The sequence below is a fragment of the Peromyscus californicus genome, unplaced genomic scaffold (assembly GCF_007827085.1).
Source record: "Peromyscus californicus insignis strain IS unplaced genomic scaffold, ASM782708v3 Scaffold_4__1_contigs__length_199733344, whole genome shotgun sequence".
NCBI classification, from domain to species: domain Eukaryota; kingdom Metazoa; phylum Chordata; class Mammalia; order Rodentia; family Cricetidae; genus Peromyscus; species Peromyscus californicus.
This window is the reverse complement of record NW_026294562.1, coordinates 167,407,002-167,479,090: the sequence shown is the minus strand read 5'-3', so window position 1 is coordinate 167,479,090 and position 72,089 is coordinate 167,407,002. Positions and strand designations below refer to the sequence as shown.

Here is a 72,089-nt window from a genome sequence, read left to right as displayed (position 1 = left end):
CGCCCACATTCCCAAAGGGGTGGTGTGGAGTGGGTGGTTTTTTGGTCTTTTTAATGGGTTTTGGGTCTGGGATAACTTTCATTGTTTAGGGGGGTTGGTTACAAGTTGTTGTCAAGGGTCAGGAAAAAGGCTAAGCAAAGGAGATTAGATTTAAGGTTCTTGTTTAAATAAAAGAGCAAGAAAGAAAGAAAGAAAGAAAGAAAGAAAGAAAGAAAGAAAGAAAGAAAGAAAGAAAGAAAGAAGAAGAAATAGACAATTACTAGTTTTAAATACTTTACATTGGATTGTATTGTTTTATATTGTATACAAATTATATATATTGAAATTGATATTGTTAGAAAATGCTATATGTATATTTCTAATTGTATTTATACTGTTCATTTAACAATGCAATTTTCTGATCCTTGAATGTTATTATTACCAACTATTAGGATATAAAGAAATGAAAGTTAGTAGTTAGACATTACAATAGAACTTGTAGTCATATTAGATATGTTTTAAAAATTGAGCAGATATATTTTAGACAGGTCATCTTCAAACCCTTCAGAGATCTACAGAATATGGCATTTAAAATGTTTTAATAACTTAGAAAATTTTTCTTTTTTGAGACATGTTGGCTCCTGGCAGTACCAATCTACTTCAGAGAAAATATGGGCATTGAAGAAACTGCATATGGAGTTAACTTTCATTGTGGCAAAAGTTAGCCACTGGACAACAAAGTATCCTCAAATCAACAGGACAAAATGGACAGACAGGACATGAAACAAAGGACTACTGATTCTTGCCCAACAAAACTACAATTTCTGTTGGGTCCATTCCTGTCAATTGAAAAAGTCTTAATTTTCCTTTTAGAATTAAATCAGAGATCTTTTCCACATAAGTTTTTAATTTCTTGCTCAGTTTATGTGGTGGAAATGTCCATTCCAATATATTATCTTCCCTCTGCATCAAAATCCCTATGGGAGATTTTCTAGAAGGGACTATGACTAGCATGCAGTTAAGTTCTGAATTCACAGGATCCATATCTGCTCATATTTTTTTCTACTAGAGCCAATTCCATCTCAGTTTCAGCTGATAATTTTCTTGGACTATTTAAGTCCTTGTCCCCTTTTAGGGTATTAGTCAAATTCATTAGTACATCTTTAGGTATCCCAATGATAGCCTGTAAGTTAGAAATGCTACTTAGCAATTTTTGAAAATCATTAAAAGTCTGCAATTGATCTCTCCTGAGTTGTACCTTTTGAGGTCTAAATTTTTGGAGATCTGTCTTATATTCTAAGTAATTAATAGAATTTCCTCTTTGTATTTTTTCAGAAGGAATTTGTAGTCCCCAGTGAGGCCAAATTTTCTTTACTTCTTCAAACATGATTTTTAAGTTACCCATTTTTGGACCAGCTAATAAGATATCATCCATATAATGATAAATTATAGATTGTGGAAATTTCATGCAAATTATTTTCAATGGTTCTTTCACAAAACATTGGCACAGGGTAAGGCTATTTACCATTCCCTGTGGGAGGATCTTCCATTGATATCTCTTGACTGGCTGGGAATTATTATAATTAGGTACTGTGAAGGTAAATTTTTTTCTATCCTTTTCTTGTAAAGGTATAGTAAAAAAAGCAATCTTTTGAGTCAATAACTGTCATGGGCCATTCTTTGGGTAACAGAGAGGGCAAGGGCACCCCATCCTGTAGGGAGCCCATAGGCTGAATTACTTTATTAATGGCTCTCAGGTCTGTCAACATTCTCCAGTTACCACACTTCTTTTTAATAACAAATACAGGAAAATTTCAAGGGCTGGTAGATTCTTCAGTGTGTTCAGCATTTAACTGCTTTTGAACAAGCTGTTCTAAAGCTTGCACTTTCTCTTTTGTCATAGGCCATTGTCCAACCCAGACAAGTTTATTAGTTAGCCATTTTTTTTTTTTTTTTTTGGTTTTTCGAGACAGGGTTTCTCTGTGTAGCTTTGCACCTTTCCTGGAACTCGCTTTGGAGACCAGGCTGGCCTCGAACTCACAGAGATCCGCCTGGCTCTGCCTCCCGAGTGCTGGGATTAAAGGCGTGCGCCACCACCGCCCGGCTTAGTTAGCCATTTTAAAGGTAGGACTGTCAATACTTCTGAAAGTGTAACAGCAGTTGTGCTCTGTTTATGTATAGCCTGAATGGTTGGTGGCTGTTGTTTATAGTATCTTACACTATTATTCCCAGAAACATGAATTGGTCTGTATTCCTTTTTTGATATTGGAGGAATTTTAATCTGGGTATTCCATTGCTGTAACAGATCTCAGCCCCAAGGATTCACCACATACATTTGCCAAATACAGCTTCAGCTTTCCTCTCTGTTCTTTTGACCCTCTGCATTCAATCCATCTCAAACTTTCTTTTATCTGAGATAGTGTTCCAATCCCTAGAAATTGGAATCTACCTATTGAAGAGGCCAATTTGGGTGCCATGATTTAGGTGTAATTATAGTCACATCTGTACCCATGTCCACCAGGCCCTCCAGAACAATGCCATTAACTTGTACTCTAAGCTTTAGTCTTTGTTCATTTATTGAAGTCTGTCAAAATATTCATTTTATGGTATTTTTGGAGTTTTTGATCCATTTATCAGAGCGGTTCTATCATTCTGTTCTGTATAATTCTTTACATTAGACACTAGGTTATTTGATTGACCTGGAGAGGAATTTCCCCCACAATGACTGGAAATGTTTGGACCATGTTCGATTTGAGGGCCTGTGAGAAGCCCCCAAGTCAATTCCCACCAATAAAGGTTTGCCTCACATAGTTATTGCTGCTCTGCATTCATTGGTCCACTGTCTGCCTTTGCCATATCTTCTGACTAATCCGGAAGGTTGGGGTCTCCTGTTTTGGTTATTTCTATAAGAAATATTGCTTCTAGGAGCACCCTGTGTACAATTTCTTCTCATATGACCTTGTGTACCCACAGTTAAAACATTTGGTACCTTGAGGCCTTCTTCCACCTCTGGAAATCACCTCTCCTATCCAAGCCTCATTACCATGGTTAAGAGACTCAAGACTGTTTATATATTGAATCCATTCCTCCAAAGCTGCTAACCTGACCTTTAAAGGTATAACTATTCTTTTACACTTTGTATTAGCATTGTTAAAAGTCAAGATTTCAGTTAATATTTGTCTTAGTCATTGGTCTGATGCTGTCTTGTTTATACCCATGGTCAACCTTTGTAAAAATCAGTAAGTGATTCTTGTGGCCCTTGGAAAATCTTCATATTCAGTTTTTCATTCAGTTGTTTTCACTGGTTCTGGATTTTTTTCTCAAGCATTTAGAGCTGCTGTATGGCTTAGGGATATTGTATGCTCATCTGAAGTAGCTTGTACATTTCTTTCAGTGAAATGGCCCTCACCAAGAATTTGATCTTGGGAGTCCTCAAAACCTCTGATCTTATTTTTTTGCTCTAGGATTCTAGCTTCCTCTGTCACCCCACTTTTCCATTGTAACCTCTGGCTATATTCAAAACAGCTGAAATTAATTGATTCCAGTAACCTGGTATGAGTCTATTTGTAGAAGACCATGTATTTAACATCTGTTTTACATATATTAAGTGTCTACCATAGGTGACCACTGCTTCCTTAATTTTTTTAAATCTCTCATATGAATAGTTTGCAAGATATATTACACATATGGCTTGGGATGGTTATCATCTGCTGGCTTCTCATGGATGGTGACAGGCAACACCATTGTATAAGAGCCACCTGGAGATGTTATGACTTGTGTGGCCTTGCCCTTCTGCTTATTAGTTTCTTTGCTATCTTTACTTAGAGAATCCTCCAGAGCTTGAAATAGAGTATCTACTGCCTGTTTGAATCTCCTCTGTTGTAAAAAATTCTAGAGATTTCACCCAATCATTGAATATTTTGTGTTCTTCTGAAACATATGATCCCATAGACTTTATTTTATCAATTAGTAGTGGTCTTTTCGCCTTATGAATTATCTGAAAAACATTAACATTGCTCTGAAGAGTTATTGTTTTATCCATTAAGTATTCATATTTATTGTCAATAGAATTAAATGTGGTTATACAACTATTATTAATGGACTGAAGTTATTGTGGTAAGTTAGCAGATTCCAAAGAAAGAATACTTTTATTTAAGTCCTCATTACTACCTTGTAAAGCCTGTATAAGTCTCATTAATGTCTCATTTTTATTGTTATTATTAAGCTAATTTTTAAAGATATGATGTGAATGACTATGTTAATTACCATTATAGTGAACATTATATACATCCTAGGAAGTTCATATGTCTTGGAAATTTCATTTACAATACAAACAAAAAGATTTTTTAAATCCCTGAAATATATTTTCTGCCATTTTTTTAGAAATATTCAAAATTTGTAAAGAAAATTTTATTAATTTATTTATTTATTAATCAGATTCAAGGTATAAAATTATGGAGTAATTTTACCTTAGATGAAACCCTTGAGACCTGGTGTCTCAGTTCTTGTCATAGTTTTTTGGGCATAGTGGTGATGTTCAGCCAGCAGGTGTCACAGGAGTAGCACTAAAGCAGGTCCTAAAGTGTGTTCCTATGAACTTGACCTGTATTGGGCTTAAAGAGCTACCAAGCAAATCCTACTGGTGTGCACCACCACAATTGGCTGTGCATGTATGGGATGGGGAATGCAGCTGTGGGCCAAACTCAGCCAAGCCAGGTGATATGGGAAAGATTGGGTGCACCTAGTGGAGCTGTGGGGTGGGGACTCAGCCTGCCACCAAGATGTGATCCCTCACTAAGGGAAAAGATGGCCTCTGTGCCCAGGATCCGGGAAAACTGCATGAGACCTGGGAGGGAGTAGTACTAACACATTTAGAATGAAGAAATCTGCACCGCCACTGATACCCGGCAGATTGCATGGGCTGCTCACGGAGCCTGTGGGTGGGATCCGTGGAAGCTATCTGGGTAGGTAAAAGGCTGTGGATGGCCTATTCACACTCCCACATGGGGGCAACAGATAATGGGAGAAATATCTCTAGCAATCCATGGAGTCTGCTTAAACAGCAAAGAAATTTACTAGAGAAAGAAACTCAAGATACAGAACAGAGGAATTGTTGCAGGATCCTGGAAGGGTGAAGCACTGTCCCATTCTGTTCTTCTACCTCAGATCATCCCAGCATCCAAGTTCCATGAGGAAGTGAAAGGGTCCCAAGTGGCCATGCCCTGGGGGCATGTACTTCAAGGTGCACTTGCTACCTCACTAGGAGCAGTGCTTCAAGGTAATAGCCAGAAGAGCTACCCACTACATCCCTATGTACTGTTCTGCCTTTTGTTCTCTTCCTGTGGGAAAAAAATACCCTGAACAAAACCAGTTTAGGAGAGCAAAGGATTCATCTGACTTCCAATTCTGGGTCATAGTGTAGCACTGAAGGAAGTCAAGGCAAAAACATGCTAACTGTTGGCTCATTCACTGGCTCACTCTCTCTTTCTCAGCCTAAAGCTTAGCTAGCTTTATTAAACAACCAAAGACAATCTGCATAGGGATGGTATTCTTCACAGTGGCCTGGATCCTCCTGCATCAATTAAGACAATCACTCACAGATATGTCCATAGCCTGGCCTGATAAGAGAGTTACATTGAGACACTTTTTCCCAAAATGTGACTTTGGGCTGTGTCAAGGTGAAAGTTAATGCTAAGACACTGTGTAAAACTGTTAAGTCCTCTTCCTCCACAGTGAGACTCTACCCATTCTCCAATGTCCCTCAATGTTTGCAGTGGTCATCACATATCATGATGTCCACAGGCATCCACATCTGGATTTCTAGGTCACAGGTCAGAGCATCTGTCCTGAATTTCACTTTTCCCATTCCTCAGATGCTGACCTTATGATATTCTGATGTCCACCACTGACATTGTGAAGAGTAAGTAAAACAGCATCATAGAGACATTAGTTTCACCATAACTCAGGACAGGCCTCCAAGGCACATTATTTTTTGCCTGCCTCTTTGGGCTCCATTGGAATCAGACCAGAAGCCACTCACCAACTGACACAAGACAGGAGCTGGAAGCATTTGGGGCTAAAGGACATGAGCATGATTCAAATCTCTAGGTGTTCTTTCTGGGTCATGGAGATTATAAAACCAAATGGATAGAACAAGAAGGCATAAGTTAGTGACAGAAAGAAATATCTATTGACCTTAAAGACAGTCCATCTACATGGGAAGTTTCTTCTACCTGGAAAAAAGCCTTCACATTCCAAGTACAGTCCAGAGTGACCAAAGCAAAATCAGAGATGCAAAGAGGGGAGGAAGATATGGAGCTAGAATCTCATGAGGTGATTAGGATTTGTTTCTGCTCATAGACCCAGGCTGGGAAATAATTTCTCTATCAATAAAACCAAGAATTAATGCCAAAGCTCAGCACTGTCATTTCATTTCAGGGATACATTTACCAAGATGTGTAATTGTCTTCACTCTGGTCCTATTAAGGCCAATGGCATAGTTCTGGACAAATGGGATATAGAATCTGGTATTATTAGTAGTGATGTTGGGGATAAAGATCTTTTGTGGGGATGACTGGGGTTTCCTATTGATGAGCCAAAAGAACTGTACAGGTGGGTGAGAGGCAATATGGAAGCAGAGATTGATGTTTGCCCCTGCATGCAAATGAATATCTTAGGGGAATATGAAAAGAACATCAGGAATATCTGAAAGGAACAGATAGTATGTGTGGTGGCAGCAGAGAGAAGGGGAATTGGTGTTCTGTAGAAGGTCATAGTATCTCTTTGAGCTGTGTTATAATCTCAGTTAGGCAGGTCCGAACAAGAAGTATTGGGGTAGAAGAGTATTCATATAGCATGCACAAGCCCATGATTCATCACCAGCACAACACATGAAAATCCCCATTATACAATCCTGAGTGCACTGAGCCTGAATTTGAGATGTTTCCTGTGTATCCATTACCACAAGCCACTCTAGGGAGAAGTCCCTCAAGCCCATTCTACCTCAATGCTGGGACTGGCTACATATGCTTGGGTTGGACCAGAATGCCCTGACCAGCCTAGATATCTATGTGGTAGGTCTGTATCACCAATCCAAGAGGAACCAAGTTTCCTAGCTCTAGCTCTTTGTATCTGGGTGTTATAGTGATGATGAAATATAAATTATACACAGGTAATATTGAGGTCAAAAGGGTTACTTAACCTGGCAATCACTCAGTTCCAGATTTCACACTCTTAGGGTCCTGTGTCTGTTGTGACATCAAGTATGTGAGAGTTCTGTTGCTCTCTGAAAACTTCAGCCTGTCTCCTTCTGAAAACCTTTGACCATTTATCTTCCATAGGTAGGTTGTATTCTGACTCTCAGGTTCATACTTTAAGGCTACCACCTTCACACTCCATGGGGTCAGAAATGTTCCTTGTGATGCTGGCCTTGGGTAGCAGTGCTGTGTAGACAATAAAGAGAAGATAGCCTGCTGTGGGATGCCTGGTCCTTGCAAAGGCCTCTGTCGACCAGTGTTGGCCTCTCTATTCTCCACCCCCATTCTATGTTCTTAAAGAACCAGCCAGAAGATGATTCACAGGCAGATTAAGGGGAATCTGAGTGATCAGAGGTTGTGGGTCTCTTGTGCTATGTGGGAAAAAAATGGCCTTTGTTACATGAAGGCTGACCTGAAGAGCTTTAAGGTACAGATTGAGAACCTGAATTCAAAGTCCCATTGTCTCTCCTGGTTCTCACAGCCAGCTAAAGTGACCTCCACTGCTAATCCTGAGCCAGGACCCTCCAAGGCTATGCTGTTCAAGACTGTCCTACAGATAGACCACAATAAGACTTCCAATTGATCTTCCCTGAGAAGCACCCATAGCCTGTCCTCACAACTTTATGTGTGTTCATAACTCTCACACATGAGACCAGGAGTGGGCCAAGTATTCAGGTCACTACCCAGGCTGGACATTAACAAGGGCTAATCTTCCCAGGTGTTTGATGGTAACTGACATGAGTCACAGGACCCTAAATGGCAAAGGATGAGTCTCACAATGACCTAGGTGAGTATAGGTTATGATGCAGAGAATCATGGAGTTGGTCTGGCCTAGCTTCCTGAGTCTGACCCTATGACAGCCAGAGACTGTGTTGATATTCATGACTCCTATTATCACCAAAGGCCATATAGATGTCAGGGTTCTGGACTGATACCTGAGAACATGTTGGTATCCTAGGGTCTTGGGTATACAGCACCAGGGCCATACATATGTGAGTGCCCTGTGCTGCCACCCAGGGCTGTGGTGACACCTGAACACAATCTGCATCGCAGGGCCATGTCTGGGACTATGACCCTACTATAGCTGGGATCTGTGTTGATATCCATGATGCCTGGTACCATCGAAGGTCATTTGGATGCCTGTTTTCTGGTCTGCTACCTGGGCCCATGATGGTGTCTAAATGCCACCTTGCAGCCAGGGCAATACTCATCTGAGTAGCCTGTGCAGCCTGGGAAATAGCGAAATCCAGGTGCAGGATGCTTCTAAGGTCCACATTTCTGTCCATGGTTCTACTACAGCTGAAGTCTGTGTTGATGTCCATGGTCAGTGTTGCCCCCAAAAGCCAAAAGGATGCCCCCATTCACAGTTGGTACCTGTGGCCATGCTAGGGCCCAAGGGACATGCCACTGCTGGGGCCATGCCCACCTGGGTGTACTGCACTGTCACCCATTGCCATGATGTTGTCTGGGCCCCAGTTGCTGCCAAAGGACATGTCTGGATCAGTGGCCCAGCCACAGCAAGGGTCTTCATTGATGTCAGTGGCTCTGGTTATCTCTGATGGCAGTGCAGATGCCTGGGGTCTGGGCAGACAAAGGAGGTCATGTTGTTGCCCAAGGGTCATGCTGCTGCCAGGGACATACAGATCAGGATGGCCTGAGCTGCAACCCAAGGCCATGTTAATATCCACACCTGAGCTGTGGCCTAGGGCCATGTCTAGATTCATGGCCCTTCCACAGTCAAGGATTGTGTAAGATGTCCATGGCTTCTGTTACCATAAAAGGCTATGAGACAGCCTGGGTTATGGGATACCACCTGGGGTCATGTTGGATTCCAGGTACCACACTGTGCTAGGCTTGTGCTGAACTGAGAGACCTATGCTGCCATGTGGAGCCATAGTGACAACTGGGCCCAAGCTGCTGTTGATGGCCATGTTTGAATCCATGGTCCTGCCACAGCTGGGGTCTGTGTTGATGTTGGTTGGCAATGTTACCACAGGGGCTCATGTGAACCATGTGTTGAATCATATTTTTAACCAGCAGTTGAAGTACTAGGGCTATGCTGAGCTGTTATTTCCCCTCACTGCCAACCTTAAGATAATGAACTCGGCCGGGCGGTGGTGGCGCACGCCTTTAATCCCAGCACTTGGGAGGCAGAGCCAGGCGGATCTCTGTGAGTTCGAGGCCAGCCTGGGCTACCAAGTGAGTCCCAGGAAAGGTGCAAAGCTGCACAGAGAAACCCTGTCTCGAAAAACCAAAAAAAAAAAAAAAAAAAAAAAAAAGATAATGAACTCTGAGTACCCCTGCACAGGAGAGCTGGCCCCACACCTAATAGGAGAGTTGATTGATGGCTATTAAAAGAGTGCATGTCCATGCTGTCAATCACGGTTACCCCTTTTTATTAGTAAATGGTTTGAACATTCTCTGGCATGTTAAGAATAAATAAGATGCTGGTGATGGTGTCACATCCCTTTAATCCTAGCACTCAGGAGGCAGGGGTATGTGGATCTCTTAGTTAAGTCCAGCCTAATCTATAGAGGAATTTCCAGGCCTGCCAGGACTTCACAGAGAACCCTGTCTTATAAAACAAACAGCCAAAAAACCCAACCAAACAGAAAGATCAAATAGAACATTTTCACCTTCATTTGCATTGTGTAACAGTGATTCAGTTGTGAGTTGAGCAGTATGGGGAGGGTCCCAGCAGATTGAAAGCAAGTGTAGAAACTGGAGAGAAAGCTTAAGAGCACTGGCTGCTCTTTCACAGAACATGAGTTCAATTCCCAGCACCTACAGGCAGGCATACCATGACATGTTACTCCAATTCTTGGGAATCTAATGCCTCTTCTAGCCTCTGAGGTATTGCTACTCCATGTCTGCTTTAAAGATTGACTACCATACCCTGAAATTAAAAGGTAAAAATGAGGAAAATGCAGGGAACCATAGAGTTGGCATGCCCCAGCAGCCTTGTAATAGCTTTTTCATGTTCATGGCTCCTGGGGCACTGAAAGGATGATAAATGGCGCTGGTGGCAGTGCTGGTTACCTTGTGGAAAGGTCACAGTCACAACAGAACCCAGTGTTAGTTTTCAGAGCTTTATTAGGAGGGAAAATGGGGGAAAGAGGAGAGCCAGGCCTGGAGAGAGAATGATGATGGGGGTAGGAGGGAGCAGAGAAGAGTAGAACAGAGAGAGAGAGAGCAGAGAGCAGAGAGAGAGAGTGGGGTCTGTGTCTGACTTTTTAAGGCATGTACATAGTTGCCAGTGCACACTGATGATACAAGACTCAAGACCCCAAACTGTACATGTGCAGGAGTGAGGGCAGGATCCTAACATTCCAGACTTTTTGCTTATTATAAAAAAGTGAGTGAATAGGAATAGGGGCATTGGCCTTCCAAGGTGGACAAGCATCCTGTCATGGTGGGATGTCCTGTTGCCCTGGAGCTGTCCATCCTTCTTGGCTTGGCACTCTGGCTGCTTTTGTGTCTGACAGGATGCTGGTGAGACAGAAAATGCCTGAAGTAGATCTGACCTGTCCAGGTGGATTTAAGCTGGTTTTTGGAGCTTGGGAAAAATTTTGAACATGTTAAGAAGCAGCCATGAGAAAATTAGTGACCATTGTAGTGTTTAGTACTCTGCTTAGTTTTTTCCTGAGATAAGCTTTATTAGAGATAGATTATTTTAAGGCACCTGTTTCCTTTACTAGTTCAGCATTCAGGAGACACACGTGATCAGTTGTTGAGAGCATTTAACAGTAATAGATGGTTTATATTAATGTCTGTTTTTGTAGAGCCCAGACACTTTTGGGTCTGGGGGTGTAAATACCTTTTAGCTGTTACAGTTTCTTACTTGATGATCCATGGACTCCAGTTCTGTGGTGGTCCAAAGCAGCCATTAGCTGAGCAGTTAATTATAAGAGGGAACTGGGAAGAGAAAAGCTTGTGGTGAATGAGAAATTATTTCTTTAGAATTAGGGACAAGGCAGAGATCAGGGCCCTGTCTGTGTGCATGAGGAGGAGAAGCACTTCTGACAGGTCTGGAGTGAGGCGCCTGGAGGGAGCAATGAAATAAAAGCTCCTACCCTAGCTGGAAAATCTTTCCCCATTAAGTAACCCTGAAAGTACAATTAAATCTTGGAGGTTGGGGTAAGGATATCCTCCCTACCCCAACAATATGGAAACAAGGAGAGGTGAGACCCCAACTTCCCAGGACTTGGTTAGTGGCTCTGGTGTCCAGAAAGAAAGAAACGGATCACTTCCAAGCTGCAATCTGGGTTCTCTGTGAATGAGTCTGTGGCTGAGCCTAGGTCTGCTGGAAGTCTTAACTTGATGTTCCCTTGCTCCTTGGTGCCTGGGTGCAGTCAGCTGACCAGTTGTCTTTCTAGGTCACACTTTGAACAAGGATCAATTAATGGCCTGGCAGGGCATGCACTAGCCTGTGTGGTCTTTTTTCTGCACTTAAAACAGGGAACCAATGGCTTTCAGGGGCCAGCATGTGCCAGCACTTTGAAATTCTGGCTGTTTTCACCTCTCTCCTGGTACACCTCAAATGCCACAGCTGAAACTTCTGACTGTGGGATCAGGAGCCTTGCTTTCCAGATGCTTAAGTTTTAGCCCTATGTTGGGGAGGTCTGGGGGACAAGAGACGGATTTTACTCAATGTCTTGAATTTTTTTTATGTCTCCTGGCTTGAGGACAGCTTTAGGAAGACCTGCCAGGAGGCAGGCTATAAACTGATCTCTGCCTAAAGAGCCATCCTGATTACTGTAAACTTATTTGCATGCATTCTAGCCTGCTTTCAGACCCATCTGTGCTTCTCAGGGCAGCTTGAGAATGAATAGGAGGAGTTAAGGTGAGAGCCCAATACTAGAGAGCCCACCCAATACCAGAGAGTGAAAAGCAGAGCACAGAGCTGAGAACAGATAAGGTTCTTTGAAGTAAGAGATTCCTTATTTTTAGGAATGCATGTGGTGAGGAGAAAGACAGAGAGTCAGAAAGGGAGGGGCTTTAGTGCTTTAGAGCTTGGGTAAAAGTGTGGAGGTAAGGTAACTCTTCATTTGCCTGTTTGCTGGCAGAAGTTAGATAATTCCCATGAAATATTGGGGTTTAAACAGCCAAATTCACTGGTATCTTCCCCTATGTCCCATAGCTGCAGCGCCAAGAGAGAAAAATAAAAAATTAAAATAACAAACTGGATCCCAGGCTCCTATTTCAAGCGTCCTTGAGAATAAGCAGTCTGTGGACTGGAACAGCACAAATTACCTGAACTGTCATCACAATAAGGGTAAGGGCTGGGGCGTATGTACTGGAGGACCCCCCAGGGGCCTAGATAGCATCCAATACTTCATGAAGATTGACTGTTATGGTATGCAGCCAAGGACAACCCAGGGGTCCAGCGTGAAGAATATAGCTCAGGCTATAGCCATGTGAAATGGTGGGGGTTGTAAAGGGGAAAAATTCACCAATCTGGTTGGCAGGTGCAGTGTGCCAGTCCAGTGGCCAGGCAAATGAAAAAGTGTATCAGGCAGTTGCAGGTCCTCAGTATAGGTTTCCAACAATGCTCAGCCCCAGACACTGAGTGAGTGGAATGAAAATATGATAAACAACACTGGTGGCAGTGCTGGTTACCACGTGGAAAGGTCACAGTCACAACAGAACCCGGTGTTAGTTTTCAGAGCTTTATTAGGAGGGAAAGGGAAAGGGGAAAGAGGACAGCCAAGCCTGGAGAGAGATAAGGATGGTAGGAAGGGAGGAGGGAGCTGAGAGAGAGAGAGCAGAGAGAGGGTGAGGTCTGTGTCCAGCTTTTCAAGGTGTGTACGCAGTCACCAGTGCACACTGATGATGTAAGATGCAATACCCTGAACTATGCATGTGCAGGAGTGAGGGCAAGATTCTAACAGGCACTGTGTGCTTTTTAGTTCCTGAGGAACTGAGACAGTCCCTCAGACAGTGACACATTCAGGCCACGGTGGTTCTCTATGTTCCCTTGGAAGTCAATGAAGCATATAGTTTGACAGGACAGTTGGTCTGAGACATTAATCTTCAGTACCCTGAATAGCTTGGAGATATCATTGTGTCCTGGCAACTACAACTATATTGATCTAGGCAATTGCCACTATGCTTTGTTTCAGATAAGAGTATGACATGTTTGATTGCTCTCAGTAAAATGATCATAGCCTCAGTCTTGCCATGGTCCCTCTAACCTGAGCCTGTTTAATTCCTTGACAAGCTATAACAGGTAACTTTGTATCCTAGTTCAGATTTCTAGTTCTGTAAAGAGACACAATGACCACAGAAACTCTTATAAAGGAAAGCATTTAATTTTGGCTGGCTTAAAGTTTCAGAAGTGTACCACATTGTCATCATGACAAGACATGGTGCTGAAGATGGAGCTGAGAGTTCTACATCTTGATCTGCAGGCAGCAGAAGGAAACTGTACCACACTGGGCAGAGCTTGAGCAAACAAGCCCTCAAAGCCTGCTCCCAATGACAGACTTCCTCCAACAAGTACACACCTCTTCCAACAAGGTTACACCTCTTAATAGTGCCACTGCCTATGGGCCAAACATTCAACCACATGAGTCTATGGGGGCCATACCTATTAAAACCACCACACCTTGGCACAGAAAGTTAGCATGTATACTTACAGTATGGGAGATATGGAAGCTTCAAATAGAAACTTTGCTTTGTCCCTAGCCTGCAATGCCCTGTCTCACACAGATAAGAAACTTTCAGAGATATTTCCTGTAATACAGGTGGCTGTCTTCTTTCTTTTATTTTTTTTTGTGCATGGCATTTTTGGCTGCATGTATATATGTGACCAAAAGCACGCCTGGTGCCTACAGAAGCCAGAGAGGACATTGGATCCCCTGGAACTGTAATTATAGATTGTTATGAGCTGTCAAGTGTGAGATGGAAAATGAATTTTGGTCCTTTAGAAGAGAAATCATTTATCTTAACTACTGAGGCATTACCCCAGCCATTCCAGGTGGAGGTGTCTGAGGCAGATCTGACTGGTAGAAGGTAGAAAGCAAGAACTTGCTTGGACTCTGGCTGAAAGGTACAATTGTGTTTAGCAGATCTTGGCTAGGGATTTGGAATGCTGCCTTATTCCATATGAGATCATTGTTAGTAATACCCAGGATCTAAGGCCAGTCACTGCAAGGGTTATTTCTTTAAAGAGCACAATAGGATAAACGAGAGGCAGATGTTAAAATGGTTTTAAATCAGTAACTTCTTCAGCTGAAATTCCTACTGCTAGATATACTATCTACTGGAAGGGACAAGTTTAATCCCTGTCCTTTACTTTCCAGGAGTAGAGACACAAGAATACAAGAAAACACATCATTTTGTGTCCAGTAGGTAGATTGAGGAGGCATGAAATTATGCAGAAATTCTCCAGAGGCAGGTGACTTAGTTCTAGAGTCAAATCTAGCTGTCCATTCGTTTACATTTCCTGGACAAGACATCCCCTCCAGCTGCTGATGACAAAGATTAACATCTCTGAAAAATAACTCCTCCAGATCCACAGACATCAGGGAAATCCTCCAGGGTAGAGACACTCTATATGTACCTATAGACAGATAGGTTATTCTTCACATCTTCTATCCACGTCTTGTGTGAGCCTAATTTGACCACTGTGTTTTCTGTGTCTCCATATTCCAGTGACATCACATATAGTAAATGAATGCTGTCATAGCAAAAAGGTAGGCTAAATATGACCAAGAACCTGACATAGGGACAGGACAGCTGCCCACATCAGCAATGTCTGTTACTACTTACCTACAGGAGAGAGTTCACTAGACTTAATCCCTGAGGACATGCAGACATCAGGAGGACCTATGTTGTTCTCTGTCCATTCCCTTGGGGATCATGACATTCCTTTAAAGTCTCATAAGTCCATCAGAAAAGTTGGCTAAGTGCCTGGGCACCTGTGCAGCTGAGACTCAGAAGAACATGCCCAGGTGACCTAGCCTAACTGTGGTTCTCATGGCAACACTGGTTGGTTCCATGAGTCAGGAGATTCAGACAGCTGTAAAATTATTCTTCTCTGTTAGCTCTAACAGGTCAAATTCCAAGCCTGGCTACACTCCCCAACTCACCTGGAGTCAGGATTCTGAGACCATGATCTGGAGCCAGGATGTCCTTGTGGTGGGTCTCTCTTCCATTAGAGTCCATAGTTACCTCATGTAGAATCTCCCTGAGTTCCAAGGTTTTTTCTTAGGGCTACATTTATGGTGATAGTCACACAATCTGGGCTTGTTCTGGTTCTTTGGCTAAGTTACATCACCACATATCCTGCTCTCAGCAGGGTGAATTCAGATGAAAGATTGACATTGCAGTTGATCTTGAGTGGATGTGCCTTTACTAACTGTTTAAACCCCAATATGGGTGAAAAATAAAATGAAATGAAATAAAAATTTAAAAAATATCATGTGTCCATCAGGCTGTTGTTGGAAACAGCAAAATTCCATTGGTGCACATTGTTTCTCTGCCACTGTGTGCATGCCCCAGTAAGCTTTGATGGATGGCTATTAAACCTGTACATATCCATAAATGTCACCCACAGTTGTCCCTTTTCATCAGTAACACTCTCTTTATACTGATAAAAATTTTAAAGTTTTTACTTTTTTGCTTTCACTGCTATTCCCTGGAAGATTAATGACAAAAAGAATTTCAGACAGTGGCAGCACATGCCTTCAATAACCACACTCAGGAATCAGAGGCAGGTGGATCTCTGAATTCAAAGCCAACCTGGTCTATAGAGTGAGGCCCAGGACAGCCAGGGCTACCACAAAAAAAAGCCTATCACAAAAGAGCTAAAAGAAAATGAATTAATAGACTATTCTCACCTTCAGCTGCATTGTACAACAGTGATTCTATATAGTGAGTCAAGCAGTATGGGGAGGGTACCAGCAGGCTGAAAGTAAGGTTAGGAGCTGGATGGAAGAAAGGCTTCTTGGTTAGGAGCACTGGATGCTCCTTCAGAGGACATGGGTTCAATTCCCAACATCTACAGGGTAGCTCATCATAACATTTAATTCCAATTCTAGGGAACCCAATGCCTCTACTGGACTCTGCATGCATTGCATACAGACGGTGCACAAACACACATGCAAGCAAAATTCTCATGAACATCATGTAAAATTCTTTTAACAATTGAGGCCAGGGAACAGAGAGGAATCTTAGACCCATTGCATTTAGTGGAATGCTGGGCCTATGTTCTAAGCAGGTGTGTTCATCCCTTAGCTTCAGTGTGAGTGTCTGGGTAGTTCTACAGAATTTGGTGGAAAGAAGCAATGTGACATGACCTCCTTTCAATTAGTGCTCCTGAACATGTCACTCATCCTGCATGGAATTGTGTTCTCAGGTTCTGAATGGTTCAACCCCACTGTTTCAGGTCTGCTCATAATTAAGATCATTTTGTGGATGCAGGATGCCTTCTCTGTTTGCTACCTCTACAATCCCTGGGCCATCTCTTTCTAATTTTAATTTTATAAGATTTATTTTATTTTATGTATGTGTATTGTTCTGTACAAACTGTGTGCAGTAGCCTTCTGGCACCAGGGGACTTTGTGAAATCCCCCTGGGGCTGGAGTTACAGAAAGTTGGTGGTGAAGCCACCCTAATACTGCTGCTGGGAACTGAACTCATGTCCTCTGGAGGAGCAAAAGGTGTACTCAACCACTGAGCCATCTCCCCAGCCCTCCTTTCTCTTTTTTTTCTCTGTGCAAGGGAAAATCCTACTGTACAGTTATGGAAGTCAGAAAAAATGAGAGTTGGGTCTATCCCAGAATCCTGTGGGACATGGTGATTGAATCAGTGTTGTTTGAATCTTAGATGGTGTTTTAATAAAAAAAAATCCAGAGCCAGATATCAGGGTGAAAGCTGAAAGACCAGAGAAGCAAAGCAGTCAGCCACTAGTTCTCACCTCTACAAAATCCTCAGTCTAAAAAGAGAGAGTTCCTGTTTCCTCACACCTGATATACCTTTCTGTGTCCTGGCACATTACTTTCTGGGATTAAAAGCATGTGTTACAACAGCCTGATGGCAAAGGCAAAGGATTACTTTGTCTGTCTCTTGTTGATCTACATTCGTTAATTCAGTGTCTGCCTTTGTCACACCTTCTGCATAATCCACAAGGGAGGGGTGTTCTGTTGCCATTGTTCCTTGAAAAAACATTGTTTCTAGGAATGCCCTGTTTACAGTCACTTTTTAGGTGACCTTGTTTACTACAATTGAAACATGTGACATTACTATTTCTCTTCAAACCTCTGGAAATCACCTCTCCAAGTGTCATCATGGTCATGAGATTCAATATTAATTGTATCTTGGATCCATTTATTCAAGTGTGCTGATCTTGCCTTTAATTGCCTAATTATCTTTTTGCAATATTTATTAACATTTTCAAAAGCTAGAGATTCAATTATCTGCCTAGCTTCTGAATTTGGTATCATTCTCTTTACTGCTGAAGACAGCCCTTGTAAGAAATCAGTGAAGGTTTCTTTTAGGCCCTATATAACTTTTGTAAATGACTCAATTTCCTTTTCTACTTCTTAAACTCTCTCCCAAGCATTCAAGACTGCCATTTTGGCATAAAATTAGGATGTGATTATCACATAATGATTGTTTTTCAATATCAGCATAATCACCTTCTCCAAAAAGCTGATCTTGGGAAACTTCAATACATCTAGCCTTACATCATTGTTCAATGGTCTTAGCCTCAACTTTCCACCAAGTTCTCCATTGTAACTGTGGACCAGCTTCTAGCACAGCTGTAACTAAATCTCTCCAGTCATTAGGAATAATTTTATTACAAGTTGACCATGAATTTAACATCTGCTTCACAAATGGAGAATGCATACCATATGACACTATAGTTTCTTTGAATCTCCTCAAATCTAACATTTTCACAGGAGTCCAGTCAGCTTTTATACAGCCTTGAGCATTTGGCAGTTCCTTTAAGGTTACTGGATAGATTAAGGTTGGCTTTTTAAAAGCTTTAGGCTATTTCTCTGTAACTGTATAATACAATGCTGAGATTGGCTCACCTTTAATTTCCTCTCTCTGGGTCTAAATATTTCTACTATCTGTTTTAACAAGTTTTTCTAAAATCTTATCTAGGCACTTGTATTAAACAAGGTTTTTAATGATAAAACAAAAATAATCAAACAAATAATATTTATAATTAACATTACATCTATCCCATCAATATCCTCTCATCTAATTGTTCCATTTTCAGACTGTTTAATGTATAGTCAAACAGATACCAAATGCCTTCCATTGTAAAAATGTTTCCCATTTTTTAATGTGGGAAAAACTTTCTTTTAACTAATTCCTCCCTTTAGGAAATCTCAGTTGACTCACCAAGTCTGCTGACAGTGATGATTCAGATGACAGTACGGCAGCAGCCTGAGGAGCGGCCCCAAAGAAAGCCACAGTGACCCACCAGAGGAGGGGTGAGGCCAAAGGGTCAGCACTCTGCATGGGGGAGTGTGCAAAAGCAGCTAATTCTGGCATGCTTGGAGCTTGGGCCTGGGGAGTTTGTTGCAGAGAGGCTTCAATTAAAACTTAGCCAACTGGTTAGGGACTCGGGCCCACTTGGGGTGGAGACTCTGGCTACATGTAGCTCCAGCCTGAGCCAGGGCCTGCAAAGCCACAGGCAAGGGGCTTTTTTTGTGAATTCATGCCCCATAAGTTGAATGCCAGATGTTGTTCAAATCTAAGTTGGTCTTTTAATAAAAAACCCAGAGCCAGATATCAGAATGAAAGCTGAAAGATCAGAGAAGCACAGCAGCCAGCCACTAGTTCTTACCTCAATGAAATCCTCGGTCTAAAGAGAGTGAGTTCCTGTTTCATCATGCCTTATATACCTTTCTCTACCCTGATATATTACTTTCTGAGATTAAAGGTATGTGCTTCCCAAACAAAATGAGATCTCAAGTGCTGATATTAAAGGTGTGTAGCACCAATGCCTGATCTCTATGTCTAATCTAGTGGCTGGCTCAGTCCTCTGATCCTCAGGCAAGTTTATTAGGGTACAAAATATATCACCAAAGCTCAGTATGTCAGCATTAGCAGCAAGTGCCTTTACCCACTGAGCCATCTCTTTGTCGCACCCTGGTGGGATTTTCATTTAGAGAATCACCCTGTCACATTTGGAAACTTCAGTTGTCAAAATATAATGGTGATTAACTTTGAGTAGGGAGCAATCTGGCATTTCCTCCTCCTCTTAACATTTCCTACACACCAAGAGCTTCATGCTTCTCAGCTGCTGTCCCCCTCTGTCCTCTTTCGTATTCTGCAAGCACAAATTCTGAATCCCCATTCAATCTCTTAGGAAATTATAGCTATTCTCTGAGTTCCCCTCTTCTTATCCACTGTCAATGCATCATTACCACATTTTTGTGTCAGGACACAGGTCTGCAGCTTTAGGGCAGATTCCCACACCCTTAATCAAGCCACATCTCCTGTAGATCACTCTAGGACAGAGTGTAGGAGCTGTCTCTGCTGTGACCTGACTGCTCACAGTTTACAATACCTGGCTTCTCCATGCTTCTTGTCACTTATACAACATTGAATTACATCATATAATATGAAACACCCCACCACTGCTAAAAGATTATAAAAGATCAGAACTTTCCTTTCTTCTGGGGATTAAGAAAAGACTGCTCAATGATGTTGCACAGAAATGGAGGGTGTTTGATCACTCTCTTGGTAGCTATTTCTCTTTCTCTCACTCTCTCTAGCTCTTTCTTATTTTTACTCCTTATTTTTAAAGCTTTTAAAAGTACTTTTTTAGAATTTTCTACATATATAATATGTTTACATTATATCCTATCCACCCCACCCTCTCCAACTGTACCTCCTCTTAGGATTTAAACTCCTTCTCAACTTCATGTTTTTTTTCTTCAATTGTTATTATTATTACATATATAAAAGTATAAATCAATAAATATATAAGTACAATCTGATGGGTCCATTTATCATTGCCAATGTGGGATTAGATTATTTATCAGAGGCTCATCCCTGGAGAACACTGACTCTCCCTCTCTCAGAACTCATTAATTACCTGGAGCTCTTTAAGTAGGAGTGGAGTCTCTTGAAATTTCCCCATGTATCCTGCCATGTCAATTGATGTTGTCATTTTCAGGTCTATTTATGCAGCCATGTAGTTGAATTTTCTTGGGTGTACCTTCCCCACAATATATAGAAGATACAATCTCACAGTAGACATCCTGGTCTTCTGCCTCTTACAATATTTCCAGTCTCTTCTGAGATGTACTATGAACTTCAAACAAGGGGGTTGTGTTATAAATAGATCAGGTTGGAGTAGAAACCCCACCTTGTGTATCTTAGTTAGGGCTTTATTGCTGTGAAGAAACACCAAGGTCATGGCAACTCTTATTAAGATAGATATTTAATCAGGGCTTGTTTACAGTTACAGAGATTTAGTACATTATAGTCATGGCAAAAACAATGATGAAATACAGGCAGGCTTGGTGCTGGAGAAGAAGCTGAGAGTTCCATATCTTGAATGTCAGGCAGCAGAAAGAGACTGTGTGCCACACTGGGTGCAACTGGACCATATAAGACTTGAAAGCCACCTCCACAGTAACAGACTACCTCCAACAAGGCCAGAGCTACACAAAAAAGCCATACTTCCTAGTAATGCAATTCCCTAAGGGTCAAGCATGCAAACACTGAGTCTATGAGGGATATTCCTATACATACCACCAAGCATAAATTGTTCACTGCATATGGATTCATTTTGAATTTCTTTGGTGGCCTCTGTCTGTGCAGAAAAAAAAAGCATCTTTAATGTAGGGCTAGAGCTACACTTGTCTGTGGGAATAAGGATGTGTATTTAGAATGAACCTAGAATTAAAATGGTTTAGGAAAATGGCCATTATAGGTTCTCCTCTAGGATCCATAACATCACTATCCATGTACAGTTGATTTCATTCCAGTACCAGTCATGATGTCCCTAATTTTGAGCAGCCTGAAGTCCAATTAGAGAGTCTTTGGTTACATCCAAGGAATAACTGCCACTCTTGAACATTTAGGGATACCTAGCTATGCTGGCCATTGTTGTCATTTGTAGGAATCACAACTGGGTAGGACAATTGATTGTTTTCCTCTGTTGCCAGCTTGTATACAGTCTTCAAGCACAATAAGGTCTAGTTCTCAGAGAAGAGGTATCTACATCAGATAAGCAGGCACAGGGGCTACACGAGTCAGCAGCAGGTCTTGTGTATTTATATTATAGCTATTAGATTAGTGTTTTTATGAGACTCCTGACATTGAGAACAAGTGAGTCTCTGACTCTTAGGATCTTTTGGGATCTTTTGCTCCTGTTGAGTTGCAGGGTCAAACACCAATATGATAAGTTTGTTTCATCATATTATATTTATTTTTTCATGTTTTGTTGTTAACCCTTAGAGGCTTATTCTTCTCTAATGAAAAAAAAAGAAAGGGAGTGATCCCAATGGTAGGAGATGTGGGGAGGAACTGGGAAGTGTTGGGAGAGGAGAAACTATGAACAGTATATATTGTATAAGAAAAAATCTATTTTCAATAAAAGGAAAAATGTTCATTCTTAAAAGTGATTAATGACACCGACAATCTTTGATTAAATTAACTTTGTTTTTAAAAGAGTAACATTCTTAACACTCGAAGTGAAATTTGAGAGCTTGTTCTTCTTTTTTCAGATTACTAAAATTTGTCTGACTACTCAATAGTGAGGGGGTTAAATGTAGAGTGAATTCTGTGAATGAGACAAATACCTAGAAGTCCAGACAGAGTCTTCAGAGATGCAAGCATGAAGGAGATTCCTAGAACAACAAAACAGATTCTAAGAATAACTCATAAGACTGAATCAATAAAGACATTTGACAAAAGTGAAAAATTTTTTGTCATGAAAACAGACAAACTCCGGGAGACGATAGGCCAGTGCATTAGGGGCACATGTGAAAAATCACTGCTAACTCAGTACTCAGTGGGGACACTGATGCTTTCTCTCTAAGACCAGGATCGACACAAGGATGCTGTGGTGGCCACTTTTCTGCAGCATTCTACCAGACAGAGCAATTAGGCAACACAAATAAATAAAGATGAAGTTGGCCAGTTAATTGGCTGTAATATAGATATGGAGATTACATGAACTTATTTGTGGGAAATCCTAAAGATTCTACAGAAGTTTCTGAAACTAGTAAACAAATACACCCATCTGAGCTCTACTACTGTATACTAATACTGCCACAAACAATTAGATGTCCTGTTTGTCACATGCACAGAGAAGCTAAGTAACAAGGAAAACTCAGGTGGGACCCATGTATCTCCCTGAGAAGAAGAACTAGAAAAGATTTTGTGGGTGGATGGGAGGGAATGTGGGGATGGGAAGAGGAGGAAAGAGGTGGGGGAAGGTGGGATGGAAGGAGAGAGTACTTGGAGTAATGACTGGAAATGTGATGCATTTTGGGAGCAATGTGGAAAACTGCTAGAGTGGAAACTTCCTGAAATCTACAAGAGTGACCCTGGTAAAAACTCCTGGTAGTGAGGGAAGGTAGCCGGAACCAGCCATCTTCTATAACCATAGAAGACCTCTAGCAGTGGGACCGGGACACCAATCAAGACACAAAACATTTGACCTACAATCTGTCCTTCCTGAAATGTGTGCTGGTGTAATGGTGAATCAGAACTTGTGACAGTGGCCAACCAATGACTGCACCAAATTAAAGCCCATGCCATGAGAGAGAGCCCAGACCTAGTCACTGCCTGGATGGCCAGAAACCAGAGGCGGGACAGCCCAGAAATTCAGAACAGAACAAAACGTGACTGGAAAAACATTTCAATGAAATTATTACTAATGATATTCTGTTATACTAGTAGATCAGTGTCCAGCCTAATAGTCATCAGAGAGGCATCACCCAGCAACTTACAGGAACAGATGCACAGACACACAGCCAAACACTTGGCAGTGCCAGGAGAACTCCATAGAATATGAGAAGCAAGGATGGTGGGAACCAGAGGGATCAAGGGCACCATGGAAACATAGAACACAAACCATTAAGCAAGGCTTAGAGAGGATCACAAAGACTGAAATGATAATCACAGGTCCTATATGGGCTTTTCCTTGGGCCATAGCATGTAATTTATAATGATGTAGATGGGCACTCTTGTGGGACTCCTAAGAGTGGAAGTGGGGACATCTCTGACTCTGTTGCCTGCCCTTTGGACACTTTTATTCCTACTGGGTTGCCTCTTCCAGCTCTGATATGAGGGATTGTGGTAAGTCTAATATAACTTGTTATGCCATGTTCTGTAGATATCCCTGAGAGGCCTGCTCATTTTTTGAAGGGAAACAGAAGAAGAGTGGATCTGGGGTAGAGGGGAAGTGAGATTTAGGGAGGAATAGATGGAGGGGAAACCGTGGTCAGGATGTAATATATGAGAGGGGAATAAAAAAAGGAAAGAAATACGTATTAACAGGAAACACACTCATTGGCAAGGTCCCACTGTGAATGCCACTCTCAGGATGAAAACAGTATGACCTGCCCTTGTATGGAGGATTTTACATCTGTGCATCAAACACACTGTGAATTATGGCCTGTGTTCACAGTGAAACATGGGCATACCTTTGTCCTGTCACTTTTCCTCACTTCACATGGATGACTGGTGTGCACGTAACTTTGGGCCTAAGTGAATTAGTTAAACAGGGAATGTACTTAAATATATGAGAGGATGTTTTTCTCTAAGCAAACAATGTATCATTTTCACAGCAGACTCAGAGTATCCAAAACTTTGAGGGCTATTGAAATTAGTTCCCATAAATCTGAGGGATTGCTTTATATTAGAACCACAAACTAAGCTCTTAGGGTCTTTGAATTTTTGTTTACCATATTAATGTCTTTATTTTTCTTTTAAGATAACCTCACTTTAAATCCTGGCCCTCCCTTGTGCACCCATCTATCCCAGGATTATAGGCATGAGTCACCATTCTGTCTGTACCTGAGTAATAACTAATCATTTTTACCACATAACTTTTCTCCATGTTATACCCCATTGATAAAGTGGGATGAGAGGAGAGGTCACTCACTTATCATGGCCAAGAGACTGGAAGACTGGTATTCAAACTGAATTGGTTGAAAACCTCACACTGATACTCTCCAGCATCCTTGCTACTGACTGGATCAATTCTGAGTCCACACTTTGTAGGAGAAAGAGTCATCCTCTCTGTGAGCTGCAGATTCTTTTTATTGAAGATCCAACGAATAGAGATATCAGTGTCACGTGAAATGCAGGTTAATATCACAGATGTACCTCCTGTAACTGTGGTATCAGTGATTCTCACAAAGGGTTGTGTCACATGCTCTGTGAAGAAACAGAGGAAGTTACCAAATGACAGGAGTTTAGAGAGTTCAACCAGGCCCTCATTAGTTTATACTTTGTAAAGCTTCCAGGGGGCAGAATTAGGAACTGTAGCTATAAACATATCTTGTGCTTTGGATCTACCATCCAAGGACTGTGTGACCCTAATTCAGGCTCTTTTTCTTGTCTCAGTTTCCATGTAATAGGACACACAGTGCATGATCATTCTGTGTCCATGAGTTAAGCTTAGTTATGAGCAATGGTGTGAACTTGGGGTGGGGAGCTGCTCACATCAGCAGCATCTGTTACTATTCACCTGCAGAAGAGAATTCCCTAGGCTGGAGCCTGAGGTGAAGGAGGAATCTGGAGTGTCTGCCTCTTCTGTTTCTTCCCTTGGTGGTTTGACCTTCCTGTGAAGTCTCATAAGCCCATCATAACAATAGGCTAATGGAGCAGTCACATGTCCACTGAGCCTCAGGGGAAGGAGATGCTCAGGTGACCTACCTAACTGCAGTTGTCATGGCAGTACACAGCTGGTTCCACACTCTATGGGATAATCAGTCCCATGACTGGACAGTCAGTAAAGCCTTGTTCCCTGAAAGCTCTCACAGGATATCTACAGTAACAGTTAGAAAAACCTCCCCAATGTCACCTTGTGTCCAGTCATGGGAAAAGTTTTGGAGTCAGGGCTTTCTGGTGTTCTCTGTGAGGACCCCATGGCTTCATCAGTCAGGGCCTGCCTGACACCCAAAAAGTCTTTCCAGAGCCATGTGCATGGTGAAAGCTCCAAGGATCTGGGCTGCAGCTGACATCCTGGGGCTGAGTTTACCCAGCACATGTCCACTTCTTTGCAGGTAACAACATGTGAGGGGTTCAGATCTACTCCAATTTGTCTACCTATATGTGCCCTGTACTTGAAACCCAAACCCTAGTGGGGAACACAATGAAGTGGGGGGGGGGAGCAGGCACAGCCCAATCCTGACAGTTTAGTATATGAAGTAGAATAAGCCATGTCTAGCAGTTGGAGACCATAGAGAATCACTTACTCTGTACGTAAAATTCCACATGTATTTTTTTATAATTGAAATCATTGGTTAAAACTTCTAGTGTGTATATTCCTGCATCTTTTTCAGTGACATCCTGGAGCATCAGGGAACCATTATTGTACAACATCCATCCTCTTCTGTGTGCAGGCCCCCAGGAGATGGAATCAATGATTCCGACGTATTCTACAATTTTAAGGTCTGGGTTCCTATTCTTTGATTTGTACCAGAAAAATGCTTTCAGATCTTCTGGAAGATTGTGGACTTGGAGAAGTACGCCTTCACCTTCAGCAGCATACCGAGGCTCTGGTTGGACCATGAGTTGAGAAGTGAGAGCATTACAGAACACAGAAAGGGAAGCTGTGAGGGAAGAGAAAAAAAAGTATCACATGGGGATCATTGTGCTTGATGAAAAGATGGTGACCTCCATCCTGAGAAGATGGATTCATCACTCAGCCTAGAGGTACAGGTGTGTGTGTGTGTGTGTGTGTGTGTGTGTGTGTGTGTGTGTGTGTGTCTACCCCACTTACTGAAGGGCAGAAACACGACCTCCTCCTTCCCAACAGTGCCTCTGAAAGTGTCATGCCCAATGCACAGAACTGTCCCCTTGGGTGTCTACATTGGCTGCTCCCTCACTGCCCTCAGTCAGACACTGCACACACTCATGCACACTGGGGTTTGAGATGATGCCTCCCCTGAACTCAACAGGCCTGGGACTTCCACTTTCTAGGTTTTTATTCTTCATTTTTCCTTTGAGTCAACACTCAATCTCTGACCCCACCTAATAGATGCACTTGCTGCTCTGTCAAGTAGCCCTTAAGTCTGGGGCTGTGTGTGGCTGGGAGCAGTCTCATCTTCAAGGCAGGCTCAGGTCTTCAAAAGGCTTGGGTACTAGGCTGGCTGCTTTTATGTCAACTTCAAACAAGCTACAGTCATTTTGCTAGACAAGGCCTGAGTTGAAAACACTACCACCAAACTGGCCTGTGGGCAAAAGTATAGTATATTTTTTTGAAGTAGGGATTGATGCAAAAGGATTGAGACCAATGTATGCAGTTCAAGCCCTGGGCTAGGAGTCCTGGGTGATGTAAGAGAGCTGGTTCAGCAAGCATGAAAAGCAACCAATAGGAAGCACTTCTCCATGGTCTCTGTACCAGTTCCTGGATTTTGTTTATGACACTCAATTTGGAGCTAATAAATACCCCAGTTTGACATGGATGTTTTGAAACCATTGTTCTCTATCAACTTTGTAAGAGTAGAGCACTAGAAAATTATCCCCTGCATCACTTTAGTCCAGCCTTGGAAAGATGACAGGATTCAGGCCTCCCTGGTCTAGAACTCCAAGAGCCTAGGCTGACTCTGACATCTTAGGTTGAGTTACTTTCCATCAAGGTCTTCCTTGATGCAGGTGGAGTCAGAAGATGGAAGATGATCTATGGCCATTTGTCTCTACCAGTGTGCTCTGCACTAAGTGCTCAAACCTCCCCATGGGGACACAGTGCAGGGGGAGGGGAAGCCAGGCCAGCCATGACAGCCCTGTGTGTCTAAGCCCCACCCAGCACTGAACAGTCACAGAGAATCTCTTACTGTCCACCTGGAGTTGCACTCGTGCTTCTTCATTTCCCCTGTCTGATCTCAGAATTCGTAGGGTGTACAATCCGCGGTCGTTCTTAGTGACACTGTGAATAAGCAGGGATCCATCGCTGTACAGTGTCTCCCTGCCACTGTATGCAGGTCCCCACACAGTTGGTTTCCTGCCTCCTATATGTCGGATAGCCAAAAGGTTCTTGACTCCAACCATTCCTTTGTACCAGGAAAACTCTACAATATTCTCTGGGGGGTTGCGAACAAGTAGAAGAACACTTCTCCCTTCAGCAACCTTGGGTGGCATTGATTCAATAGTGGGCTGGGAAGAGGCAGCAAGGCGCCCACACTTCCAAAGGAAGGCTAGAAGGGAAGAGAGAGATCCATCTAAATTCAGAATTTTGTATTTGACTAAGCTGAGGCCCTGTGTCCTGAGCAGCTGTGTCCATTGTGAAGCTGAGGTTTTGTGGGTGAATGTTGCCCTGTGCTACTTGGTGGAGGTCTGCACATAACTTTCATGTTCTCAGTGTCCCCACACTTGTCATTTCTACTATATGACTCTACCTCTTCAGTTGTCAACATGGCCCTGTCTTACTGCCATCTGATTCCTGATCACATTTACACTGGATTGGTGTTGGGGTGATGCCTGCCTGACCTCTTCCCCTACAGACCCCCTGTGTCTTCACTCTCTGATTTTGCTGTTTTTCTGTTACTCTTGGAGTTGCAGCCAACACCTGAATTCACCATCTAGCTGTCTTTACTTCAAGTCCACTCAAACTGAGACATCATAAGAACCATGAATTGTCTTGTATTTTTTTTAAATAATGCCTAAAAACTTTTTCAGATACATGCATGATGTCCCAGAACCCTGTATGCCCATGGACTTATTTAAGAAACTCATAGGTTTAGGGATACAGTATTGAATCATTCCATTTGCTTTGATTTTTACCCTTGTTTATATCTTATACTTGTTTGTGAGTAGTGTGTGTGGGGGTGGGTCCAGGACACAGTATTTAAGTGCAGGCCAGAGGACTTCTATTCATTGGACTCAGCCACACAACAAAGCAAATGCCTATATTCATTGAATCACATCAGTGATCCACACCAGCTTAATTTTGGGGGGCCATCAAGCTGAGAGCATTAATCTTCAGAATATTGTGGTCATGCTGACTAATTTCATGTAAGAACAGTGTCTTTCCCTACGCTTACTGTTTAGTATTCAATGAGAGCATCCTAATGCTGAGCCTCTCTCCCACACTGTATTTTCTCCCCTACAAACACTGAGGCACCACTCTTGTCCTCATACCACCCAGGAGGCTACATACAGTATGTCAGTCCTGTCCTCTAACAAACTGTCATTTCCTTGCCTCCTCATCTGTATGCAGGGGCCCCCGAGATGTGGTACACCCTTTGCAGAGGAGTGCAAAGGGGCCTCCATTGTCTCAGTAGGCTGATCTGTCATCCCTCTGAGGAACTTCAGCTCTATCACAGCTCCCAAGCTCTGCTGTCCTTCCCTCATCTGAACTGAGTCTTTTCCCAGAAAGGAGCACCTCCCAGAGTCCCATAGGTTGAGGGTGGGTCAGTGTTCAAAACACTGCTTGGCCCCTCCAGTTTCAGTGCTGCCCCATGTTCCTCATTCTTTCTTTATGTTTCTGCCCACTAGAACACAGAGAGAGTCAAGGGTAATGACCATCACTGTGACATGAGATACTAGTGGCTGACTCTGAGACTGCACTCTTTTGTGTCCTGGCCTAGGTCTGTCAACACCAAAAAAAGAGTAGAGCTGCGCAATCATGTGACAAAGAAACCCAGCTGGACACCCAGTCTGTCCTGAGTTTTCAACGCTCTGCAAACACGGAATTTGCTCTCAGCATTAAGGTGACAAAACTGACTTTGAGGCTCCAGAAGGACCAGGAGAGTAATGTGTGGGGAAAAAGAACAAAACTACTCTCATTGGAGTCTCCATCAGACTGGGTTCTGACCTAGGTCAAAGGCCCAGGATGTGTCAGGAGTCACATCTTGGGTGTGAGAGGAAGTGACCTGATTTTGGGGAAAGGGCTGTGAGCTCCTTCATCCTGTGCAAGATTTTCAAGAGCATGCTCCCACTTCTTCTATTTGCTGAGCTATGTAATCACTCTGCCCATTTGCTCCATGATCTTTCTGAGATGCCTTAGACCTCTATCTAAATGATTTCCCTTGGATAGTGTGTATTTCACAAAGGAAATGCATAAAGTAGGAAACAGAACATGATCTCCTGGCAGTGTAGCAGACACATTAAGCAAATTGTAGGTATGAGAATGCTGTTATCATCATTTCCAGGTCTATAAAAATGGATGGAACCAGGCTACTAGATAAGTTCCTGGTTCAGGAAAATACTGCTCTGCCAGTTCATTGTTCGTCATGATGACATCCCTGGTGTTCAACAGGGAAATTACAACTCCTGTCTGGGAACCTGTCAGATCAGCACAGCCTGTGGCCATTTGTCTGCAGGGGAGAATTCCCTGAGCTGGACCCAGAGGACAAGCACTTGTCAGGAGAACCTGTGTCCTTGGGGACAATAAGCTTCATATGAAATCTCATATGCCCAACAGGACAGTTAGTTAATGACCTGGACATCTATTGACCAATCTCCCCTGCTGACTCTCTGAAGAATATAGCCAAGGGACATAGCTCAACCAAGGCCCTCATGACAGCACACTGTCTAGTTCCACACATCACAAGACATGGACTCCTTGAGAGCACTATTCTCTGCCTTCAGGGAGTCAAAACCCAACACTTATAAAATGCTTCTCATGGACACCTGTCGTTGAGTCTGGGACAGAGATCTGGAGACAAGGCATCCTGGTGCTCACATCTCTGGGAGGATCCCATGTTTTCCTCAACCAGGCACAATGCCGATTCCCTCGATGTCTTTCTCAAGGAAACACTCCTGCTAAGAACACCCAGAGTCTAGACAGAGGCTGATAATCTTGGCTACATTACTTACCATGCATCTACCTGTATGCAGGGTGAAGTCAATGAAGGATGCAGATCTATTGCCATTATTCTATATCATGTATTTCTTGCACTAAATGCTCAAACTCCAACACAGGCCATAGGGAATGTAGGCCTAGACCTCCCTCCTGTATGTGCCCAGTGAAATGAACCTCACCCAGCTCACAGAGTTCACAATGAATTACTTACCAGACACGTGAAAGTACATGGATGTTGTTGATACAGTTTTTCCATGTCTATTATAGGTTCGTAGGGTATAGATTTCTGAGTCCTTCTGGGTGACATTTTCAATCAACAGGGATCCATTATGATATATTGTCTCTCTATCACTGTGCACATGTCCTGGCCCACTTACATTGCTGTCCATTGTATACATTGCAATTCTTTGTGTCGTCTTTGCCAGCCCTTTAAACCAGGCAAAGGCGATAAGATTCTCTGGCAGATCATGGACAAGGAAAAGGACGTTTTCTCCTTCAGCCACTTGGAGTGGAAGTGACTCAATGGTCACATGGGCAGTGGTGGACAGGTGCCAGGAGGTTAAGAGGGAGGCTAGAAGGGAATTGAGAAAAATCACCAATATTAAACGGGTGTGATCATCACTCAGCTTTGGTGTGTGAGTAGGGAGTGCTGACCTCCCTTTGCAGGCATGAGCATCAAGACTTCCATTGACTCACAGTGTTTGAGTGTGTCAGTCACTCTCTTAGGAATTCTCTGCTCTGGTATCTGCCTGGTTTCCCCTCAGTGTCCCATATCCTTCCTTACAGAGAGTATTTAGTGTGAGGAACAATATCTCTCTGAACTCCTCCTCTGGAAAGTCTTCACTTTCTGACTTTTTCCTCTGTTCTCTTTGTGATTCTAGTCAACACTTGGCCTCACCTTTCAGATGTACCAACATCAAGTCCACTAGATTCAGGGATTTTTGTTTGTGTGTTTGGTTTTTGCTTTGATTTTGGTTTTGGTTTGGGGTTTAGTTTTGGGTTTTTGAGGCAGGGTTTCTCTGTGTAGCTTTGGCTGTCCTGGAACTCGCTCTGTAGACCAGGCTGGACTAGAACTCACTGAGATCAACTGCCTCTGCCTCCCAAATGCTAGGATTAAAGGCCTGAGCCAACACCTCCCATCCAGAATCAGGGATTTGTAATGAGTCTGAACTTTTTGGAAGGTTCAGTTCCTGAAAAAGACTCAGACACAAGTGGATAAAGGAAAAAAAAAGGAAGGAAGGAAGAAGGAATGTGTCTCCATGGATTTATCTTCATAGTTCCTAGGTTTGGAGCTTATGACAATAATTATATTCAAGTGTGAAATAAATGATTTTAGATTTACTTACATAAGTACAGGTGTGTATTTGTGAATGCTGGTGTCTCCTTTTGCACATATAAAGATGTTTTCTACAAATATGTGTGGGGGCACACGTGTCAGGGTGTGCATGAGTGTGTTCATGCCACAGCACCTATGTGGAGGGCAGAGTAGAGCCTGCAGGAGTCTGTTCTCTATCTACTGTGTGAGAGCTGAGGGTTGGTTTCAGGTTGTCATAGCTTCACACACTAAGACATCGCACTAGCCCTCCCCTGTTTGATTTCTGTTTGGAGGGTCATGCTGCCATGGTTGGGAACAGCTGTCTTCAGAACATTGCAGCCAATGTAACTCACTGTGAACATGGAGTGCTTGACCCTTCTCCCTTACCATCATCACCTGCTGTCCTCTGAGAGCTTCAGGCTGCTGAGCCTCTGTCCCTCACTGTACCTTCTGCCCGTGACTGCAAGCAGAAAATTTGAGTCTTCTCACAAGATCCTGTCCCCTTTAGGAGACTCCAGCCTGCTTCCAAATTCCCCTCCCCCACACAGTCAGAAAGCTGGTATACCTACCTGTGAGCAGAATTCCCTGCCAGGGGGTACACCCCTTCCAGAGAAGCACAGAGGACTCCCCCATCAATCTTCTCACTTGCTGTCCTTCCTTCTGAGGAGAAGAGCCTCTCACCTCGAACACAAAACTCGGGCTCTGCTGTTCTTCCTCCTTCTGGGCTGTGATTTTTCTGAGACAGGAGCACTTCCTAGAATCCAATGGGTTATGAGTGATGTGACTTGAGTCCAAGGCACTTCTCAATCTCTTCCACTCTCCGTGCTGTCCTGCATCCCTCGCAACTTCCCTTTATGTGTCTCCTCCAAGCAACTCATTGAGCAACAAGGCTGATAAGCATCCCCATGCCCTTAGAGAAAAACAGCTCATCCCAGCCCTGACGTCTGCTGTGTACTGGCCTTGGGACTGTCAGCACCAAAAAGGGAGCCTCCATCATGCATATGTGTCCTTGTGACACAGAGATTCAGCTGAATACCCAATCTACCCTGTGTTCTCAAGGCTCTTAGAAGGTGATATTTACTTAAAACCTGCAGGAAGGTGACAGAAATGTCTCTGAGGGCTGGGAAGAGACCAACTGAGTGATGACTAGGGATGAAGATCAATCCTTTATCACTAATGTCACAAGTCAAATTAATGATCCAGGACAGAGCCCCAGGAACAGTTGTGTGAGGAGTATCATGTGCTCAGTGTTGGAGAAGAGGTGACCTGTGTGTCCTTGAAAGGACTGTGGGCTCCCTCTTCCTATGGATGATTTCAAGACAATATTAGAGCATTATGTGTTGGGTGTGCTTACGTCCTCGCTGATCTTCCTAGGTCACCTTTGCCCTTTCCTAGATGATTCCCTACTGGGAATCTTGCCTTCCCCTATGAAAGATGCCAGGAGGAAGGATACATTCAAAGTCCCCATGCAGAAAGATGTTCTCAGACAAAGGAAGGATAAAGAAGGTCAGAGTAGGGTCTAGGGAGGGAGCTCAAGGTTAGTAGGGACAGAGACTGAAAGCAGTTGGCTAGATCATGGGTCAGGGAAACAATTTTCAGAGCATTGAGCATATGCCCTGCTATCGCCCCCTGGAGATCACTAGGAGAACTGCAATGTCATGTCTAGAGATACAGCAAGCATGGTCAAGAACCCAAAAGTGAACTTCCCTGATAACTTAGGCACAGGTAGGATGCAGGGCCTGTCATCACAATCACTGTGCTCTTCAGGACTCCTAATTCCCTCTACTGTAGGATGGGTCTAGACATGGTTCAAGATTTGTCCTGGGAAGCCCTGGACTAAAGTTAGAAGTGGTGTGAAACCAGAGGAAGGGCATTCTCAGAGGAGCCTTGTGCTCAGGAAATTTTGAAGGAAAGAACTGGGATATTTCTCTTGAGATTAAAAGGACAGGAGACAGCTGGGCATGGTGGTGAATGCCTTTAATTCCAGCACTCAGGAAGCAGAGGCAGGAGGGTTTCTTAGATCCAGGACAGATTTGTCTAAGGAGAAAGTTCCAGGACAGCTGGTGTTACACAGAGAAATCCTGTCAGGTTAAAAAAAAAAGGCGAGGACACTAAGTTATGGACTGAACATGCACCATATGGCCATGCTGTCTAAATACTACTTTCTCTTTGCCCATAGGGTGCTAAAGAGGTTTGATCTTGAGAACAAATCGCACTGATTCAAATAGACATGTCTTCCAGATATAGTAGTCTATTTTTCTCTTGCTGTTAAAAAAAAAAAAACCTCTGAAAAAGAGAAGTTTATGAGAGTAGAGTCCGACTTCCTACTGGGGCTGTGTTATATTGTAGCAGTGAAGGAAGTCAAGGCAGAATGCTTGCTGCTTGCTGTCTCATTCACAGGCTCACACTCTGGTTGAACTTAGCTGGCTTTTCTGTACAACCAAGAACTAATTGCCTAGTAATGATGCTGCCCACAGTGGTCTGGGCGCTCTTGTATGAATTAAGACATTCACTCACAGAAATCTACAGCCTAATCAGACTTGGTTACACATCTGTTTTGTTGTTGTTGTTTTGTTTATTTATTTATTTATGCAGCCTGACCACAGTTTCTCCTCCCTCCTCTCCTCCCAGTCCCTCTGCCCACTCCCCTGCTTTCCATTGATCCACCTGTTTAGTTTTATGCCAATACAATATGGTTTTTCTTACTACAGCTCTATAGTAGAGCTTGAAATCAGGAATAGTGATACCTTGAGAAGTTCCTTTATTGTACATGATTGTTTTAGCTACCGCAGGTTTTTTGTGTTTTCCACAAGAATTTGAGTATTGTGTTTTGAAGGTCTGTCAAGAATTGTTATAATTTTGAGCCGGGTGGTGGTGGTGCATGCCTTTAATCCCAGCACTCGGGAGGCAGAGGCAGGTGAATCTCTGTGAGTTCGAGGCCAGCCTGGTCTACAAAGTGAGTTCCGGAAAGGCGCAAAACTACACAGAGAAACCCTGTCTAGAAAAACAAAAAAAAAAGGAATTGTTATAATTTTGATGGGAATTCCATTAAATCTATAGATTGTTTGGGGGAAGATGGCCATTTTTACTATGTTAATCATAATGATCAATAAGCATGGGATATCTTTCCATCTTCAATGTCTTTCAAAGACATGGAGTTCTTGTCATAAAGGTCTTTCACTTGCTTTGTGTCTTAGTTAGGGTTTCTATTGTTATAAAGAGAAACAATGAATATGGCCACTCTTTTAAAGGAACATATTTAATTAGGGTAACTCACTTACAGTTTCAGAGGTTCAGTCCATTATCATCATAGCAGAGAGCATGGTGGTGTGCAGACAGATATTGTGTGTGTTTAGAAGTAGCTGAGAGTCCTACATTTTCCAGGCAACAGGAAATGGTCTATCTGTCACTAAAGCAAAGCTTGAGCAAAAGAGACCTCAAAGCCCACCACCACAGTGAAACACTTCCTTGAACAAGATCATACCTATTTCAACAAGGCCACACCTCCTGATAGTGCCACTTCCTTTAGGAGCCATTTTCTTTCAAACCACTACTATTGGTTAGAGTTACACTGAGTTATTTTCTATTATTTGTGGTTACTGTGAAGGGTGTTTTAGCCCTGATTTTTTTCTCAGCCCATTGACGATTTGTATATAGGAGAGCTGCTGAGATTTTTCATTAATTTTGTAATCATCTAATTCACTGAAGGTGCTTATCATCTCTAGGGGTTCTTTGGGGAACTTTTGGGCTTGGTTATGTATATAATCATATCATCCGTAAATAGTGATACTTTGAGTTCTTCCTTTCCAGTTTAAATCCCCTTAATCTCTGTCAGTTGTCTTACTGCTCTAGCTAAAATATCAAGTGCTCTCTTCAACAGAAATGGCAAGAGTGGACAGCCTTGTCTTGTCAATGAGTCTTTCTCCATTTATTTTGATGTTGTCTATTGGTTTGTTGTATAATGCCTTTATTATGTTTAGATATGTCCCTTATATCCCTGTTCTCTCCAAGACATTTACCATGAAGGAGTGTTGAGCTTTTTTTCAAAGGCTTTGTCAGCATCAAAGGAGATGATCATGTGAATTTTTTTCAGTTTGTTTATATGGTGGGTTATATTGCCAGATTTTCATATGTTGAACCATCCCAGCTTCTCTGGGATGAAGCCACTAGAATATACTAGATTATCTTTTTGATGTGTCCTTGGATAGTGTTTGTGAGTTTTTATTAAGTATTTTTGCATTTGTATTCCTGAAGGAAACTGGTCTGAAACTCTCTTTCTCTGTTGAGGCTCTGGGTGGTTTGGGTATTAGGGGACTGTGGCCTCTCTTCCCAAAGGAATTCATTGGAGAAGAGAATGGCTGCTTTCTCTACCTAGGAAGTTCCTCCCTCCTGGGATAACACTCTACTTTACATTCCAATACCAGTCTAAGGTGAGCCAAGAGGAAACCAGAGATGTAAGGAGAGGAGGAAGAATCATAGCTGGAATGTCAGAAGAGGACTGGGATTTGTGTGTGCCCATGACACATTCTGGGAAATAATTTCTGTATCTATCCATAAAACCAAGATTCACCCAAAACTTGATGCTGTCATTTCAGAGATTCACTTGCCAAGACCTGAAATTTTCTTCACTTAGGTCCTATGGATGCCAGTGGCTGAGTTCTTGACAAGGGAGATATAGGATTTACAAGTACTAGTGATTTTGGGGATAAAGAGCTTTTGACAGAATATCTGGGGCTCTCCATTGTTAAACCGAGAGGACTATGCAAGTTCGTGAGAGGCAACGTTGCAAAAGAAGTTGAGACTTGACCCTACATACAAATTATTATCTAAGAGGGATATCATCAGATCTCCTGAACCATATGGAGCAAACCGAATAGAGCCACATATGAAACGTGTGAAGAAATGGGAAAATTCTGGTGTATAGAGGCTCTAGGATCTGTTTTATTACCATAGTTGAGGAGGTCCCAACCAGAGCTGGGGTACAGATTAGTAGAAGAGTACTCATGTAGCATACACAATTCCTTGATTCATCACTGGTACAATACACAAAAAATCCCACTGGACTCTCATGTGTGCACTGAGCCTGAATCTGAGATGTCCCCTGTCTTCATCACCCTGAGCCTATCTAGCAAGGAGAAGTCCTCCCAGCCCATTCTAGCTCAATGCTGGCCCTGGCTTTATGTGTTTGGGCTAGAGCAGGATTCCCTAGCCAGCCTAGGTATCTATGTGGTAGGTTGTATCAATACCAATGAATGGCTGAGTGTCCCAGCTCTAAGTATAGGCAGTTTTACCCATGCAGAAACAGAAATTACTCACAAGTAGCATTCAGGCTGAATGGGTCATGTTGGGTGGCAGCCACTCATTTCCAGATTACACTCATAGGATCCTGTGTCAGTTGTGACACTGAATAAGGGAGAGTCCAGTTGCCCTCTGACAATTTCAGCCTGTCACCTTCTGACAGGCTTTGACCATTTATCCTCCACAGGTAGGTTGTGTTCTGACACTCATGTATATGCTTTAAAACTACCATCCTCAACTTCCATGGGGTCAGAATTCTCACTTCTGACTGTGGCCTTGAGTAACAGTGCTGTACAGACAATAGACTGAAGATAACATGCTATGGGACCTCTGATCCTTGCAAAGGCCTCTTTCAACCAGGGTTGGTCTTTCTAACATCCACCCCCGATTCTTGTTCTCGCAGAACCAGGCAGAAGATTAATCAAAAGCAAATGCAGGAGGATTTGAGTGCTCAGAGATGGTGGGTCTCCTGTGCTGTGTGGGAGAAACAGTCTTTGCCATGTGTGAGCTGAGCTGCAGAGCTTGGTAATATAGACCTAGGATCTGGAGTCAGATGTCCATTGTCTCTTCTGGACCTCACTGACACACTGCCTGCCATGCACCAAAGAATTCTGTGTTCTTCTAACTGTACTAATGTCTACAACTGAGCCTGGGCCAGTGTCCTCCAAGGCAATGTTGTTTAAGGAAATCATACAGATAGGACAGAATAAGACTTCCTATTTAGCTTCCATGAGAAGCACCCACATACAGTCCTCAGGACTTATGTGTACAGAAACCTCACACATGAGACCAGGAGTGGGCCTGTAATTCTGCTAACTGAGTAGACTGGATTATAACATAAGCCAGTCTTCCTAGGTATTTGGACTGAGATGAGGCATGGATCCCCAAAATCAAAAGAATCAGTCACGGAATGATCTAGGAGAGGGAAGATAACAGGTTAAAAGTGAGCTTGAAATAGAACCGTTCTCTTGGCCTGTGATGCTCTGTCTTGCACAGTTAACGGCCATAGCAAGACATTTCCTGAAATTCAGGCTGCTGTTTTCCTTCCTTCCTTCTTTCTTTCTTTTCATGTGTATTTTTTACTGAAAGCATGTCTGTGAACCACAACTATGCCCAGTGCCCACAGAAGCAAGAAGAGGGCATTGGATACCCTGGAAATGGAATTACAGATTGGTTCTGAGAAATCATGGGTGTGCTGAAAATAGAACTTGGGTCCTCTACAAGAGCAATCAGAGTTATTAACCACTGAGGCATCTTGGCAGCACTTCCAGGTGAATTATTTCAGAGTCAGATCTGACTGGTAGAAGGTAGTGAGCAGAAACATGCTAGAACTATGAATAGAAGGGACAGGTTTGCTTGGCAGATAGGGCTCTAACTTTCTCCATATGAGACCATTGTTGCTAATACCCAGGATCTAAGGCCAATCTTAGAAAGTGTTACTTCTGAAAAGAGCACAATGAGGTAAGATGACAGACAGATGTTATGTTGTTTGAAATCAGTGACTTCCTGATGAGAGAGAGAGTCCTGTGTTAGATGCATGATCTACTGGAAGGGTGAAAGAAAAGCTATATCCTTTGCCTTTCTGTAGTAGTAACAGTGGAATGCCAGAAAACAAATGATTTCTTGTCCTGAAATTTTGCAGGAATTCTGCAGAGGCAGGTAGCTTAGATCTAAAGTCAAACTGAACTGTCCATTTGTTTTCACTTCCTGAAACAGACATTCACTCAAGCTGCTGATGACCAAGATTAACATCTGTGAAAACCAGTTTCTCCCACTCCACAGACACCCAAGAAGGCCTTCAAGACAACAAAAACTACATGCATGGTTGTACACAGACAACTTGTCGGTCACCCACAGCCTGTGAGAAGCATATGTACATACTGGGCATTCTGTGCCTCAGTTTCGTAGTAATAGCACTCATGGTGAATGAACGTTGCCATGGAGATAAGGTAGCTTTAATGTGAACAAGGCCATGACACTGGGACAGGACAGCTGTCCAGATGAGCACCATCAGTTATTACTTCCTGCAAGGGAGAATTCACTAGACTTAATCCCTGTGGACACACAGTCATCGGGAGGAGCTATGTTCTCTGTCTCTTTCCTTGGGCTCCCTGACTTTCTTGTGAAGTCTCGTAAGCCCATCAGGACAGTTGGCTAAAGGCCTTGGCACTGGATCATGTGAGCAGTCCAATCTGAGACTTAGAAGAAGATACCCAGTTGAGGAGTGGAGTCCCAGGGACTGTATCAAATTCCCTGGAGCTTGATTTAGGTACCCTTGTGAAGCCTCTTCACATAGGGTCTGGGAACTAAACTCAGGTCCACTGGAAGAACAGCATGGCTATTAAACACTGGGCCACATCTCCAGTCCTCCTTTCTCATTCTCTTCCTTTTCCCCTTTGTCCTTCCAGTCAACCCCTGAACTCACCTTCTAGATGCCTGTCTGCTTCTGGTGAATTGCAACTAGAGCTTTGGAAGAAGAGAATGCTCCTGCTGTTTTGGGATGTTCTAATGCCTGGAAAAGACTCAAACACCTGTGGATGAATGAGTCAATGAATGAATGATACAAGGGCACTGATTCAAAGGAATCTTGTTAGATAAGAAAATAGGTTAATGCTATAGTTTGACTTTGAATTTACAATTGCTTATGCCGGCATATTAGATACATGTATTAGATAGACAGACAGACAGACAGACAGATAGATAGATAGATAGATAGATAGATAGAGAAAGAGAGAGAATGTGTGTCTTTACTCATGCATACATCAGTGTATTGGTGAGAAAATGCTACTTTATATATATATAGGTTAGATAACATGAGGGAGTTGGCTCTCTGTTTCCACCAAGTTGGATCTGGGATTTAAATCAACATGATAGCCTTAGTAGCAAGTGCCTTTGCCCACTGAGTGAGCCATTTTGGTGGCCAACCCTTCCCTGATTTTCATTTAGAGGGTGACCCTAACATATTGGAAACATCAGTCTTCAGAAAATAATGGCCAATGATAATAAACTTTGGGTGGAAATAATGTGGTTTCCTCTCCTTACTGTTTCCTGTTCACCAAGGGCTTCCTGCTGTTGACCCTCTCCCTCTCTTTCCTCTTCCTTTGGACTCAAGAACAAACCCTTAGTCCCCACTCAAACACCTATCATAGAAGACTCCAGTCATAATCTGACTTCTCGTCGACTGTCATGGAATGGTCTCTGCAACTTTGTACTATGACACAGGTTTGCAGCTTTATCCCAGGTTTCCACAGCCTTAGTCAGGCCACATCTTCTGCAACTCACTCTAGGCGGAGAGTGTAAGAGCTCTCTGGGCTGTGACCTGACTGCTCTCAGTTTACAACACCTGGCTCCTCCATGATCCTTGTTATATACACTACAATGAAGGAAACACATGATGTGAAACTTTCCTCTTCCCCTATAAAGTTATAGAAGATCAGACTTTTCCTTTGTGGAGAAATGTGGAGAAAACTGTTCAATGATACTGCCTAGAACTGGAGAGTGCTCTCAGAAGAGGCTCCTTAGATTCCCTCCATGATCAGTCTCATGGCAACTATTTCTTGTTCTCTCACTCTCTATAGCTCTCTCTTATTTTCACTCCTTTTTAAAGCTTTTTAAAGTATTTTTTGAATTCTCTACGTGCTTATTGTATTTACCCCATTTTCACTCCTCAGTCCTGCCCTCTACCTCTTCCCATGCCTTCCACTCTCTTTCCAATGCATGCTTCACCTGCAGTCATTATCATCATCATTATCCTTACTATTACACATATATTTATTTATTTTTACTGTTAATAGCATTTTATGCTTAGCTGGTTGAGATTTAAAAATGTGAATATTGGAAGTCACATCACTTCTATTTTAGATCTGCATTACAGAATAATTAGAGAATTAGCTTTGTAGAAATAAATTAATGGCTTTCTTATGACCTTTCAGGTTTTATTATATGTATTTCCAATTATTTAATGAAAATTACACACACACACACACACACACACACACACACACATATATATATATATATATATATCACCCAAAGCTGAGTAAGTATTATTCTATGGAATTTGAAGGCTCCTGTATAGACCTAATAGTGGCTTTTCTGTAATAAATTTTTTTAGATAAATGAAGATTTTTTTTTACTGAGTGAATTTTATGTTAATGTAGTCCCTTTTTGGAACCCAGGACGCTGGTGGTCAATTCATCTAGTGGTAATGGTTTACATCAGGTTCTCTGAGAAAGCCTGTGTCAAAAAATAAGGTGGAGAACAATTGAGAAAGAACTATGACATCATGTAGCCTCCTTACCTGAACAAGTGTATGGACAAGTACACCCATCCACATGCATATGCACACATACAACAATCTGTACATGCATGCACACATACAGAAATTTTAGAAAATGGGAACCTTCATAACAAACTGGTAGAGAGGATGAATTCTTGATTGTCTAGCTACTGAAGTTGTGGGTGATCTACACTCAAGGACATGAACTTGAAGTTAAATGCTGTGTGAGAAGCAGGCTATTAGCAATTTCTTCAAGTATGCATGAGAACTAGCATGTAGGAAAAATCTTGGCACAAAAGCCCCTGTATTAGGTTCCTTTGACAAAATAAGGAAATGATGGAGAATAGACATCTTATAAATGTGTGCCCTATAAAACCTGGTTTTCTTTCCATTGATTGAAGGTATTACATTACAAGGAGTCTTTATACAGTATATCTTTATGGGAGTAGGGCTCAATGAGTTAAATTAATTTTTGACAACATTCTACTTGGTGGTGTTAGATGAGTTAGAATAAGTTAGAATAGAACTTATTCAGCTCTGGGTGAATATATATATAATTTTCATTTTCATTAAAATTTTCATTAAAAATTGGAAATACCTATAATAAACCCTGAAAGGTCGTCATAAGAAAGCCATTAGTTTATTTCTACAAGGCTAATTCTCTATTCTGTAGTACAGATCTAAAATAGAAGTGGTGTGATATCCAATATTCACATTTTTAAATCCCAACTAGCTAAGAATAAAATGATATTAACAGTAAAAATAAATAAATATATGTGTAATAATAATAATGATGATGATAATAATCTCATGGGGGATTGAAAGCTCTAAAAATGAACAATGCTATTCTGAATGTGGATGTTTGATAAATATACACTTGACATAGTATTACAATAAAGTGATTAACATCTATAATTTAGCTGTGGATTCTATTCAAATATCTAGTGCTTAAAATTGACTCAACTACTCCAGTGGCTAAGCTTTAGTTTCACTTATATTTACCTGAGAATAATATAGGATATTGTATAAATGTCAGAAAAGTCTGAGATTATTGTCAGACTTCAATAATCCCTTTGGATATGATATATAGAAATATACTAGGTTTATAATTTCTTTCAGGATTAATAAGATAAATTTAATTGTCCTTCATGTTTTGCTATAATATAGTATTAATCTCTTTCTGAGTAGGACAGAATTTAATTTTTTATTAAATTTATCCATTTATTTTACATCCCAATGACAGTTTAATCCTTCCTCTCCTCCTATTTATTCCCTACCCAACCTCCACTCAGCACCCCCTTCCACACCTCCTCTGTTTCTGTTCAGAAAGGACCCAGACTCCCATGGGTGTCAACAAAACATGGCATATCAAGTTGAGGTAGGACTGAGCTCCTTCCCTTGTATTAAGAATGGGCAAGGCCACCCAGTATGAGGGACAGGATCTTGAAAGCCAGCTAAAGCATTAGGGACAGGCCCTGCTCCCGTTGCTAGTAGTCCCACAAGTAGACCAAAGAACACAATTGTCACACATATGTAAAGGTCCTAGGTTGGTCCCATGTGGGCTCCCTGGCTGTCAATCCAGACTCTCTGAGCTCCTGTGAGCACAAATTAGTTGGTTCTGGGGATTCTCTTGAAATTACCTTGACACCACTGACTGATACATTCCTTTTTCCCTCTCTTCAACAGGATTCCCTGAGCTAGGATCAGTCCTTGGCTGTGGGTCTCTGTATCTGTTTCATGAGTTACAGGATGAAGGCTCTCTCATGAAAATTGGGGTAGTCATCAATCTGATCACTGGATATGGCTGTTCAGGCTACCTATCCACTATTGCTAGGAGTCTTAGCTAGGGTCAACCTTATAGATGCATGGTAGTTTCCCTTGCATCAGGTTTCTACCTGACCACAAAATGCCCCCCAAATCAAGACATCTCTTTCACTAATCTCCCCATCCATTCATCCCCCAACACAATCCCTCATGTTCCAATCCCTACCCACTCCTAGTCTACCCAGGAGATCACTTCTATTTCCCTTTCTCAGGGAAATCCATGCATCCCTTTGGGCCCTCCTTGTTATCTAGCCTCTCTGAGACTCTGGACTGTAGCATAATTATCCTTTACTTTACACCTAATATCAACTTATGAGTGAGTACATACCATGTTTCTCTTTCAGGATATAGGTTACTGAACTCAGGACATTTTTTTCTGTTCTATCCATTTGTCTTAAATTTCTTGATGTCATTGTTTTTAACATCTGAGTAATACTCCATTGTGTAATTGTGCAATATTTTCTTTTTCTATTCTTTCATTGAGGAGCATCTAGGTTGTTTCCAGGTTCTGGCTATTATAAATAACACTGCTATAAACATACTTGAAAAAGTGTCCTTGAGTTATGATTGAGCATCTTTTAGGTATATTCCCAAAAGTGGTATAGGTGGGTATTGAAGTAGATCAATTCCCAAATTTTTGACAAACTGCCATATTGATTTCCTATGTGGCTGTACAAGTTTACATTCTCACTGGCAGTGGAGGAGTGTTCCCCTTGCTCTACATCCTCACCAGCATTTCCTGCCATCAGTGTTATTGATCCTAGCCATTGTAACATGTGTAGGATGCAATCTCAGAATCATTTTGATTTGCATTTCGCTAATGGCTAAGGAAGCTGAACATTTCTTCAATATGTCTCTGCCATTTGTAATCTCTGTTTAGTTGTGTACCCCATTTTTGATTGGATTATTTGTTGTTTTGATGTGTAGTTTCTTGAGTTCTTTATATATTCTAGAGATCAGCCTTCTGTCAGATATGGAGTTGGTGAAGATCTTTTCTTGTTCTGTAGGCTGCCTTTTTATCCTATTTTTTTTTTGAATAAACAAGTTTATTTGTAAATTTAGTCAACATACATAATTGACCTAAAAACTTCAATAGGATACTTTTAAAAACCACTTGAAGGCCATCTCTATAAAAAGGATTTTGCCAGGACAGCAACCAGGTGTAACCTAACCCATCTTTATTGGCAGAGGCCCAATAAGCTGAAGCTGTACTCTTTACCCCATGTTTAAACTCCACAAGGAAAAAACAATCCTTGTACTGTTTTTCCCCTTAAAGATTAAAAAAGAAACAAAACCAAACTCAATCTAGGTATAAGACCAAACAACACAATGAAAAGCTGCACTAACTAGATTAGTAACAGGTGATGCTGGTGTGAATAGCTTGTTATTTTACTCTAGAGCCCTTATAAATAAAATCCCCGTTAGTGTATGTGTTATCGGGTAGAGGGTTAGTCAACATGTGGTAGAATGAGGACTTATGCAAGGTTTAATACGCATAGCATTTTTTCTACTTTGTTAAACAAATGCAGTCTAGTCAGGAAATACCAACTGGACTAAATTACACACACCTTAATGACAAGACTCCCCACCACTTGTGAATGTAAAACATTTAATTTAAAAATGTTCAACACTACAATATATAAAATAGCTATTATAAATGCACATAGTGTAGTCTATAGCTGCCAGGTTTACTTTCTTCTTCCTTTTTTTTTCTCTTTTTTTAGGAAACTGTTACACTGTGGTTAAAACTTGTATCTTCAACCTTTGAAAAAGCCCACATTCTATCACAGTGATGTATGGTTAAACACTTGGATCAAGTCATAACCAGTTTTATTGCAAAAGGACCCTGTACACATTTATCAATTCTAGTACCTTAATAGCTACCCAACAAGTCATTAACATACAGAAACATGCATCATGAGAAGCAAGTAGTATCACCCATCCCTTCTGCATATTAGCAACTTGTCACTCCTGAGCCACAGTGCTCACATCACTGAGGTCTGTGAACGTCACTCTTCCCATTCATCCTGAGTGAAAGATGGAATGACTTAAGTACAAATGCAACATATTATAAACAATTTCTTACAAAAAAAAAAAGTCACAAATTAAACCAAAGTATTTTACAGAATTTACTACAAAATGCCGTAAAAACCGCCTCGACTTAAGCTCTCTCCCCCCGTATCCGGCGAGCCAACTGGATGTCTTTGGGCATGATGGTGACTCTCTTGGCGTGGATGGCACACAGATTGGTATCTTCAAACAACCCCACCAGGTACGCTTCACTGGCCTCCTGAAGGGCACCGATGGCTGCGCTCTGAAACCTCAAGTCGGTTTTGAAATCCTGGGCGATCTCCCTCACCAACCTCTGGAAAGGCAGCTTCCGGATGAGCAGCTCGGTCGATTTCTGGTAACGACGAATCTCTCTCAGCGCCACGGTCCCGGGCCTGTAGCGGTGAGGTTTCTTCACCCCACCAGTAGAGGGCGCGCTTTTCCGGGCCGCCTTGGTGGCCAGCTGCTTACGGGGGGCTTTCCCACCGGTGGACTTCCGAGCGGTCTGCTTGGTTCGGGCCATTTTCTCTCACCCAAAGCCGAGGTCTGAGGCCCTTGCTGGGACCGCCGCGCCGCTGTTAGCGCTCAAACGGGAGCCGCAATCGCCGAGTAGAACGGAAGACCTTCCTCCAACGAACGACCAAACCGCTCTGCCCTTTTTATCCTATTGACAGTGTCCTTTGCCTTCACAAGCTTTTCAGTTTTATGAGGTCCCATTTATTAAGAGTCTATCTCAGTGTCTCTGATACTAGTGTTCTGTTCAGTGGGTTGTCTCCTGTACCATGTTTTCAAGGTTACTTCCCACTTTCTCTTCTATCAGGTTCAGTGTAATGGGATTTATGTTGAGGTCTTTGATCTACTTGGACTTGAATTTTGTGCAGAGTGATAGATATGGATCTATTTGGATTCTTCTATATGTCAACATCTAGTTATGCCAACAGCATTTTTGAAGATGCTTTCTTTTTTTCATTGTATGATTTTGGCTTCTTTGTGAAAAATCAAGTGTGCATAGGGGTGTGCATTTATATCTATGTCTTTGAATTGATTCTATTAATACATGTGCCTGTTTTTATGCCAATACCATACTGTTTCAATATTATAGTTCTTTAGTAGAGCTTGAGATCAGGGATGGTGATACCTCTGGATGTTCTTTTATTGTACAGGATTGTTTTAGTGCTCATGTTTGCATATATGTATTGTTATTTATCTATGTGAAGTTGAGTATTGTTCCTTCTAGGTCTGTAAGAATTATGTTGGAATTTTTATGTGCATTGCATTGAATCTGTAGAACACTTTGGTAAGATGGTCATTTTTACTATGTTAATCCTACTGATTCATGAGACATTATTCCATCTTCTGATATCTTCTCCAATTTCTTTCTTCAAAGACTTGAGGTTCTTCTCATGTAGGTGTTTCAATTGCTTGGTTAGAGTTGCCCCAAAATATTTTATGTTATTTGTGGCTACTGTGAATGGTATTGTTTCCCTGATTTCTTTTTCAGCCTGTTCGTCATTCGTTAATCTTGTATCCAGCCACATTGCTGAAGATATTTATTAGCTGTAGGAATTCTGTGGTAGAATTCTTGGGGTCTCTTATGTATAATATCACATCAACTGCAAATAGGGATAGTTTGACTTCCTCCTTTTTGATTTGTATCCCCTTGATCTCCTTTTGTTGTCTTATTGCTCTAGCTAGAGCTTCAATTACTATATTGAATACATATAGAGAGAATGCACAACCTTGCCTTTTCCCTGATTTTAGTGGAATTGCTTTTAATTTGCTGTGTGCTTGTTATATACAGCTTTTATTGTGTTTCAGTTTGTTCCTTTTATCCCTGATCTCTTCAAGTCTTTTAACATGAAGAGGTATTGAATTTTGTCAAAGGATTTTCATCATCTAATGAGATGATCTTGTGGCGTTTTTCTTTCAGTTTGTTTATATGGTGGATTATATCGATAGATTTTTGTATCTTGAACCATCCCTACATCTCTGGAATGAAGTCTACTTGATCAGGGTGGATGATCTTTTTGATGTGTTCTCAGATTTGATTTGTGAGTATTTTGTTGAACATTTTCCCATTAACGTCCATGAGTGAAATTGGTGAGTAATTCTCTTTTTTTGTTGAATCTCTTTGCTTTTTGAGTATCAGGGTGACAATGGCCTCAGAAAAAAATAATTTGGCAATGTTCTGCAGCCTTAAGCCATGATCCCACGGCCTTAGTCAGACCACATATCCTGTGCAGCTCATTAAAGGAGAGAGTGTAGTAGCTGTCTGCTGTAGCTCAACTACTCTCAGTTTACAACACCTGGCTCCTCCATGCTCCATGTAATATCTACTACACTGAACTAAATATATGGTGTGAAATTTCCTTCTCCCCATAAAAGGTTATAAAAGATCAGAACTTTCCTTAGTGCCAGAGACTGTTAGAAGACCATTCAGTGATGTTAGCCAGAAATGGAGAGTGCTCTCAAAAGAGGTTCCTCGGCCTCCTTCCATGACCACTCTTATAGCAGTTGTTTCTTGTTCTCACATTCTCCTTGGTTCTTTCTTATTGTCACTCCTTTTTAAAACTGTTAAAAGTTCTTTTTTAGAATTTTCTACATACTTATTATATTTACATCATATGCATTCCTCATTCTCACCCTCTACCTCCTCCCATGTCTTCCACTCTCTCAAATTCATGCCTCTTCTGTAATTATTATTATTATTCATATATTTGGGCCTACTTTGTGTTGTTTGTGTGTATATGTGTTTATGGCTGACCATTTGTGAATGGATAATCTATCTGAGGATCTTCCATGGAGAATACTGATTTTCTCTCTCTCAGCATTCATTAACTACTGTAGCTCTTTACTTATGGGTGGGGCCTTGGGAGATATCTTCATCCATGCTAGCATGTAAGTTGGCATTATCATTGTTTAGCTCTTGTTTTAAACCCCATATAGTTGTGAAAATAGCCACAAATAATATAAAACACCTTGGGGTAACTTTAATCAAACAAAGAAAATACTTGTATGATGAGAATTTAAGTCCTGGACAAAGAAATTGAAGAGGGTATCAGGAAATGAAAAGATCTCTAATGCTAGTGGATAGGTAGAACCAACATAATAAAAATTGAAATTTTACCAAAAGCAACTTACAGAATCAATGCAATCCCCATTAAAATCCCTGCACAATTCTCTACAGACCTTGAAAGAACAATACTTAACTTGGTATGGAAAAATAAAAAACCTAGGATAGCAAAAAAAAATCCTTCACAATAAAGCAAATTATGGAGGCATCACCGTCCCTGACTTCAAGCACTACTATAGAGCTGTAGCAATAAAAACATCTTGGTATTGGCATAAAAATTAACATATGGACCAATGGTATCAAATTGAAGTCCTTGACATTAACCCACACACCTAGGAACATCTGATTTTTGACAAAGGAGTCAAAACTGTACAATGGAAAAAAGAGAGCATCTTCAACAAATGGTGTTGGAATAACTGGGTATCAACATATAGAAGATTGCAAATCGATCCATATCTATCTCCATGCACAAAACTCAAATCGAAGTGGATCAAAGACCTCAACATAAATCCAGCTACACTGAACCTGATAGAAGAGAAAGTAGAAAGTAGCCTTGAATGCACTGACACAGGAGACCACTTCCTAAATATAACACCAGTAGCACAGACACTGAGAGCAACAATTAATAAGTGAGGTCTCCTGAAACTGAGAAACTTCTGTTATGCAAAGGACATTGTAAATAAGACCAAACGACAGCCTACAGAATGGGAAAAGATCTTCACCAAGCCCACATCTGACAGAGGGTTGATCTCCAAAATATATAAAGAACTCAAGAAACTAGATAGCAAAATACCAAATAATCCAATTAAAAAATGGGCTAGAGACCTAAACAGAATTCTCAACAGAAGAATCTCAAATGGCCAAAAGACATTTAAGGAATTGCTCAACATCCTTAGACATCAAGGAAATGCTAATTGAAACAGCTCTAAGATACCATTTCACACCTGTCAGAATGGCTAAGATAAAAAATACTGAAGATAGCTTATGTTGGAAAGGATGTAAAGCAAGGGGAAAGCCCCTCCACTGTTGGTGGGAGTGCAAACTTGTACAGCCACTTTGGAAATCAGTATGGCGGTTTCTCAGAAAATTAGGAATCAGTCTTCTTCAAGACCCAGCTACATCACTCTTAGGCATATACCAAGGAATGCTCAATCATGCCACAAGGACACTTGCTCAACTATCTTCATAGCAGCATTATTCATAATAGCCTGTAGCAGGAATCTTAAAAGTTCTTATTAATAAAATCAAACCTGAGCCAAGTATTGGGGTGAACACTGGAAGATTAGAGAGACAGAACAAGCCACAGCTAACCTCACCTGGCCAACTTCTCAACTGGTCTTGTTTCCTCAGACTGGAAGCTTCTGTGTACTCATCCCAGTGGCTTTCCGCTGAACTGCTGCTCGAAAGCCTGAAGCTTAACCAGCTAAAAGCTTCTAGTTTCTGGTCCTCACACCTTTCTGCTTTCTACCACCACTCCCTGGGATTAAAGGCTCGCTTTCTGGGATTAAAGATGTGAGTCACCATGCTTGGCTGTATCCTTGAACACATGGATTTCTGCCTCTGGAATGCTAGGATTAAAGGCGTGTGCTACCACTGCCTATCCTAAGTATCTAGTGGCTTTTCTGTTCTCTGACCCCAGATAAGTTTATTATGGTACACATTATTTTGGGGAACACAATACCACCACAATAGCCAGAACCTGGAAACAACCTAGTTGCCCCTCAACCAAAGAATGGATAAAGAAAATGTGGTACATATACACAATAGAGTATTATTTAGCTGTAAAAAACAATGACATCATGAAATTTGCAGGCGAAGGATGGAACTAGAAAATGTCATCCTGAGTGAGGCAACCTAGACTCAGAAAGACAAACATGGTATGTACTCACTCATAGGTGAATATAGTTGTAAAGCAAAGGATAAGCAGACTGTAATTCCCAGCTCCAAAGAAGCTAGGAAACAAAGAGGACCCTAAGAGGGACCCATGTATTGCCTTGAGAAGAGAAAGCAGATGATATATCCCTGAGTAAACTGGGGATGAGGGGGCAGTAGAGGGGAAGGGATGGGGAATGAGAACATGAGGGAACAGAATGGCAGAGCTGGGGAAGGGGTAGAATGGGAGAGCAATGAAAGCGATATCTTGATAAAGTGAGAGATTATGAGATAAGGGGTGCTAGGGAATTACTAGAAATCCACAAGGATGATTAGACTACTAGCAATAGTGGAGAGGGTACCTGAATTGGCCTACCCTGATAATCAGATTGGTGAATACCCTAACTGTCATCACAGAGCCTCATCCAGTAACTGATGGAAGCAGATTCAGAGATCCACAACCAAGCACCAAGCCGAGCTCTGGGAGTCCAGTCAAAAAGAGGGAAGAGGGATTTTATGAGCAAGAGGAGGGGGGTCAAATCATGATGGGGAAATCTACAGAGACAACTGAACCAAGCTGGTAGAAACTCATGAAATTTAGACAAACAGCAGTGGAACCTGTGTGGGACAAGACTAGGCCTTCTGCATATGGGAGATAATTGTGTATTTTGGTCTATTTGAGGGGTCCCTGGCAGTGGGATCAAGATCTATCTGTAGTGCATGAGCTGGCTTTCTGGAGCCCATTACCTATGGTGGGATGCATTGCTCAGCCTTGGTGCAGGAGGGAGGGGTTTGGTTGCCTCAACTGAACGTCCCAAGCTTTGCTGACTCCCCGACAGAGGTCTTACCCTTTTGGGAATTCTTGAGTGTAGCTTTCTTGTCATATATAGAAGACACAATCTCACAGAAGACATCCTGGTCCTATGACTCCTACGATCACTCCATCTCTGCTTCTGAAATGTTTGCTGAACTTCAAACAATGGGATTGTGATACAGATAAATAAATTGGGGCTTGACATCCTGTGGTGTCTGTTGTTCTATGCATTTAGACTAATTTTGAATTACTTTACTGGTCTCTATCTATGCAAGTAGAGGCTTCTTTGATGACAGTGAGAGCTACACTTAGCTGTGGGTATAAGGATTTGTGCTTAATATTTACTTAGAAATTGTAATAGTTTAGGAAAGTGGCCCATAGTATGTTCTCCTCTAGTATCCATGACTTTACTAGCCAATTTTAGTTGTCTTGGATTCCAATACCAGAAATAATTTTTCCTCCTATCAAGCAGATTTTAAATCTAATTAGACAGTTGTTGGTTACCTTCAAGATAAGTGAGTGCCACTATTATAACTTAAGGGCTATCTTGCCATACTGATCATTGCTGTGGTTTATAGGCATCACAACTGAGTAGGACTACTAATTGTTGCCAGTTTGCATAGAAATTTCAAGTACTATAAGATCTATTCTTCAGGGAGGAGACTTCTGGGTCAGATCTAGCTGGATTACTCAAAGCTATGTGTCCTATAAATAAAGAGTATCTTCAAGAGTAAGGACCTATCTTTAAATTCTAGAAGACAACAAAGGGCTTTCCTTAAACTAACCTGATCAACAATTTGAAATCAGGTCTCTCACCATTGGTACATGGTTTCTATAAGTCAATGCTTCTTGGTGGGGAACATTCTCACTCAAAGTAGCATAACTACATATATAGGGTGTAATTTTAGGTAAACATAAAAAAATATAAATCCCTATAACATTTTAAGCATCCTTAGAATTATTTATCCCTCTTCCAACCTTGTCCCTCTGTATTATACTCATCCCCTTCCCCAGTTAAGATCCCTTCTTTTTCCATTCCCCCTTCATATCATCTGTACTCTGCTCCTTCTACTTCCATTGTCTCTTTTAACTTTCCTACTTTATCTAGATATCTTGGTTATGTAAATCCATCTGAAGATTTAGAGATGCACACAATAAATGTAGAAGAACATGCAGTTGTCTTTCTTGGTCTCAGTTGTCCGTGTATTTTCCTGTTCCACTCATTTACCTGAAAATTTTATGATTTCATATTTCTCCCAGCTGAATAGTTTCACTGGAAATATGCACCACATTTAACTGTAAACCACATAATCATTCCAATAGATATAGAAAAAGACTTGGACAAAATCTAACATGCCTTCTTCGAAAAAATCCTGGAGAGAATAATGATGGAGGATCATACATCAATATAATAATAGTTACATATGACAAAGCCACAATCATCATCATCATCATCCAAAAGAGAGAAACACTACACATTCTTAAAAGCAGGAATAGAACAGGGATGTTAACAGTCTCCGTTCCTTTTCAATAAATTGCTGGAAGCACTGACTGGAACAATACAAACAGGCACACAAATAGGAAAAAAGAAGTTAAACTATCCCTATTTGCACCAAAGAAACTCATCCACGGAGCAATTAAAAGATTTAATACCTATTGTTAAAATCAACACTGCTCTGGATGTGTTTAAGGACAGAGCAGCTTCAGTGGATAAAATAAAAAAAAATCAATATAGACCACAAAACTAATGTTTTGGCAAATTGCTCTAAATGATCAGAGACCAAAGCTAAAAATATAAATAAATGACATCGAAAGTGAAGATTTAATAAGACACAGGAGCAAATGTAACCATAATTTCACCAAAATCTTGTCATCCAGATTGGCCTCTTCAGGAGGACAATAGTCAACTTCAAAGTATAGGAACTTTATGTCAGGTAAAACAAGATGCAAGATGGGTTGAGTGAATAGGCCCAAAAGGACAAATAGGAAATATAAAGTCATATGTGGCTAATAAAGCAATGAATTTATAGAGACATGATTTGTTGTAGCAATGGAAAACACAGATTAACATTCCTCCAATCTCAGAATAAAACTATAAAATAAAGAACACTTCTGAGAAAAATATTAATAGGTATTATCAAGAACAGTCACAGACTGCCCAGATTGTTCATTAAGCAGCACACAATAGCTGTTGTTCTTTCAAACGTACCAACTGCCCTACCTTTAAAATGGTTAGCTGACAAGCCTGCCTGGGTGGAACAATGACCTTTGACATAAGAAAAATTACAGGCACTAGGGCATGTGGTATAGAAGCAGCTAAATGCTCAACACATTGAAGAATCAACCAGTCCTTGGAATTCTTCTGTATTTGTCATAAAAAGAAATCTGGAAAATGGAGAATGTTAACAGGTTTAAGAGTCTTAAATAAGGTGATCCAGCCAATGGACCCTCTATACCCTGGAATTCCATTGCCTTATTTATTACCTAAAGGATGGTCCATTATAGTGATTTATTTAAAAGACTGCTTTTTATTATACCTTTCAAAGAATAGGATAAAGAAAATTTGCCTTCAAAGTTCCTACTTATAATAATGCTCAACCTGTTCAAAGGTATCAGTGGAAAGTTCTTCCACAAGAACTGTTAACTGCCACCAACTTGTGTCAATATTTTGTAGAACAGCCATTAGAAATAACTCACAAACAATTTTCTCAATCTAAATTTGATCACATGGATGATATCTTACTGGTTGATTCACATGTAGATACCTTAGGGAAAATGTGTGATAAAGTAAACAGAATATTGCCTTGCTGGAGATTACAATTTGTTCCTGAAAAAATATAAAGAAGAAAGTCTAACAATTATCTAGGATATAATATAGGTATACAGTAAATTCAAACACAGAAAGTACAAATCAGAAGAAATCAATAACAAATTCTTAATGATTTTCAAAAATCATTGGGAAAAAATAGCTAAATAGCCCACAATTGGCTTAACTACTCAAGAGCTAGATAACTTATTTCAAATTTTACAAGGTGATAAGGACTGAAATAGTCCAAGAAAATTATCAGCTGAGTCTGACAGTGAATTGACTCTGATAGAAAAGAAATTAAAGAATGCACATGTGGATCACTTGGATCCAAAGCTTGATTATATTTTAGTTATTTTACATTCTACTTATTCTCCCACAGAGATTCTTATGAAGAGAGAACATAATATCTTAGAATGGATATATTTAGCCAAAAAAGAATATCAAATTACAGTCCTATGAAGAAAAGGTTTCTGAATTGATTCTGAAAGGAAGTGGGACTTTGCCAATTAGCAGGAATAGATCCAGCAGAAATTATGGTACATTTTACTAATGCTAAAATTCCCTCATTATGGGAGAAAATGAATGTTGCAAAAGAGCTTGCAATAATTATTGGAAGAGATTAACAACTAATATCTCAAAAGCAAGAGACTTCCATTTATATAAAGATCTAATCAGATGCTACCTTGTATAGTAAAAAGGATACCAATTTCTGGAGCCCCTACATTCTATACTGACACAAATACATCAGAAAAGGCAGGATATAAGTCAAGAAAACTAAATGGCTCAAATCCCTTATGATTCAGTAAAAAATCAGAGCTATATGCCATTTTATGGTATTATTAGATTTTTCCAAGTATCTTAATACAGTTACTGACTCTCAATATGCAGAAAGAGTTGTTTTGCATATTGAAACTGCTTAACTGGTTCTAGATGATTCAGAATAACTTTACTATTTATTTCTCTATAACAAGTAATAAGAAATAGAAACCATGTATTGCATATAACACATATCAGACCCCATATGGTTCTACTAGGCCCTTTAGCACTAGATAATGATGAAATTGTTCAACTATTAATATGAAATGTGCTAGAAGCCTCAGAATTTAGTAAGAAATACCATGTTAACATTAATGGTTTCAAAAAAGATTTTTCTATCACTTGGCAACAAGCCAAGGAAAATATAAAGAAATGTCTTCTTGTTCTTTATATAACCAAACTCCATCATCCATAGGAAGTAACTCAAAGGGTATTCAAAGAAGTGAGATTTTGCAAATGGGTATGTTTTATTTTTCAGAGTTTGGAAAATTAAAATATGTGCACCATTCTATAGATACATATTCTGTAAAGGTTGATTCTGTAATTACACATTTTTTAGAAGTCATGACCATTATGGATCCCCATACATCCCCAACCTGTACATATTAAGGTTGATAATGCTCCAGCATATGTGTCTAGTAAAATGAAACAGTTTTTTTGCATAATACAGCATAAAGCATATTGCATGTATGCCACTCAATCCCACAGGACAATCAGTTATAGAAAGATATAATCACACCTTAAAATATATGCTTAACAAACAGAAAGGGGTAATAAAGACCCTCTGAGATAGATTACACAGTGTTTTATTAACTTTAAATTTTAAGTGCTAATGAGAAAGGAACAGCTGTGGAAAGACATTGGATAGTAGAAAAATTTGCTGAATTGAATCAGCCTGTATATTTTAAAGATGTGTTGGCTTCAGATTGAAAACTGGGATATGTGTTATACTGGGTAGAGGTTTTGCTTTTGTTTCCACAGGAGAAAAAAATCTGTAGATATCACCAAGATTGATAAAGATTAGATTTGAACCAAGGAGGCCTCCTAAATAAGGAAAAGCAAGACAGCTTGATCATTCAGTCCAAATCAAATTATAAAGATGAAAAAAATGCCTTTCAAATGATCAGGCATGAAAAAGTAAAAAAAAAAATAATATTTTGAGTGATAATCTACCCAAAGCACACTTGCCTTGCTGGCATGAAATGAAAAATTGGTTTTCTTCAACCATATGTCTTAATTGTATGTTAGAATGTTAAACTGTAGATTGCCATGTGGCCCAAGCCATCTTGGACATCATCTTTGAGTTTTCTTCTTAAATAAAGAGGATATTTCTGTTATTTGGCATTAAAAACACAGTTAAGGGAATTAGCGTGCTTTAAGTAAATTCAAAGAGTTACTGTAGTGGGTAGCCATTCCAGTTTTGATCTGGAAGTTCTGACCCCCATTGAGGCTTCGGTAATTGTCACGCCTACAAGGTGGGGCCAAGAGAGGACCCTGAAGACCCGAGATCTGGATGCACCAGCTCTCTTGGTTCCTGGATCCTGGACCCTGGAGGTAGACCGAGCAGAGTTCTCCAGAGAACACCACCGGACTGTGCTACACCTTTCCCAGACCCTGTAACCTATCCCTTCACTTGCAAGTTACCCCATAAAATAAACCTTCCTTTTAACTACGTGGAGTGGCCTTAATAATTTCACCAATATCTGGCGCTCACTTTGGGCAAATTCCAAAGGCCTGGTTGGCTCCCACCCTCAGCTTCCTCCCCGGCTGGTGGGCACTTGAAGCTGCAGGGTACCACAGCTCCGTAAAACCAGGAAAAACCCACATGGTTCCATTCCTGAAAAGGAGCTAATCCAGTCTCAGTTCCAAGGCAAGTTTAGCCCTCAGACCAGCAAAACTGCTGTGAGTGGGGTGTTCCCCCACCTCCCTGAGTGCCAGCTCCCCGCCCTAGCCCAAGGCTTCCACAGTTTCACCTAGTTAAAACAGACTCAGTACTGTCCCCACCCTACAGAGGCACAGAGAGGGCTTGGAGCCGTGCCTGCTGGCAGACCTCCTGTCTGCAGAGGCAGAGAGTGGCTTAGAGCATCCTGGAACTCTCCACACCCTGAAGCTCCAGGGAATCACCAAAACAACTGCCTACCGCCACCTCCTGCCAGTGCTCACTCTGCCCCCAGCCAAGGCATACAACAGGACCTGCCTTGGAGCTATACCAGTGCCTCCTGCTGGCTGAAAAGCACTACTACACCCCCCAGAACCACAGAAAGGTAAGATAGGCTAACCAGCATCTTATTTCAAGTAAAAGTACTTGATAATTTTACACCTTAAAACTGACTAACACATTTTGAGTAATTCTAGTAATGTGGCAGACAACATTACCTCACAAGAATTTAAAAACCTTTTTGCCTGTATGATGAATGACACTTTCCTGGGAATATAGACCTTCCTAAGGCATATCTGGCCTGTACCATCTTGGCATTCATTGTAATAATTCACACAGTGTTCAAATACTGGCTTAATAATAATAACAAAGATGAGTCATTACTGGGACTGATACAGGCAATGAAGACTTATAGAAAAAGATTTTCTCTCTGGAATCTGCTAACCAGGATTTACAGGTTTTAAAAGATAGCAATGAAAGCTTACAGAAAAAGATTCTTTCTCTGGAATCTGCTAACCAGGATTTACAAAACAGGCTTGTACCCAAAATTGATTTTATTGATAATAAATATGAATATTTAATGGATAGAACACTAACTCTCCAGAGTGAAGTTGTGGCTACTCGGACACTATGTAAGGAAGAAAGATTATCATTAACTGATAAGATAAGGTCTATGGATTCATGTGTTTCAAAAGAACATAAAAAGTTCCATGATTCCATGAGAAATCTGGAATCCCTTGCAAGAGAGGAGTTCACTCCCTAGAACAGACCCTAGGTGCTCGTTTGCAAGCCCTGGAAGAAACTCTCAATAAACATGACAAGGGACCTAATAAGCAGAAGGGCAAGACCATAGAGATTGTAACATCTCCAAATGGCTCTCATACAATGGTTTATCCTGTCATCATCCATGAGAAGCCAACAAATGATACACACCCTGAGCCATATATGACATATACATTACAACCAATTTCAACAAGGGACTTTAAAAATAAAAAGGAAGTGATAGTTACATATGGGATACACTCCACATACATAAGACAGATATTAAATTCATGGTCTACCTCACATAGAATCATTCCAGGTGACTGGCATCAGTTAATTTCAGCTGTTATAGGATATAGCCAACAGTTACACTGGAAAAGCTGATTGAGAAAAGAGGCAAGAAATTTAGAACAGCAAGGTAAACTCAGAGGTTTTGAGATTTCCCAAGATCAAATACTGGGTGAGGGATGTTTCACTGACAGGAATGTACAAGCCACTTATGATGAGCATGCAATATCCCTGTCCCATACAGGAGCTCTAAATGCTTGGGAAAAAGTTCCAGAACCAGGAAAACCAACTGAGGTATACACAAAGATATTTCAGGGACCTCACGAACCCTTCACTGGTTTTTTACAAAGGCTGAACACACCTATAACAAAAGCTGTGTCAGATAAGAATTTTAAAAAGTATTAACTGAGTCCTTGGCATTCAACAATGCTAATGCAGAATGCGAAAGAATACTTACACCATTAAAGGTCAGATCAGCTCCTTTGGGAGAATGGATTCAGTATACTAATGGTGTTGAGTCTCTTAACTACGGTAATAAGGCTTGGATAGGAGAAACAAATCCCAGAGGTAAAAGAAGCTTATCCACCAATGTGACATCTCTACAAGTTGTACAAAAAATTTAACAATCAAAGGTTGGGGTAGGGTTCTGTATTTGTCTTTCCAGGATAATGGAAATACCCATCTTCCAGAAATCATAATGCCTTGGATATCCGGATGTCTACAGCAGAAAGAAAGAATCTATTGGTACCAATCTACACAGGGTAAAATCTCACTGCCTAACATCTATATCTCTTTCAATCTAGAAAAGTTGTGGTTCCAATTCAATTATGAACCAAGGTGGCTTTGGAGATGGAATTGGCTCACTCCTTCTCTAAACCAAAGCATATTGCTAAAAGAAAAGGTTGAGAGATTCTTCAGTCCCATATCAGAAGAGCCCTCTGGTGTGGAACAGGAGGAAACCAATAAAAAGGGACCATTGTCTTCAAGATTCTAATTCTCTCCATGCTTACTCTTGATTTCTCAGAATCCTTTCTTACATGTTATGTCCTCTTTAAATCCAAACTTTCCATTTTGATAAAAAAATAAGTTTTTCCAATAGCAATCTCTGAAGTCTCCAGAAGGAAGATGGGGCCCCAAAAACAACAACTCTACCCAATCCAGAATGATGCCATGGTAATCATCATCATACTACAATTCTTGCTAGAATTTTAGACAATTTTACCCATTACTCTAAGGCTTGCTGCGGAATCTACAGTTAGTCTAACTGAGATTCAACTATGTGAGCTTTCTCACAATACCCAACAGAGATATCATCACCCCCAAAACAGTAGGAAGCAATTCTAAGAAAACGACGCCCCTTCTCCCTAAGGTTTTATATTTCTCAGGGTTATGGATGATGGTTATAGGGTTGGGGGTGGAAGAAAATATTAAACTCAGTATTCTCCTTTTAAAAAAGTGTCTCAAAAAAAGGGAAAAAAAGAAATGGAATGGATAGGTATAAAATATTTTGGTAGATTATTGTATATACTAGTAAACAAATTTAGTAAAATAGCAGCCTTAGATAATTTGTACTGTAATTTGCACTGTTATGGATGCTTATATGTTGATACAAATGTAAACTATTTTTATATTCCTGTTTAAGATAATTTGTATATTGATACAAATACAGAACTATATTTGTTATAATGTATATATATATACTCTTATTTGAAATATTTGCATATTGATACAAATGTAAATGTATATCTGTCATGCTGTATGTATGTTCTACTTCTGTTTAGGATATTCTGTATATTGATATATATTTAAGATTATTGTCATATTGCATATCATACTATACATTCCTACCTCTGTTATGAGTATCTTGTGTATTGTCACAATTTTGAAGTCATCGTCCTTTACCATACATTTGCTTATAGACTGTTTACCTAGTTTACATGAAGCCTTAGTCCTTAGGTTATTTTGATAGATAAGACTTATAGATTTATTGTCACCTATGCTTGTCATCTCTATAGTTATGTTAGTTAGGTTATCCAGATTTACAGATACATAGGTCGGATGGATAGGTAATCTTCAAACACTTCATAGACCTAGAGAATATGGCATTTAAATAACTTAGAATTCTGTTGACATGAGACACAATTGCTCCTGGCAGCACCAATTTGATCCCAAGAGAATGTTGGGCTTCTAAGACACAAAGTATTTCGTCTTGGCACAAAATGGCCTATTGGGCAAAGAACTGCCCTTGCCTCAACTGCTGACAATACGAGTGCTGTCCTTCTGGACAAGCAGGACACAAGGAAAAGTGACTTCTGAACTCTGCCAAGACAGAGTAAGATGGTCTTTCAGATTTCCTGCTTCTGAAAATGGTCTGTCAGATACTCTAGTTCTGTAGCCAATTTGAATGCATCAGCAATGCTGAGAAACATTAGGTGACTGTCCAGGCTGCCAGCTATCTCTTTCTACTCTTGCAAGGTTCCCAAAAGTTGCTTGAATCCATTTACCATTTCTCAGGTACCATTATATTCCTTCTCAGGTCTTTGATGGGATTGAAGACTAGCAGTTATAGTTATAACTTTATATATATATATATATATATATATATATATATATATATATATATATATATATATATACTATCTTAGATAAAACATATTAAGTATTAGATTCAGGTTCTTTAGGATAGGACACCTTTTGGAATGATCTTTGTAACGTGCCATTTACCTACACTCTAGACTTCTCTGGATTTTAGTATATGTTTCTTGCTTGATATTTTTCGCATTGGTTGTAGTTCCATCTTATCTAGGTCATTATCCCTCATTATTCCTGGACAATATTTGATAACCATTTCTTTGTATGTATGTATGTAGTCTTGTATTAGGTTTGAACCTTCTTATTTAGACAAAAGAGGGAGATGTAGTGGGTAGCCATTCCAGCTTTGATCTGGAAGTTCCAACCCCCATTGAGGCTTCGGTAACTGTCATGCCTACAAGGTGGAGCCAAGGGAGGACCCTAAAGACCCGAGATCTGGATGCACCGGCTCGCTTGGTTCCTTGACGCCGGAGGTAGACTGAGCAGAGTTCTCCAGAGAACACCGCGGGACTGTGCTGCTTCTTTCCCAGACCCTGTAACCTGCCTATCCCTTCATTTATAAGTTACGCCACTAAATAAACCTCCCTTTTAACTACATGGAGTGGCCTTAATAATTTCACCAATAAGTTACTGCAGTTCAAACTTGTTTGCTAAATCTCTGAGTTGTGGTGATTTGGAATGAAGATAAAATATTATATTTGAGCAGAGTGGTTGTATCCCATGCCTTTAATCCCAGCAGAGACAGGTGGATCTTTATGAGTTAGTTGTTGTCTAAATTCTAGAGTTATAGTGAACAAAGTGGTTGATGCCTTTAATCCCACTACCCAGGAACAAAGCTCAGGTACAGCTCCTACTTGGTATGTTGGCACACTAGAGAAATCACATAACATATTTACACATTGTTATAAAAATTCTGTACAGGGTTAGTAGAAAGGCAGTTAATTTTCAATGGACACACCAAAAAACAGCCTTTATGACTGCTAGTAAGTTCTCTGTGCAAGCAACCCTAACCACTATTGAACAAGATGATACCCTAATTATGGATATCATATTTACTGGTGAATTGGCAACTGGGGACTCTTCATGAAGCAAAAAGGAATCCACCACAATTTGCCATTTGGCTTCTATTGCAAATGATTTCTATATACAGAGAATAAATATTATCTCTTTGAGAAATAAATCTGGACATTTTACAAAATAAAATGGAGAACCTTATACTCAGTCATTGCCAACCACCCTATGGTCATAAGGGTCCCATTGCAATGATGGATTGGATCTGTTTGAAGGCGGAGTCCTTCACAGGTTTAGCCATGGCAGGAAAGGTATTACAGTGAAACTGGTACCTATCTGAATTCCTTCATGAACAGGATATGGTAACAAAGGGTTTTGTGCTTTTCTGCCCTGAGGAAATATCAGTTTTCCATAATCCCCATCCCTAAACTTCTCACCCCTCCCCAAAAAGAGGCATCTGGTGAACTCCGGGTATCAATGGAATGGTCACAACATTTGGCTAATGCAAGGTTTATTGTGATGCATAAACCACTGATGGAACCAAAACTAATGGAAAGTGGCAGCCCATAAACTTGGTGATGGAATGTCCATTAGTGAGGGGAAAAAAATCACAAAATCAGCACAGCACTATTGGTTATAAGACAAATAACTAGGAAAGAAAAAAAACTCTATCTTCTCCAATTCGTGGTGTGTATGCAATGATAAAACCATATGGTCATCAAAATGGAAAATCAGTACCTAGCAGATAAATGGTCATGGGAGGCATGAATGGAAATGGCAAGACTTAACAAATTTGATGTAATTCATTGAAATATTCAGGTCTTGCGGTTGGATTTTATCTGGGCTCTCTTGGTGCCATAGTGCCCTGTCTGTTGTTGATTGTATTCTTACCCTGGCTAATGGGTTTGAGATGATTAGGTCTAGGATCCAATTTCTGAGTTTCTCTTTGTAGATTTTGTGTTTTGTTCCTTTGTTTCTATTTGCTCTTTGGTCTTCTAGGCTTTGTGGCATGGTTTTCTGGTCACTGGCATTACCTCTGACCGAGTTCAGAGCTTCTTTCCAAGTTGAGAGATGGCCTTCTGGTGACTAGCTTGGTGTTTGGTGCAGCAGAAGGTCTGTGTTCTTCTAACTTCAGCCTGAATTGAGGACAGGGACCAAGAGCATGGCAGTTGATGTCCAGCAATAGCTTGGGTTGTGTGACAGATTTTTGGGAACAGAATCTAAGGAGTGGGGCAGTTCAGCTGGCAAGCAGGTCACCTACCTGTTCTTCTGAGTGTGTGGCCTGTGCCTCAAGATTCTGTTTTCCGTACAGGTGACTTTAGGCTGTGTCAAGGTGATAGTTAAGGTTAACTATGACACTTCTTCAAACTGTTAATTCCTCGTCCTCCATAGAGAGAATCCATTGAAAGTTCCCTAATCTCCAAGTGAGTGTGTGTCTCTATTTGCCACATTCATCACAATTGCTGCTGTCCACTCAGCACCAGGGTACAGCTCAAGAACAACTTCACAGACTTCCATTTTTCCCACTCCCCAAATTCTGAGCCCAGGGACACTGTGATCTCCACCACAGACATCGTGAAGAGAGAGTTAATGGAACAGCATCATCAAAACGTAAGTTTCATGTTTCATGCCTCCCAGGCACAGTCAGCACCTGCTTCTTGTGGCTCTACTGGAATCAGAGCAGAAGTCAATCAGCAGCTGAGACAAGACAGGATCTGGGAGCATTTGGGGTAAAAGGACATGTACATGCGTCAGAGCTTTGGGTAATCCTTCGGTATCATGGTGATCATGAAAGCAAATTAAGGGGTCATGAAGGAATGAGTTGCTGACAGAAAGAAAAATCTACCTGACCTTAGTAAAGCTTCTTTACCTGGGAAGTTCTTCTCTCTTGGGGGCAACACACACTATACATTTCAACACCAGTCCAAGATCACCCAAGAGAAATAAGAGATATTAAAGAGAGGAGGAAGAATCATAGCAGGAATCTCACGAGAGGATTGGGATTTGTGTGTGTCCATGACACAGGCTGGGAATTAATTTCCATATCTATTCATAAAACCAAGGCTTTGCCCTAAACCTCAATGATGTCATTTCACAGATCCATTTCCTAAAACCTGTAATTTTCTTCCCTCTGCTGTTATTGATGCCAATGGCTGAGTTCTGGACAAGGGAGATATCTTCAATTATTAGTAGTGATGTTGGGAATAAGGTGCTCTTGGCAGGATATCTGGGGCTCCCCACTGAGAAGATAAGAGTACTGTGCAGATGGGTAAAAGGCAACAGGGCAGAAGAGGTTAGAGTTTGATCCTGGATATAAATGAATACATGTGAGGGATATGATCAGGTCATCTCAACAATCTGGAGCAAACAAAATACAACAGCATGTGATGTCAGCAGAGGAAAGGGGAAATCCTGGTCTATAGAATGTGATCCTATCTCTGGTATAACCTTAGTTGAACAGGTCTCACCCATACCTGGGTACAGATTAGTACAAGAGTACTCATGTAGCATGCAGGATCCCTGATCCATCTCCAGCGCAACACACAAAAAGAACCTACTATACACTGTACAGTGTACATGTGTGCCCTGAGCCAAGTCTGAGATGCCCCAGTCTCCATCATCCTGAGCCTCTCTAGGCTGGAGAAGTCCCTCTTGCCCATTCTAGCATAATGCTGGGCATGGCTGCATGTGTTTGGGATAGGCCAGAATTCACAGGTCAGCCTAGGTGTCTATGTGGTGGGTCTGTGTTACAAACTTATGAAGGACCAAGTGTCCTGGATCTAGACATCTGCATTTAGGCAGTTGTAGCCGTGATGAAACAGAAATACTCACAGGCAATGTTCATGTTGAATGTTCCTCTTGGGTGGTACTCATTAAATTCCCAGTCTTACACTCATGGAGTCCTGTGTAGGTTGTGGTTTTCATTAAAGTGAGAGTCCAGTTGCCTTCTGATAGCTTCAGCCTTTTGCCTTCTGTGAGGCTTTGAACATGTGCATGCTTTAAGGCTACCATCCTTAACCTCCATTGAGTTAGAATTGCCACTTGTGATGGTGACTTTTGGTAGCAGTGTTGTGCAGACAACAGAGAGAAGATGGCCCTCTGTGTGACCGCTGACCCTTGCAAAGGCCTCTTTCAACCAGTGTTGGTCTTTCTAACATCCACCCTCAATCCTTGTCCTTACAGAACCAGGAAGAAGATGAATCTGAGGCAAGTGTAGGAAGACTTGAGTGCTCAGAGATGGTGGGTCTCCTCTACTGTGTAGAACAGTCTTTGCCATGTGTGAGCTGAGCTGCAGAGCATTATGATACAGACCTAGGATTTGGAGTCAGATGCCCACTGTCTGTCCTGAACCTCACTCACCCATTCCTGCCTTGCACCAAAGAGTGGTGTGTCCCTCTAGCTTTACTGATGTCCACTGCTGAGCTTGGGCCAGTGCCCTCCAAAATAACAATGTTTGAGGAAATCCAACAGGTAGGACAGAATAAGGCTCTCATTTGAGCTTCCCTGAGAACTACCCATAGACTGTTCTCTTGACTTGTGTGTATAGAAATCTCAAACATGAGACCAGGAGTGGGCCTGCCATTCAGCTAAATGAGCAGGCTGGAGCATAACATGGGCCAATCTTCCCATGTGTTTTATGGTGATTGAGATGAGACACAGGTCCCCAAAGACAAATGTGTCTTAGAATGATCTAGGAAATGGACAAATAAGGGGTCCATGTGAGCTTGAAGAAAAACCACTGTCTTGGCCTGTAATGCTCTGCCTTTCACAAGTAAGGACCATAAAGAGATTTCTTGATATAGGTTGCTGTTTTCTTTCTTTTCTTTTTTATTTATTTTATTTATTTATTATGTCTGTCTGTCTGTCTTTCCATGTGTCTGGTTACTTTTACTGCATGTATATCTATGAACCACAGGTATACCTGGTATTTACAGTAGCCATAGGAGCCATTGGATCCCCTGGAAATGGAATTACAAATTGCTTAGAAACTGCCATGGGCATTCTGGGAACAGAACCTCAGTCCTCTACAAGAGCAATCATTGCTCTTACCTACTGAGCCATCTCTCCAGCACTCCCAGGTGGATATTTGCAGAGGTAAATAATGCTGTAGAAGGTAGAGGCGCGTTTGGCAGAACTAGGTTAGGGTTTTTGGACTTTAACATTTTCCGTATGAGACCACTGTTACTCATACCAAGACCTAAGGCCAATCCCTGAAAGGATTACTTCTCTAATGAGTACAATGAGATATGAAGAGAGACAGATGATAAAGTTGTTTGAAATAGTGATTTTCTGGGCAGAGAGAGCCCTGAGTTAGATGCAGCATCCATTGGAAGGAAGAAAGCAAAGCCTTGTCCTTTGCCTTTCTGCAGCAGTAGCAGCAGAATTCCAGATAACACATGATTTCCTGTTCAGCAGCCTGGTTGCAGAGTCCTGGAATTTTGCATAAATTCTCCTGAGGCAGGTAGTTTAGTTTCAGAGTCAAATCTAACTGTCCATTTGGTTTCGCTTCCTAGAACAGACATCCCCCTCGAGTTGGCAATGACCAAGATTAACATCTCTGATAAAAACATCTCCTCGCCCTCCACAGAAACTTGAGGACTCCAGGGTGAAGATATATACATGGTTGTACACAGACAGCTTTTCTGTCACCAATGGATTGATCATCTCTGTCACCAATGAGGCAGATCTACACACTGCGGTTTCTGTGTTTCAGTTTTCCAATGATAGCACCCATGGTGAATAAATGTTGCCATGGAAATAAGGTAGCCTCAGTATGAACAAGGACCTGACACTGAAACAGAACAGCTGTATGGATCAGCACCATCTATTACTACTTGCCTGCAGGAGAGCAATCCCTAAGCACATGCAGTCATCAGGAGAACCCATGTCCTTCCCCTAAGTGTCTTCTGATGTCTCATAAGCCCACAAGAACCACTGGCTAATGGCCTGGGCAATAGTGCAGCTGAAACTCAGAGGGAGATGCCTACTTGACTACTGGGTGCCCAGGGATTGTGTGGAATCCCCTGGAGTTGGAGTTGGGTGAGGTTGTGACTCCTCTTCACATAGGTGCTGGAAACTGAACTGAAGTCCTCCTCTGGAATATCAACAAGTGCTATTAAACACTGGGTCATCTACCAACCCCCCTTTCTCATTCTCTTCCTTGTTCCCTTTATGGATCTAATCAACCCCTGAATTCACCTTCTAAATGCCTGTCTGCCTGCCAATCCACTTCAGCTAGGCCTTTGATAGGACACAACATCCTAGCTGTTTTGGGATATTCCAGTGCCTAGAAAAATCTGGGACATCTGTGGATGAATGAATGAATGAATATGAATGAATGAATGATTATACAAGGGCACTGACACTTGAAGGTGTCTCATGTTGGTAAATAACAAAATCAGGTAATAGAACAGCTTGACTTTTAGTTTACAGTTACTTTCATAGTTTATGTATGTGTACGAGAGAGAGAGAGAGAGAGAGAGAGAGAGAGAGAGAGAGAGAGAGAGAATATGTGTGTGTTTACTCATTCACACATCAATGTATGGGTAAGAAAATGCTACTGTATATATAAGGAGGATAAAGGACATGAGGGAATTGGTTCTCCCATTACACCAAGTTGAATCTGGGGATTGAACTCAGCATGACAGGCTTGGAAGCAAGTGCCTTTACCCATTAGCCATTTTGGTGGCCCTCCCTGCTCTTGTTTTTATCTAGAGGGAAACCCTGTCATATTTGGGAACATCAATCTTCAGAAAATCATTGCCAATGATAATGAACTTTGACTAGAAAACAATCTGGTTTGCCCTCCCCTTACTGTTTCCAGTTCAGCAAGGGATCCCTGCTACTGAACATCTGTCCCTCTCCATCCTCTCCCTTCATGCTGCAAGAACAAACCCTTAGTCCCATCTCAAGCTCCTCTCTTAGAAGAATTCAACCATAATCTGAAATTCCATCCACTAGCAAGGCATGGTCTCCACAACCTTGTGTTAGGACACAAACCTGCAGCTTCAGGCCATGTTCCTACAGTTTTCATTAGAGCACATCTCCTGAAGCTCACTCTACGACACAGTGTAGGAGCTCTCTGTGCTATGACTCATATACTCTCAGTTTACAATATCTGACTCCTCCATGCTCCTTGTCACATACACTGCACTGAATTAAACAGCTGTTGTGAAACTCGTCTCTGTCCCTATAAAATTATAGATCACACCTTTCCAATGTGCTGGGGATTGTGAGAATACTGCTCAATGATACTGCCCAGAAGTGGAGAGTGCTCACAGATCAGGCTCCTTGGACTCCCTCCATGATCAGTCTCATGGCAATTATTTGTTGTTCTCACACTCACCCCAGCTTTCTCTTATTTTCAGTGCTTTTTAAAGCATTTACAAGTATTTTTTAGAATTTTATACATGCTTATTGTATTTACACCATTTTCATTCCACAGTCTCACCCTCTACCTCATTCTATGCCTTCTACTCTCTCTAATCCTTTTCTAAGCCTTTTCTGTAATTATTTGTTATTATTATACATATATTTCTGTAAAATTTTTTAATATATGAATACAAACTACTGGGCCCATTTAGTGTTGGTGATGCATATATGTGTTTATGGCTGATCATGTGGGATAGGATAATCTATCAGAGGCTCATCCTCGGAGAACAGATTTTTCCTTCTCTGAGCATTCATTAATTACTGTTGCTCTTTCTTATGGGTGCAGCCTTGAGAGATTTCCTCATTCACAATAGCATGTAAGTTGGGGATGTCATTGTTTTGGTCTTGTTTAGGGAGGCATATTGTTGACAATTCTTAGGTACAGCTTCTTTGTTATATAGAGAAGACAAGAATCTCACAGTAGACATCTTGGTCCTTTAACTCTTACAATCTCTCTACCTCAACATTTAAGATGACTCCAGAGCTCCAAACAAGAGAATTGTGATACAGATAAATCACTGGGGCTAGATATCCTGTGATGTCTGTTGCTCTGCAAATTTGAACAAGTTTTGGAATTCTTTCCTGGCCTCCATCTGTGCAAATAGAGGCTTCTTTGATGACTATGGGAACTACACTTAGCTGTAGGTATAAGGATGTGTACTTCAATTTACTTAGAAGTTATACTAGTTCAAGAAAGTGGCCATAGTATATCCTCCTCTAGGATCCATGACTTTACTAGCCAATTGAAATTTTCTATGATTCCAATACCAGAAATGATTTCCCTCCTGTCAAGTGGATCTTACATCTAATTAGACAGTTGTTGGTTAAGTCCAAGATATAAGTGCCACTCTTACAACTTGAGGGATATCTTCATATGCTGTTTATTGCTAAGGTTTGTAGACATCACAACTGATTAGGAATACCAATTGTTTCCCTCCGTTTCCAGCTTTCATAGAAATTTCAATTACTATAAGATCTATTTTTCAGGGAGAAGACAGATGTGTCAGATCCAGATAGAATCCTCGAAGCCTTGTGTCCTATCAGTGCAGCATGTCTTCCATAATAAGGACCTATCTTTGATTTCTAGGAGGCTACCAAGGGCAACACCAGTAGCCTATATTGTTTGTGGACTCTCTTGGACTAACCTGACCCAAAATTTGAAAGGAGGTTTCTCATCCATGGTCCTAGGTTTCTATTTGTTGATGGCTCTTGGTGGGGAGCATTCTCATCCCAAGTAGCACAACTTCATTTAAATATATATGATGTAATTTTAGGTAAATATAATATAATAATATGATATGAGTCCCCATAACTTTTCAAACATCCTTAATGTTATTTATTCTTCTCAATCACCTTCACTAGTTAAGAAAAGCCCCCCTTTTTCAATTCCTCATTTATACCATCTGTGCAATGCTCCTCCTACCTCCATTGCCTCAGTTTACTTTTTCTGGCTGTTTTGGTTATAGAAACTGCAAATGTGAAAGAATATATGGCTGTCTTGGTCTCAGTTACCTCAGTCATTGTATTTTCTAGTTGTACTCATTTACCTGAAAATTTTATGCTTTCTTTTTTCTTACAACTGAATAATTTCACTGGTTAAATGCACCACATTTAAACATAAACTACATAATCATCGCAAAATATATAGAAAAAGACTGACAAAATCTAAAATGCCTTCATGGAAAATGTCCTGGATGATGGGAGCAAATACATCAATATAACACAGGCTACATATGATAAAGCCACAGTCAACATCATCCAAAAGAGAAAAATCTCGACATAATCTCATAAAAACCAGGAACAGGACAGGGTTGTCCACTATCTGCACTCCTTTGCAATATTGTGCTGGAAGCACTGGGTGGAAAATAAGAGAAGAGAAGGAAATGAAAGGCATATAAATAGGGAAATTAAGAAGTCAAACTATCCCTATTTGCAGATGATATTATATTATTCATAAGAGACCACAGAATTCCACAAGAAAGCTTCCAGGAGCAATCAACAGTTTCAGCAAAGTGCCAGGATACAAAACAAACCTACAAGCATGAGTGGTTTCTATCTCCACCAACACAAAGCACACTGGGGAAAATATTGTCGCCAAACTCCCATTTACATTGGCCTCAGAAAGACTAAGAATAAATACAACCAAGGTAGTGTAAGACCTCAACCTTGAAAACTTTAAATCTCTGAAGAAAAAGATTGGGGAAGACAGGAAAAATGGAAAACAACCCATGCTAATGGATTGGTATAATTAATATTGTGAAAATGAACATTCTAACCAGACAGTTTGCAGAATCAATGTAATCCCAAACAAAACCCCCGTTTTCTTTTTTATAATAATAGAAAAATTCCTAAAATTCGTGTGGAACTGCAAAAGATCCCTGGTAGTCAGAACTACCCTGAGCAAACAAAGAACAATTCTGGAGAAATTACAACTACAGATTTCAAAATGTTAGTAAATAATAATAGTAATAAAAGCAGTATGGCACTGGCACAAAAACAGACATATAGACTAAGGGAACAAAATGGAAGACACCAAACGTAAGTGTGCAACACAAATTGCTAAACAGTCTTATTAATAAAAAAATCCAGAGCCAGATACTGGAGTAAAAGCTGAACCATCAGAAAAGTGGAGCAAGGCACTAGTTCTTACCCCTATGAAATCCTCCACCAAAAGAGAGCAAGCTCCTCTCTCCACCCCACCTCATCACTTCCTCTCTCTGCCCAGCTCTATCATTTCCTGTCTGTCTGTACAGGCCTCCAGACTTCTATACTTAACCAGTGGCTAGCTCCTCCTTCTGATTTTCAAGCAAGCTTTATTTGTTAGAGCACAAATAAAATATCACCACATTTCCCCTTTTTTGTCTAAAATTAAAAAATGTTTATAGCTAATATAAGAAAAACTATGTACAATAAGTACAATAACTATATACAATATATACAGGTAATAAATATATCAACAATGTCTAGTCCATTTGCATTTGACAAATTCAGAGAAAATACTCCATTATTTATCCTATCTTTGTGAATCCAAAGTATTGTATCTAATTCACCTTTCATCTTAATTTGCATTACCAACTGAAAACTGTCTTTTGATGTCTTTCAAACTTATACACTTTATACCTCTTTAGTGAGTTTCTTTTCTGAATTTCTTAACAAGGAAAACTATAACTATCTAATCTTCAACTCCCTCAGAGACCCAAGATGGATATAATACTACCTAAGTAAACAGAAAAAGCATTGTAAGCAACTTCTATAAATCTAAAATGACAGAGACAGCTGTCTGCCTGGACAGTCACCAAAAGTTTCTCTGCAACATTGGGGCATCCATCTTCAGCTTACAGGCCTAGAGTTTCTCAGTTGCTTCTCCCTGTGTCTTGCAGAATGTCTAGCTATCTCCTCTGCAAAGCAGGAACCTGAAGGACCATCTCGCCTTGTTTTGGCAAAATTTAGTGGTCATTTTTCCATGGGTCCTTCATGTCCAGGCATTACAACATTTTGTCAAGCAGTCCAGACAAGAATGGTTTCTAGCCCAAATGGCTAACATTTGCCATAAAGAAAGTAAACTCCATATGGAGTTTCTTTGCTGTAGTAGTCTGTGAGGCTCTATCAACCTTTCAGGGGGTCTTGGTTGATCAAAACATATCAACCTGGAGGCAATCCACAGGTTCTCATCTTCTGTGAAAACAAAAGCAGAATCTCTTTTCCAAAGCAACTTCTCCTTAGACATACATTTTGAAGTCAAGATACCTTTAAAATACACATATTGGTTTAACTGAGTAGCCTTTACAATCAAATGTCTCTCTGCAGTTAAAAATCCCAAAAACAATATAATAATATGCAGTATCCAGGTTTCTTTGTGAAATTTCCAACTTTATGTGGCTTAACTTTTATATTATTCCTATTGTATCTTTAAAGACTTTATTTTTAAAATTATTTATTTATTTGTATAACTGTCTATATTCCTTTTCCTCTCTCTTTCAAGCCTATGTACATTTTTACAAACAATGTAAATCATTTAGAGTTTTATTCTATCTGAATCTGCCTTCTTGTTAATCTATAATCCTTTTCTCTCCAGGAGAGATTTTAAACTATTAAATTGTGTGGCTAGGATGAAAACTGCAGCTGTGGCTGCTGACTCCATCCCCCTCAGCTTCCCAACAAGGCAGAGATACCTTTATCACCAGCTTTGGGGGAGTCATGCTCACTGCCCGACTCCGGGAAGCAGTGTGTCTATGCCTCCATCAAGCAGCATGTAGCCCCAAAATCTCTTTTTTGTCTGTACTAACAAAAGCTAAATCCACCACATAGCATGCTGTGTGTCTTAGAGATGCCACTGTGTACCTTGGTGGGAATCTGCCATGCTGCTTAGCTTATGGTAGCTGGTGGCCAGCTCCATCTCATAGGCAGCTGTTGGGAGATGAGTTTGTGCTGCTGCCCACATAAGACTGTAAGATTAGGAAGCCCAGTGTGGCTCTGTTTCTGTGTGTTCAGAATCTTTAAGCTTT

The 72,089-nt window shown here is 40.9% G+C and overlaps 2 protein-coding genes across 2 annotated transcripts; both read right to left on the bottom strand.

The window, feature by feature from the left end:
* Positions 1 to 24,327: 24,327 nt before the first annotated feature.
* LOC128124049 (pregnancy-specific glycoprotein 22-like) lies at positions 24,328 to 32,140 on the bottom strand. Its single transcript, XM_052760285.1, has 5 exons — positions 32,077 to 32,140; positions 30,404 to 30,763; positions 27,224 to 27,583; positions 25,643 to 25,999; positions 24,328 to 24,599 (listed from the first exon to the last, which is right to left on the bottom strand). The coding sequence occupies exons 1-5, from the start codon at positions 32,138 to 32,140 to the stop codon at positions 24,328 to 24,330; spliced, it is 1,413 nt and encodes a 470-aa protein (XP_052616245.1).
* Positions 32,141 to 44,065: 11,925 nt separating this feature from the next.
* LOC128125616 (histone H3.3A) lies at positions 44,066 to 45,608 on the bottom strand. Its single transcript, XM_052763194.1, has one exon. It carries the CDS (start codon positions 45,478 to 45,480, stop codon positions 45,070 to 45,072), a length of 411 nt encoding a protein of 136 aa, XP_052619154.1. The 5' UTR covers positions 45,481 to 45,608; the 3' UTR covers positions 44,066 to 45,069.
* Positions 45,609 to 72,089: the final 26,481 nt, after the last annotated feature.

Bases quoted from the DNA above. Each gene is read 5' to 3' on its own strand.
- LOC128124049 (XM_052760285.1), bottom strand. From the start codon at position 32,140: ATGGGGGAGTCCTCTGTGCTTCTCTGGAAGGGGTGTACCCCCTGGCAG. The intron at 27,584-30,403 runs GTAAGTAATTCA...CTTCCCTTCTAG, and splicing joins CATGTACTTTCACGTGTCTG to CCTTCCTTTGGAAGTGTGGG. The intron at 26,000-27,223 runs GTAAGAGATTCT...CTTCCCTCACAG, and splicing joins AGTGCAACTCCAGGTGGACA to CTTCCCTTTCTGTGTTCTGT.
- LOC128125616 (XM_052763194.1), bottom strand. From the start codon at position 45,480: ATGGCCCGAACCAAGCAGACCGCTCGGAAGTCCACCGGTGGGAAAGCC.